Raw genomic sequence first — 72089 nt, 5'->3', positions numbered from 1 at the left:
TGTAGTCTCCAACAAGAAAGCAGACCACTCAGTATTGATTTTGTTGTAGTTTATTTTATTTTTCCTAAATTATTGTCTTTGATGACTGAATATGGGCAAAGAGTCAAGAAGAGGCATGATCCTTCTCCAACCACCTTTTCCCTAATTTAGAGATGTATATATAATAATAAAATCACAATATGCTAATTAGACCAGACAGCCAAATGACCTTCAGGACATCATTCTGGATGTCCTTCCCGATGAAGCCACAGCAGCCGGAGGCAAGCCAGAGGCAGTTAGAGGTGATCAGGCAGGCAGGCGAGTGGTTAGGGGTGATTAGGCTGGCAAGCAGAGTGGTTAGGGGTGATCAGGCAGGCAGGCACATGGGTTAGGGGTGATCAGGCAGGCATGTGAGAAGTTAGACACAATCAGGAAGGCAGGCAAGCAGATAGGGGCGATCAGGCAGGAAGGTGAGTGGTTGGGGCATTCAGGCAGGCAGGTCAGTGGTTAGTGGCAATCAGGCAGGCAGGCGAGTGGCTAAGAGCCAGCAGTCCCGGATTGTGAGAAGGATGTCTGACTGTGGGATCGGGCCTAAACTGGCAGTCAGACATTGCAATAAGTTGCAGGCAGGGCTGAGAGGACCCCCCTCCCTTTGTGCATGAATTTCATGCACCAGGCCTCTAGTCCTATCTAATAAAGAGGGGATATGCTAATTGACCCTCACACCATCGCAAAGATGGAAGCACCCACAGCCAATAAGAAGGAGATATGCTAATTGACTTCCCTGCCCTCAAAGATGGTGGCACCCAGAGCCAATAAGGAGGGATATGCTAATTGATTGCCAAGCCCTCAAAGATGGCAGCACCCACAGCCACAAGATGGTAGTGCCCAGTCCCCTCAGCCCCACCAGGGCAGTATGCGCACGGCAGGGACCGTGGGCCTAGCTTTGCCACATGCCTGCCTCCAGAGTCCCCCAGTCCCCTCAGCCCCACAGCTGCCCGGGGCTGGTCTGAGGTGCAGGTAAGCCTCAGATAGCGGTTACCCAGCTGCCCAGGGCTGCCTGAGGTTCAGGCAACCAGGGCCGGCTGAGGCTTGCGTTGCCGGCAGTTGCTGCAGCAGAGGTTTGATGGGGCATCGCCTTCCCCTGATTGCCAGGTTGCCTCCCACCCCTGAGGGCTCCCAGACTGTGAGAGGGGGCAGGCCAGACTGAGGGAATCTCCTCCAGTGCATGAATTTTCATGCACTGGGCCTCTATTCCTAATATATAAAAACATCAGGGTCCGTAACGACCAAGCAAAGGCTCGACCAAACACTGAAGTCAGCCCTGCAGTCAGTGCTGCAGGGGAGGGCAGTTGGGGGCGAGATCAGGCTGGCAGGGGAGAGCAGTTGGGGGTGAGATCAGGCTGGCAGGGGAGGGCAGTTGGAAGCAACCAGGCCAGCAGGGGGGGCAGTTGGGGGCGAGATAAGGCTGGCAGGGGAGAGCAGTTGGGGGAGAGATCAGGCCCACAGGAGAGGGCAGTTAGTGGCAATCAGGCAGGCAGGCAGAGGCAGTTAGGGGTGATCAGGCAGGCAGGCAGAGATGTTAGGGGTGATCAGGAAGGCAGGCAGAGGCAGTTAGAGGTGATCAGGCAGGCAGGCAGGTGAGCAATTAGGAGTCAGCCATCCCAGATTGCGAGAGGAATGTCCGATGCCAATTTAGGCCTGATTCCTGTGGGCCTAAACCGGCAGTCGGATATCCCCTGAGGGGTCCCCGATTGGAGAGGGTGCAGGCTGGGCTAAGGGAACCCCCCTCTGTGCATGAATTTCATGCACCGGGCCACTAGTATGTATATAAAATGCATGGTTTACCACTTTCTACGTGGTCTAGGGACAGAAATGCAGACTCTTATAGCCTTCTGTTTTGGGTTGATTAGGTGGAAGGCAAGTAATAATAAACAAAATAAACTAGACTATCTGTGAAATCTTTAGCTTAGAGCTTCCTATATCCATGTCATGAACTGGGAATTTCCCACTAAGTTCAAATAGGTTTTTCAGGTGGCAAGTTTGCTATCTATACACACCACAAATTTTACAATGCATAGTAACCAATCTGTAAGTCATAGAAGAAAAGAACAGAGCATAAAAGTCACTTTATGTTCTCAGGGAATTTCTGAACAAGTGTACCTTTAGACAACAGTGTGTGATATCAATTATAGCTCTGTTTTCTTTCGAGTCTAGACTTCTATCATTATACTCTCCACTTAATCTAAATCAAAATAAATATTTAATGTACAATATTTAATCCCCCAAACAATGACCAATCTTTTTTTGAGGACTTTAATTTGCTTAAATATGTCATTCTAATAGGTAGTCAGAAAATAAAAGCGAAGGTAAATGCCATTATAGTATTTCAATTAGGCCAGGAGTACTTTTTCTTTAGTAGCAGGATTGCATGTTAATCATAAATAGTGTTGTACTTTAAACAACTATAAATTGGGGAAATCAGAAAGTAAATGAGAAAAATACAACCACTCATTGATTACCTGTTTGTGTAGAAGAATATGTTACAGATATAATTTTATTTCAAAATACTTTGATTTAAGGAATTTCTTATTTCATTTCATTTCCAAATTGTGCAATCTGCCCAAACCCTCCACCATCAGAGGTGTTAGTTTTTTTGTTTGTTTGTTTTTGGGTTTTTTTTTTATATCTCCCCCAATCCTCACAGGATTATAGCAGAATCTTAGGCTTAAGTGGTGGCTTGAAATTGAGGGGTGGTACAATTCCACAGTACATAATGTTTTTCATTTTTTAAGTTTTCTTTTAAGCAACATAATTGTACTGTCAAGGAAACCCTTTAAGTTAATTTAGTCATTCTGCTCTGATGAGATTCACACAGCCTCTTAAGTGTCTACTTAACTGACCAAAGATTCACTCAGAAGGAGCCTTGCCATTGTTTGCAAGTTTATGATACAACTAGTCAAACCTTTACAATCATTCTGTAATAATTCCCCACTCAGAGGCCTGTGAGCAAGTAAATTCTTTATCTCCTTAAAAATTCCTGACCACAGACTTAGGAAAGCTGTACTCAAAAACTCCACTCTTTATATTCCACAAATGAGTGAGATCATGTGGTATTTATCTTTCACTGACTGGCTTATTTCACTTAGTATAATGTTCTTCAGTTCCATCCATGCTGTTGCAAATGGTAAGAATTCCTTCTTTTTTACAGCAGCATAGTATTCCACTGTGTAGAGTGTACCACTGGGGGCGGGGGGTGGGGAGAGATCAAATGAAGGACTTGTATGCATGCATATAAGCATAACCAATGGACGCAAGACACTGGGGGTGGGGGATGAGGGCATGTGCGGGGGTGGGGGGAGGCCAGGGGGGAGGTCAATGGGGAAAAAAAGGAGACATATGTACTACTATTTGTAATACTTTAAACCATAAAATTAAAGAAAACACTCCACTCTTCAGGTAGCCTTATTCCACCTCTTCCATATCTTGGAACTTCTCCCATTAAGCAAACTCTTCTAGAAAACTGTGTTTTTTAAAGTCAAAAGGCCTGGACTATTGGTCACCTTCTGGGTTCTGGAAACTACTGCTTTCAGTGATTCAACAGTTAGTAGTCCTCCACTCTCCATGGCAAAGAAACAAAATGTTTGGGTTATTTTTTTTTTTCAGAATGGGGAAGAAAAAGTATATCTGCCCAAATAATAATATAAAAATCAATATCACAATAAATTATCCAGTCACATATAACTCAATAGAAGTCATAGACAGAAATACAATTTAGTTTAACTTCTAATGCATGGAAGAAAAATCTGCAGATGCATGAATTATAATTTAGTGTGAGCTTCTGTTTACAAATCTCTTTTTATTGTTATTATTTATTTACAGATGTACCGGTTAATAATGTGGATTTTTTTCAATAGATGGAGTTACACATATGTTGATATATATGTGATTTGATATACATGCCATTTTGTTGTATTGACAGCAAGCTTCAAAACTTCATATGTCAAGTTTTGTGAAGGTGTTAACATCATAGATATTTTTACACTTAAAAATGTTGAATTTTGTGTGAAAAAAGAGCATTTGCGGGAAGTTTTAATTTATTATTTTGTAGAAAAGTGCTGCTGAAAGTTACTGTATACTTTGGGAAGCTTATGGTGAACATGCTCCATCTCAGGATATTTGTGAACGCTAGTTTAAACACTTTAAAAGTGATGATTTTGATGTGAAAGACAAAGACTGTCCAGGTGAACTGAAAAAGTTTGAAGACCAACAATTACAAGCATTATTGGATGAAGATGCGTGTCAAACTCAAAAACAACTTGCAGAAAGATTAAACATTGCTCAGCAAACAATTTCCAATCATTCACAAGAAATGGGAATGATTTTAAAGGAAGGAAAATGGGTGCCACATCAACTGAACAAAAGACAAATGGAAAACTGAAAAGTCATCAGTAAAATGTTGCTTCAACAGCACAAAAGAAAGTCTTTTTTGCATCGAATTGTGACTAGTGATGAAAAGTGAATTTATTTTGAGAATCCCAAATGCACAAAATCATGGGTTGATCCAGGTCAACCATTAATGTCAACTCCAAGTCCAAATCGCTTCAGAAAGAAGACAATGCTCTGTGTTTGGTGGGATCAGGAAGGTGTGGTGTATTATGAGCTTCTAAAACCATGTGAAACCATTAATACTGATCGCTACCAACAAAAAATAATCAATCTGAACCACGCTTTGATCGTGAAATGACCAGAATGGGCCAGAAGACATGGCAAAGTAATTTTGCTTCCTGGTGATGCACCATCACACACTTCAAAACCAGTTAAAGACATGTTAAAAGATCTTGACTGGGAATTATTAACCCACCTATCATATTTACCAGACCTTGCTCTTTCAGACTACCACTTGTTCTGATCAATGGCTCATGCACTTTCTGAGCAGCACTTCAAAACGTAGGAGGAAGTGGAAAATTGGGTCTCTGAATGGTTTGCCTCAAAACAAGAAAAGTTCCATTGGGACAGTGTCCACAAATTACCTGAAAGATGGGGGAAAGGTGTCGCTAGCGATGGACATTACTTTGAATAAAGCACTTTTGATGTTTCTCTTGAAATTATCATGTTTTTTATTATAAAATCTGCATTATTAACCGGTGTACCTGGTAAGTAAGAAAGATCCTGACTTGTTTAGAGTAATTATTATAAAAATATGCTTGCTTTGTAACAAATATATTTGAATTTTATATTAAAGAGGGCAAGCTCAACAAATAAGTGTATTTTCTCACACCTGATAAAGTCTGAAAGTATTAGTTGCACAAATATATAAGTTTTGGGGATATAAATATAATTGGGAGTTTTTTATTTGCTGTAGATTTCTTGCATGCAGCAGTGCTTGATGTTAAAGTTTAAAAAGCTTTGTACATATATGCATATCTATACATGAACTGGGGTCAGTGGATATGGCAAGAATATTCACATTCACATAAGTCATATTTGAAAAATGAAGTGATAAATGTATCAGTGTCCCATACCTGTTATTTACAAACATTGGAACATTAAAATTATATACCTTTAAAGTTTTCAACCATGATTGATACCACTGTGATTTATCCCAGTTATTAGTTAATAACTGGAAAGGAGCAAAGGGAAGCTGCAATGTAGACACATGCCCAGTATAGACTAAATGACTTAGAGAGGATACTTGCCTATCAATCATACCTGGGAACAAGCCATTGGCCAAAATAGGCATGGCCACTGCAAGTGTTAGAAATCTAAGATACATAAAAGGTGTTCTCTCTTTTGGCCTTCTTGGCTCCTGCCCCTCTTGTTGCAGCGGGGTGCACTCCCCTGCCCACAGCCATGTGGACTCCACACAATGGATTAATGGACTGGAACTAGCCTCATGCTGTGCCAGACTCAACTCCACTATGGAACAGGATCTCTGGGCACTGACTTTGCTTTTAGTTCTGCTGAATCCACAGCCGCACCTTTCCAGGACTGGTTTAAGGGAAATGGGACTTTTCAAAGCAAGGAATATAACTTCACACAAATAAAAATTACTTTCTCCTGTGCAGAGTCTTAGAAAATTCTTTTCCTCAAGATATCATAAGAACCCCACATCCACTAGCAATGGAGAAATTCCACCCATGTAATTCTCTGATAGCATGATGAAGGCAGCTCTTTTAACAAATTTTATCATACACAACAGACTTTTCAGTTAAACTATGCCAACACCACAAACACACAAATTATGACCCTCAGGAAAGATTTAAACCAAATCAATTTTGCAATTGAAAGTCTGTTTCACTGATCTGTCATACTGCCAGCTTGAGCATTTAGGGTAGCACATTTTCTTCAGCAGTACCCATCTTTGAAACTTAACATTGACTCATAATTGTATTTGAGATGATAAAAACTGAGCCCTCAAAATGGAAGAAAATGGCCCACAGGGTGAGCTAAGCAGGTCAAACCAGAAATGCAAACAAGACCAATGCAGTCTCTTCTCACCTGGGAAGATTTTAAGCCTGAAGGGTTGAGCTCTGCAAGTTTCTTGTAGATTTTAGTAAAATAAGACAATGTGGCATTAAGGATTCCTCAGTGGAAGCTTGAAGTATCCCAAGTTTAAACAAAGCTCTGAAACTAGGCAGCCAATTGCAGGATATCTGAAAAGAGAAAGATGAAGAGACATCAAAGGAGTGGCTAACACCTATTTTCAGAGATTTAACTATTAGGGAAGTTAAGAGAAGTAGGCCAATTACATAAGGAATGTTCATACTCACTTTTAAGCTTTCTCTCCAACTCAAGTCTACTCTTTTTCTCTTTGTCAGACATAGCTCAGTGTACTATCCCCCAGGAAAGGAACCCCAGCTATTCAACTACAAAAGTCCTGGGCAAGACTCATTTATACTCTCTGACTTTCCCCAGGCATGGCAGCTCTGGTCAGAATTTCAGAGGCAGATGAAGGGCTAAAAAGCTATAGGTGAGAAGGAAGAGCTAAGGGGAAGAACAGTCTGATTATTTTAAGACGTGAAAACACAGCGGGGAATTTCTCTTAGCATGGTCAGCTTTAGAGAATGGTATGTCTGTCCAATTTTAACTGTTACAACCAATCAAAGAAAGACAAAGTCTAAACAGACTTAAAATAAAAATAAAAAGATAATTAAAGAAGTAGATATGGGAGATGTGAGATGGGAAATTATTATACAAAATGAAAGGGCTGTCAATCAATTCAACATTTTGGATAGAATTTTAAAAATACAACAATGAAGAAGCTAGCATGATTAATTTTATTAAATTAAATAATTAGTTGTTTTAGATATATATTCTAGTTCACATAAATCATAAGCAAAGTAAAGTCATCTCTTCTATAATGCTGCATAATTCAAAATGTGTTTCAGAGGCTAACTTCCTCAAAATTATCTGGAGTGCTAATTAAAAATGCATATTATTGGACCCCCTCCCCAAACTCATGAATTGGAATTTCTGGAAGTCTGGTTTAAAAAAAAATCAGCATTTTATAGACATTCTCTAAGTCATGAGTTTCCAAAGCATGTCTTTGTTCTGAAGGAGCAAAAGCAATGGTGAGTAAAACTGGAAGCTTAGTGTGAATTAAGACAGTGACACCATATAGCAGTAGTTGTAGTGATTATATTCTTCAATGCCATGTATTTGCAGTAAATGCATGACACAAAAAAGCCAGTTTAATTTTCAAATGTTCTTGGTGAATCATCAAAATTAATAGTTTTGTTAAATTTTAATCCTTGAGTATTATGTTTTGCATGAAAATATCTGCATAAAGCACTTTGATAGATAACAAAGTTTAATGGCTGCTTTAAAAAAGCATTTGTATTACTATATGAGTTGCAAGCTTAACTAGCTACTGTTTTCATAGGACACTTTTCACTTAACAGATTGACAAACTATGGTTATTCAGACTTGAAAATTTCTTGGTGTTTTCTTGAGAAATTAATAAAGTGAGCCTGTCACATCAATGAAAACAACTGACAGTATTTGTTGGCAATGATAAAATTCAAGTTTTAAAGCAAAAATTCAAATTTTGGAAACATATCTACAAACAAGAGCATGACAGTTTCTGAAACAAAGATATTTTTGTTAAGATCAGTGGTTATTTTAATGAATATGATTGTTGACAAGATATAATAAAATGTGCCATCATTAATAAAATCTGTGTAGCTCGGTGAATTAATATTTTCCAAATTACCAATGAATGATGATACAAAATTATGCATGAGTAAAAAATCCACTCAGAGTGCAAGATAAACAAATGGCTGCTAACGAAACAGAATATGAAAAGTTAATTTAATAAGTTCATTAATATGGTTTGCAATGTGATATTGTAATTAATCTTTAAAAAGCTACCTGTTATTAAATTTTGATGTAATATCAAAGAAGAATATCCACAATTATCTATAATGACTATTAAAATATTTGTTCCCTTTCCAACTATGTATCTAAGTGAGGCTGGATTGTCTTTTTATACTTCAAAGAAAACAACATATTGCAACAGATTAAATGCAGAAAAGTTATATACCTTCTGTTATGCCAGATATTACAAAGAATTGAAAAATATAAAACAATTCCATAATTTCACTATAGTTTTGTTTTGGAAGATAAAATTAGTTTTCATAAAACTGTGTTATTTCAGTAATTATGTAAAAGGTAAAAAATTAGGTCATTCTCATAATTATTAAGAGCATAAATGGATCATAAATCCAAAAAGTTTGAGTAGAGCTGCTCTAGCTTGATTCTCAATTACATTAGAAAATAATTACCTTAAAAAAAAGAAAATCATTATCCTAATAGTAAAGGTAGGAACACATGGGAATATCTATCTATCTATCTATCTATCTATCTATCTATCTATTATCTATCTATCTATCTATCTATCTATCTATCTATCTATCTATCTATCATCTATAAAAAACCCTAATATACAAATAGACCGAATGGCAGAACAACTGAACAACTGGTCACTCTGATGTGCATTGACCACCAGGGGGCACGTGCGGAACATGGAGGGTGTCGGCAGCAGGCGGCAGAACATGGAACATGGTGGGCATCGGCCACAGCAGGATGGTGGAGCAGGTGAGTGGGGGCACTGTCATTGTGGCAAGCCTATGGTGGTTACTGAAAATTCTTTGCTCCCATGTGCCAAGGTCCAGCCAGGTGCTCGTACCTGCTGCTGGTACTGGCCCTGATTGCTTGGCACTGTCAGTGGGTGTGAGCAGCGGCTGCTGGCCCGCATTGCACCTCAGGGCTTCTCCACCTCCCCCTGCTCCTGAGGGGTGATCAGGGCCAGCAGCCACCTCTCGCATCCCGCTAGCACCCGCTGCTGGCGCCGGCCCCAATCGCTCTGTGCCATCAGCGGATGCGATTAGGGCCAGCACTGTCAGTGCATGGGTGGCTGCAGTGGGAGCAGGGCTGCCAGCAGATAGGGGACCAGGGGCCATGGCAGGAGGGGCCGGGCAGGGGCATGGAGGATGGGCTGAGACCCACCCCTGTGCCCACTGCAGCCTCGCAGCCCACAGTTCCTTTCAAGGTACACAAATTCGTGCACTGGGCCCCTAGTTTTAATAAGAGTGGTATAATCCCTTTCCGACTAGTCTTAACCATCATGTAATTCCTTAAAGATTTCTGCAAAGTTTAGGTATACTAGTAGAGCTACTTTAAAAAGTAAAGTGGGGGAATTTACTTGAACTCTCAAGATTTTTTCCAGTTGTCTTAATCTAAATGACTTCAAAAGTACTTAATCTAAATTTAGTTTCAATGTGACATACCTTAAATTTTATAAACAATTATGAACCAAAGATTTTTTTCAAAGCAAATTATTTATCCTGGTCATGCTATACAATTGATTAAATATAAATCCTCTTGTGTACAGAAACTTTTAAGAATTGCTTGGTAGACACAAACACTACATTTGAATCTCATTTTATGCTGGTTTCTGCAGAGTTGCTTAATTATACAGCTAGCCACAGTCAACAGGGACTCAGGGTACATAAAAGTTCTGCTGAGAAATAAGAGAAAAGAACAAACACTCATTAGGCACCCACTATGCGCCAGCCTCTCTGCCAGGCATATATTTATTGTCCCCAAAAAGTGTACACATTTTTTGACAGTTCAATTGATGTTTCTTTCTTTCCAAATTTAAACTATTGGAATTAGTAATTATTCAAAGTGTATCCACATTTTTGGGGACACACTGTATATATTCCTTTCCTTCTCAGACTTTAAAATCTAGTGAGCAAACATGTGTGTATTTGTGTGTTTTTTCAAGAGTTTTCTTCCGGAGTAGCTGTTCTCAACTTTGTTAAATCTGCTCCTATAGTTGACATAGAAATCAGGGAACAAGGTCATTTATAAAATTTAGGAACCATCACCCCATTGAATTGTTTGGCTGCTGGGACCGTTCTATGCTTTCTTTGAAGACAGTAAAAACAAATACCTCAATTAACTTGGAGTGTTCTGTTGTGATATAGTTGTAGGATAAATTGGCAAATAAAAATATAACAAGCTTATATCAAGATTATGAAACCAGCATATTGTGGCTAAAATCATAGTTTTTTTTTTAATTTAAATTCTTTATTGTTTAAAGTACTATATAAGTCTCCTTTTTCCCCCTCATTGACCTCTCCTCAGCCTCCCCCATCCCCTCCAAGCACATGTCCTCACCCCACACCACTGTCTGTGTCCATTGGTTATGCTCATATGTATGCATACAAGTCCTTTGGTTGATCTCTTACCCCCTCACCCCTGCCTTCCCTCATAGGTTGGACAGTATGTTCAATGCTTTATTGACTCTGGTTCTATTTTTCTTCATCAGTTTATATTGTTCATTATATTTCACAAATGAGTGCGATCATGTCATATTTATCTTTCTCTGACTGGCTTATTTCACTTACCATAATGCTCTCCAGTTCCATCCATGCTGTTGCAAATGGTAAGAATGCCTACCTTTTTACCACAGCGTAGTATGCCATTCTGTAGATGTACCACAGTTTTCTGATCCACTCATCTGCTGATGGGCATTTAGGCTGTTTCCAAATCTTTGCTATTGTAAATTGTGCTGCTATTAACATAGGGGTGCATATATCCTTTCTGATTGGTATTTCTGTTTTCTTGGGATATAGTCCTAGAAGTGGGATAACTGGGTCAAATGGAAGTTCCATTTTTAATTTTTTGAGGAAATGCCATACTGTTTTCCACAGTGGCTGTACCAGTCTGCATTCCCACCAGCAGTGCACAAGGGTTCCTTTTTCTCCGCATCCTCGCCAGCACTTGTCCTTTGTTGATTTGTTGATGATAGCCATTCTGACTGTTGTGAGATGGTACCTCATTGTTTTTTGATTTGCATCTCTCAGATGATTAGTGACTTTGAGCATGTTTTCATGTCTCTTGGCTTTCTGAATGTCCTCTTTCAAAAAGTGTCTATTTAGGTCCTTTGCCAATTTTTTGTTGGATTGTTTTTCTTCCTTTTGTTAAGTTGTATGAGTTCCCTGTAAATGTTGGAGATTAAACCCTTATTGGAGATAACATTGGCAAATATAGTCTCCCATGCAGTGGGCTTTCTTGTTGTTTTATTGATGGTTTCTTTTGTTGTGCAGAAGATTTTTATTTTGTTATAGTCCCATTTGTTTATTTTCTCTTTAGTTTCTATTGCCCTAGGAGCTGTATTGATAAAGATATTGCTATGACAAATGTCTGCCATTTTGCTGCCTGTGGATTCCTCTAGGATTTTTTATGGTTTCCTGTCTTACATTTAAGTCCTTTATCCATTTTGAGTTTATTTTTGTGTATGGTGTAAGTTGGTGGTCTAGTTTTATTTTTTGCATGTATCTGTCCAATTTTCCCAACACCATTTATTGAAGAAACTGTCTTGACTCCATTGTATTCTCTTGCCTCCTTTATCAAATATTAATTGAGCATAATGGCTTGGGTCGATCTCTGGGTTCTCTGTTCTGTTCCATTGGTCTATATGTCTGTTCTTATGCCAGTACCAGGCAGTTTTGAGAATAGTGGCTTTGTAGTATAGCTTGATATCTTTGATCAAAATCCAAATTGAAATCCTCTCACTTACTTTCTGTGTCAACTAGAGCAAGTCTCCTCATCCATAAAATTCCTCTTATTCCATCATTTACTAACTCTGTGACCTTAGCTAAGTCTTTTAATTTTTCTGAGAGTTCCCTGTTTCCTTATCTGTAAAGAGAAATAATTAGCCCAACCAGCATACTTCAGTGGTTGAGCATTGATCTATGAACCAGAAGGTCACGGTTTGATTACAGGTCAGAGCACATGCCCAGGTTGCTGGCTTGATCGCCAGTGGGATCACCAAATGAGATGATTTATTTACAACATGTTGGATAGTGTTTGGCACATAGTAAGCATCTAATACATGTTAGCTCTCATGTTTTCGTAGTGTGTGTTTTTTAAACTAACCTCCTGGAAATAGCTTTAGTTTAGCACAAATTCTGTCAGATCACCAAACATCATTCATTGTATCTTTCAGAGAATAGCAATAAAACCTTTCATTTTTTCTCCCATAACTTCTAAGTTTGTGCCAAAACTACCAAATTACATGTATTAGTGTCTCAAAATTGGTAAAATACTTTCCCCATTTGAAAATCCCACCAAGCCCCGTGGGTGTGGCTCAGTGGTTGAGCATTGACCTATGAACCAGGAGGTCACAGTTCAACTGTTCAGGCACATGCCCAGGTTGCAGGCTTCATCCCCAGTAGGAGGCTTGCAGGAAGCAGCCAAAACAATGCTTCTCTGTCATCATTGATGTTTCTATCTCTCCCTCTCCCTTCCTCTCTGAAATCAATAAAAATATATTTAAAAAAAAGAAAACCCCACCAATCTCAAGAGGAATGCAGAGTGTGTATAATTATATCTTTTTACAGATTAGGAAACAGGGAGCTCTCAGAAAAATTAAAAGACTTAGCTAAGGTCACAGAGTTAGTAAATTATGGAATCAGGAGTCAAACCCAACTTTGTCTGACTCTGCTGCAATGTTATTTTAATCTTTAACTGACAATGATCAATAAAGCTCAGACTAATGGCAACAATCCTAAAAAGATCATTCATCAAAGGAAACATCAAAGGTCAATTCCATTTGGTTCACTAGCACAGACACACTGGGCAACAATGTAGATTTAAATACTCTAAAAAAGATGTCAATAAATAAACAAGAGAAATAAATGAGTTTCCATTAGTTTCTAGACAGGTAACTAGGAAATCCCACCAATCTGAACTCCTCCCTTCCTCAGCATTTTGTTTACTGGAAGCTGTGCCCAAGTTGCTTCCCAGGCTGTAAAAGAAGCTCTAAGAAAATAATGGTGAAGTATAGAACTGGATGCAGAGCAAAAATCACAGAAGCACTTTAATCAGGAGGCACTTTAAACTTTTATCTTGAAAAGCTACAAAAAAAGTGTTGAGCTGTGTGATTGGTGTAAACAACCCTTGATTTTCTAGGGCCCAAAGAAGACATTTGAGATCCTTTCAAGGAGGATGAAATAAGAGGTAGGCAGTAATTGCATTGACATTTTTCAGGAAAAATTGATAATGAATATGAGTAAAGGGTCAAGGAAAAAATAACAGTTCCACTCTGGGGGGTAACAGAGAATGTGAAAATCAAACTAAAGAGAATGTGATCAATTGTAAAGTGGAGGATTGCTTTTTGTCTCCTAGGCAGTTATTAGGGAAACATGATTCATTTTTAAAATAATAAAAGGGTCAAAGTGACAGTAATGTCAAAAATATTTGACTGCAAGATAGATTTATCACCTAAGATGTACAATAAATATTCAATAAGTAAGATGCCAAGGGAATGGTGGGTTCTAGCTAATTAAATTGCTGTGCAATTGAAGCTTAATCTGAGACTTTCTTTAACCAATCTGGTCTAGTGAACATACTTGAATCTATTTGCTAGGTGAGTATGGTACAAGTTCTTAAGATCATCTTTACTGTATGCCACTGGACAAAGTCCAAGCCCACATAAAATGTGATTTTCACCTCCAAGTATTTTTGTCATGTACAAAGTGAATTTATTATTGTCCCCATGTCTGATCCTGCTGATTCTCTTATTTTACACATCAAACTCTGTGGGTCAAATTTACTGTGTCTTGTCCATCCAACTTCATAAATCTTTCTCACTATCTGAATAGGTGCTGTAGCCATCCCTTGCATTTCAACTACCACCTCTTCATTTCTCACTTGGTGAGAATAGCCAACTAATTATTTTCCATTCATCATACACACACACACACACACACACACACACACACACACACACACTAGTGGCCTGGTGCACAGATTCATGCACATTGAAAGGAAGCAGAGCTGCGCTCCCTCCTCTGGTATGCCTCCTGCATGCCCCCCACTGGGGATGGAGTCTGCAATCCCGGCAAGGAGCCTGACCTGGAATTGAACTGTGAGCTCCTGGTTCATACGTTGATACTCAACCACTGAGCCATACTGACCAGGCCATTCTTCCTGTATTAAATTCTATAATTCAGATTCTACATTGCATCAGAGATACCTCTCAACTGCAAATACAACCATGACAGTTTACATGTGAAAATTCTTCAGTAACTCTCCATTGCCTACATGATACAGTCTAAATACCTTAATCTGATGTATGTATCCCTTAACAATCGGGCTTCTGATTACAAGTCCAACTTCCATTGCAGACACAGTCCATTGTATGCTGCAGCTATACTGAACTACTTGTGTTTCTTACTATGTATATGCTTTCTTCCCTCATGTTTTGTTTTGTTGTTTTTTCCTTTGTCTGGAATGTCCTGTGTCCTTTTTATGCCATTTCACTTGGCCTACATCTATTACTTCTTCAAAATTAACTTCGTGTGTCACCACCTGATGAACCCTATCCTAGGCATTCTATTATATCCCATGTTTGGGTCCATACTTAAGAAGTTTCACTGTAATCATTTATTTGCCCATTTGTCTGTTTTTGTTTGAATGCAAGGACTGTGTACTTTGTCACTATACCGGTGCCTAATTCTAAGTTAAGGAGTGAATAAACATGTCATTCACTAGATGCTTAATGTGGAATTGTTTCTAGTTATTCCATCCTTTTCTCCTAAACCTGAATCATCAATTATATAATTCAATTAATTGAGGATTGCACTTAATCGGTCTCTAGTTGTTTAGGCTTTTAATGTGATGTTCCATGGAAATATGTTCATTTAGTAACAGAGAGATTTTCTAACCTAGCCCCAATGCTTTGCCCAAACAGCAACTAATGTGACCACTAAACCTGCCCCCCAAAATCTACAAACATATATTAATTACAGTCTCAATTACAAATGCCAGTACCTTAAGAAACATATGTTAGTAGTGAAAAGTGCTACATCTCATGATACCTTGTCCTTTCTTCCAGTTCTAATAGCTCTAAGTCTGTCTGTCAATTTGGAGTTATAGTTCAAGTAATCATGTCTGGTTTTATATGTCACTGAGATAAAGCATAGTCCACATAACAGTGGATATAAAACAATCAAAGTCTGACCATGAGGGCATGTTTAATAGTGTTAAATAGGAAATGCTATGGCATCAAGGCTTCAGCATCACAATTTATATCCTTTCTAGAAGTCAGTTTTTTCATCACGGTAATAGGAGAATTTAAAACACTGTTTCTATCTTCACAGAGGCAGCTTCCCAGAAAACACTGAACATTCACAGGAGAGAGAAATAGAAAGTCAAAGGGCCAAAGAAACATACAAGAAATGGTTCCCAATGTAATATGTAACACACAGGAGACACTTCAGAGAGAATCCAGGGTTCTTTAGGTCAAAATGTGATAAATACTCTATACTGCAAATGATTTGGAGCAAGTGTTTAATTAGAGGCTGAAATGTGAGACTGATGCGCTACCACCTACTGTGCTAACAAGTCACCTATAAACATCAAATAAAGTGCCCTCAGAGAGAACACTCCCAGGGCAAGCAGCACAGGGCACTCTAACAAGGATCCAAAGAACTTGGATAACTTGAAAATTAAAGAAATGTGCATCAGATAAAAACATAGAAATGTTCTTACCCTTATGTGAAGGATTCTTTAAAAAAATTATTGTGCATGAAAATTAGATATTAGTATCATAGTATTATCTCTTATAATTCCAACATGTTGTATGTACATATTATTAACTGTTTAGGAAACTGTAATTTCATGGCATTTGTTTGGTAATCTCTAGCTAAACTTCTTGTCATCTCCTGAAGATATACGTTTAAAAAGTCCTGTGGCATTTTTGTTGAGAATTACCTAGAACAGGTCAACTCCACTTGAAAATTGCAGGTTCTGGTGCCCTGACAAGGTTCTGAGTGGCAGGCAAGTTAAGCGACATCCCTTACATGAAAGACTTTAACAATGGTGTTCCTAGCCTGGGTATGCTACACCTTTACAAGTGTGTTACTGACACTCAAGCCACAGTCTAAATGGATAAGACTATTATCTGAAAGAAAAACCAACCTTTTCTAATACTAGCAGTAAATAATATTTCTTTGCATTAAAATTATTTTGGAGAGATTTTGAGAAGTCTCTAGGATACAGAAGAGAAAAGAGGGTTAATGTCTTGGGACTCAAGCTGATAAATAGGTTGTCATCTCTGACAATATTATGGACTTCTCAGAGAACACACTTGTTTTTAATTTCAAACCATTCAAGTGACTGCAGGACTTTATAGAATATCATAATAATAGTCGGATATAATCATGTTTTCCTTTCATACCCTATTAGCACCATCTAAGGGAAGGAAATAAGATTCATCTAAAGGTGTTATACAATCTGTAAACAATTGTGAGTTCCTTTCAATATATTGCAACAGATGAGATACAACACATCTCAGCACTATCCAACTTCTTTGGGAGGGAAATGGTTGTGAAATTAAAAATGACAGGGCGGGGAGGAAAAACAAAAGGCAGATAATTGCAAAGCAGTTCTTGAATTTCTGTGTTTATAGGAAAATCAAAAGAGGTAAAAATTAGTTTCTCAGGCCATGAAAAAGAATCTATTTTGAACTGAGAAGTATCCAGAAGATAAGACTCTATATTGTAGCAGGTCCTTCCATTTGTACTTTGCTTTGCAATTTTTAATCATCATTGTATGAAAACCCCTTTATATTTTACCACATTCTAGTGTTTCACAAACAGTGTATGTGCACAATGAAATGTATACAGAAAACCGACTATATGGAGCATGATGTCCTGAGTTTGCTCCAATTGCACAGAGATAATCCTATCTAATAAAAGAGAAACATGCAAATTGGCCATACCTCTGCTACACGCACAAACCACGCCCATCAGCCAATCAGGAGCGAGTATGCAAATTAACCCAACCAAGATGGCGGTGGCCACGGAGCTGGAGCGAGCAGGAGGCTTGGGTTGCACCCGGCAATGGAGGAAGCCAAGCTTCCTGCCCACCCTGGCTGGCCCTGGCCTCCTCTCAAGGCTACAAAGTTTCAATTATAGAAGATAAATCCCAGATACCTGCTTCCAGCTGGTCCTGGCCTCCACTCAAGGAAGCGCTGAAAAAAAGAAAAAGAAAAAAAGGAGGGGCTGGGAACCTGGATCACCAGGGGGCATGGCCAGCCTGAAAACAGCCCTCAACCACTCACCCAGGCTGGCCACACCCCCATGGGGTGAGGGTCCCCACTGGGGGACTTGACCAGCCTGAAAACGGCCTTCAGCCCCTCACCCAGGCTGCCCCATCCCCCTAGGGAACCCCCACCCTGATCTGGGACACCCTTCAGGGCAAACCAGCCAGCCCCTACCCATACACCAGGCCTCTATCTATACTAATAAAAGGGTAATATGCTAATTAGACTGGAAGACCTTCCAGGAGACCTTCTGGACGTTCTTCTGGACAAAGCCATGGTGGCAGGGGCGAGGTAGAGGCGGTTAGAGACCAAGAGAGGAGAGCAGTTGTGAGTGATCAGGCTGGTGGGGGGCGGGGCCTTTGGGGGTAAGCAGACCAGCGGGGGGCCAGTTGGGGGCGAGCAGGATGTCAGTGGGGGTCAGGTGGAGGTGATCAGGATAGTGGGGGGCAGTTTGGAGTGAGCAGGCCAGCAGGGGGGTAGTTGGGGGCGAGCAGGTCAGTGGGGAGGGAAGGTGGCCATGAGCAGGCCAGCAGGGGGGAAGTTGGGGTGAGCAGGCCAGGATGGGATGGCAGTTGTGAGTGATCAGGCTGGTGAGGGGTGGGGCTGTTGGGGGTAAGCAGACCAGCAAGGAGGCCAGTTGGGGGCAAGCAGGCCAGCAGTGGGGGTCAGTTGAAGGTGATCAGGATAGCAGGGGGGGGCAGTTTGGAGTGAGCAGACCAGCAGGGATATAGTTGGGGGCAAGCAGGCCAGTAGGGGGGGCAGTTGGGGGCAAGCACAATGGCACAGGGGGCAGTTGGGGGTGACCATGACAGCAGGGGGGGGCAGTAAGGGTTGACCAGGTAGGCAGGCAGGTGAGAGATTAGGAGCCAGTGGTCTAGGATTGTGAGAGGGTGCAGGCTGGGCTGAGGGGACCCCCCATGCACGAATTTCATGCATCAGGCCTCTAGTATTGAATATAATAGAGAAGGAAATGCCAGGTGCATGTATATGTACACATATTTGTATATTCCTGGTACCACTCAGCTTCTCTTAGATAAACTCATCTTCTCAACACCAAATCCTTTCATATAAGCTTTTCTCTTTATTACCCCATGAGAGCTACTGTTAATCTCAAATACTTAGTTATTCAGAACTGTCACATTAAAGACAGCTTTGACTACCCCCCAATCCATTTAACATACAGTTATTCATTGAATCTGAACACTAATTCCTACAAAATGCTTCTCTCCAATTTGTTCCTTCTGCTTAATTTCTACTGCTACCATTATGCATCTATTCTTCACAGCAGTATCAGATTATTTTAATAATCTTCTATCTGCTTTTCTTATTTCATGGAAGGGATTATTTTATCCAATCTTCATTTCCCCAATTTTTTGGCAAATAAGAAATCTGAACCCCAAGAGGATAAAAGCTCAAGGTCTCAAATCTAATAATAATGAGTCAAGTTTTTTTATCATTAATCCATGCTTTTCTGACACTACTCCTACTGCAGAACATCTTGTATGACACTGCCTACCTAGCATGTCTTACAGATCCATTTTCTTTAAATCACTCCATATTTAAAACATTTTGTATGGTAACTTATTTTTTGTTAAAGCAATCTATTCTGCTTAGCTTTGAAACTATCTCAAGCTTACCTTCTCTGCAAAAGCATTTTCTGTGAATTCTTAGTTTCAATGTCTTGGCTCTAATTAGTGACTAATTGTAGAGAATTACAAACTTATTGGTAACATAAATTATGGCGATATGTTGAGTTGGAAGAAAAATCTCATACTAGTTCTTTCATTGTTCCTTCATATAATTCTGGCCTTTTTTCAGGTCTACTTATAAAATGATCAGTCTTCTATAAGTTGTTGTTTTCCAAGAAGTTAATGTGAGTTTTCTGTAGGTTTTGAGTCTATATTAAAAGAACTCTAACCAGTATCCAGAGGTTGAGAGACAATAGACTTGGGGCCAAGTATAGCACTGGAAAGAAGAGCAATGTCACATTCTTGAAAAATCATCATTACCTACTAAGCTAACAGAATAAATTGATTGAGAAAAGAAAGGAGATGCCTGGCCGGCATGGGTCAGTAGTTGAGTATCAACCTAAGAACCAGGGAGTCATGGTTCAATTCCAGATCAGGTCATATGCCCAAGTTGAAGGATGTGGGGTATACAGGAAGCAGCTGATTAATGATTCTCTCTCATTGATGTTTCTATCTATCTTTCCTTCTCCCTCTCCCTCTCCCTTCCTCTCTGAAATTAATAAAAGTATCTTTATTTAAAAAAGAAAAGAAAGGAGAAATATATGTGGTAGCCACTCATAGAATATCCTAACAAGGTAAAAACTATTAATGTCCATGTGTGATGGTTGAGAATCTGGAAGGATATCTTAGCTTCAGAGGTGGCCCCTGTGGAGTGAGGAGTCTCAACCTCATGCTGTGTTCAAGAGCCCATAGTACCAGAGCCCTGAAAAGGAGCCCACATAACATGTGGCTGTGAAAATGTGACATTGCCCTTCTTTCCAGTGCTACACTTGGCACCAGAGAGAGATAGAAGTCTGCTAGAAACCCTGATACCCTCCTAAAGAGCCAGGGCACAAAAATAAGTTCTCAGGTACTCACCATGGGCTCTGGCAGTGGGTCCACAGCTCAGAGCAGACTGAAGTTATACAGAGAGAGATTCAGTTGAGTGGCTTTGGGGAGAGGGTCAGAGGGTCAGCCACACTGTCCCTGTGCTGAGTCCTTATACCACACTGCTCACAGACACCATCTTTTCTGGATCAAGCACTACCTTCCAAATGGCCTCAGCCTGGGATGATCCAATGGCCCCAACCCTGCCAACTCCCTGTGGCCCCACCTGCCAAGCTTGCACCTTGCCAACAAATCAGATAGCTGTGGGCAGCCTGGATACACTGCAGTCTTTATTAAAAGGCTTCAAGGAGGTATGGGCAGACTCAGGGGTTGTCAAAGAAGCACAGGAAGAGACCAAGTTGTATGGCTCAGGGGAGAGGGTCACTCTCCCCCCACCCCCGAGGCCATGCTACAACCAGAGCCACAATTTCTGTGCAGAGTCCTTTCTCCACATAGCCAAATCTTAACCTGTTACAACCTGATGAACTCTGCTAGCCTTACCCTGAAGACCCCCTAAGACCTCACTGCATCACAAAGATTCACATGCCCCAGGCAAGTAGCAGCTTACCTTGATGTTCACTGAGACTTTTGCTGAGTGGCCTCAAGTCTAGCACTGACATTGAGTTTGAATCTGAATCAACCTTCTGAACATCACACACCCTGACCTGGTGAATCACGGAGAACCTACCTCATGCAAGTCAAGTACTACCAGAAGCACTTTCAAGAAGTGAGACTTACAGTTAGCTAGATAGCAGAGGTGGAACTCAGAGAGTTGTGGGCCTTTTGCAGACCTGCTCTGGGCTCAGTACTAGTGGCAGCTTGCCTCAGTAGTCAGCTGGGACCCTGTGACATGCACCCAGGAACAACAGAGACAGCCATCAACTCTGGATTGTTTTGTAGCTCCTAACAGGGATCCAAGACCTGGACAGACAGCATCTTACATTGATATGTATTGGAGTTCCTCCAAAGAGTCCTCAGAAACAACACACCTGGAAGTAAGCTTCAAAACACATCAGAGCATGACTCAATTAATTCCACATTTGGAACATCTAAAGGAAGATCTCAGCAGGCACAAGCCCCTGCTGGGGCAAATTCAGCTTCAGGGGTCAGTCCTCCTACAGCCGCTCAAAGACTGTGGGCAGGGACAATTGTAACAGCTAGCCAGCCTTGGGGTTGAGCACACCATGGGTGGGCCAACAGCAATCAAAACTCAACTGCAACAGGAGGGCTCACATAACCCTCACAAGGAACATTGCTGGACACCTAGCTCAGGTGGTTAGGGAGACTGTGCTATCAAACCCCAAAGGACACCTACAACATAAGGCCACTATACCAAGACTGGGAGATAGCATATCTACCTAAGATACAGAAACACATACAGAGAGGCAAACAGGGAGACAAAGAAACATATCTGAAATGAAAGAATAGGAGAAATCACCAGAAAAAATAAATAAGTGAAATGGAGGAACACAATCTACAAGATAGAGAGTTCAAAACAATAATTATAAGTATGCTCAAGGAACTCAGGAAAAGAATAGAGGAACTCGGTGACAACATAAACAAAGATACAGTAATATTACAAAATGACATAAAAAGGAAATAGAACAATGAATGGGTTAACCTTTTGCACTCGGATGTTGAGTGTGACTCGACACGGTTAGGATCTGTATCCCATCCCTTCCCTCCCTCCATCCCTCCTCCTTTATTTGGGCTTTTCTTACATTAAATAAATAAGTTTGTATGAAAAGAAACTCCAGTTTTTTATTCTACTGCCGCGCTTTGTAAAATCTGGGGTATTTAAAAAATTAAATCCTGAGTAGAATAAAGGAATCGAGAAAAAAGCAAGGGAGTGCAAAGGGTTAACAATGAAATAAAAAAAAGTACTTTGAGACAAAATGAAATAAAATAAAAAAATACTTTGAGACAAAATGAAATAAAAACACAACAACCCAAAATATGTGGGACACAGTCAGCACAGCCCTCAGATTGAAATTCATAGCATTACAGGCCTACCTCAAGAAGGAAAAAAAAAAACCTCAAAGAAACAATCTAACCATACACATAAATAAATTAGAAAAAGAACAACAAACAGAGCCACTATGGAAAACATTATAGAGGGTCCTCAAAAAATTAAAAATGAAATTGCATTATGACCCAGCAATTCCATTTCTGGGCATATATCTGAAGAAATTTAAAACACTATTTTGAAAGAATATATGCAGTCCCATTTTATTGCAATGTTATTTACAATAGCCAAGCTATGGAAGCATTCCTCGTGCCCATCAATAGAAGAGTGGATAAAAATGCTGTGGTACACACATACAATGGAATATTACTCGGCCATATAAAAACAAAGTCTTACCATCTGTGACAGCATGGATGGAACTAGAGGATATTATGCTAAGTGAAGTAAGTCAGACAGAAAAATACAAAACCATGTTATTTCACTTCTATGTGGAATCTAAAGAAAAAAAAGTGAAACAGACTCAAATTTATAGAAGAGACCAATGGTTGCCAGCATGGAGGGCAGTTGGGGAACTGGGTGAAAAGGATGAAAAGGAATTGAGAAATACAGTGTAGTAGTTATAAAATAGTCATGGGGATATAAAATACAGCATAGGAAATATACTCAATAATATTTTAATAACTATGTGTAATGCCATTTGGGTATTGGAAATATGAGGGGGAACACTTAGTCAAGTATGTGATTGGGCAAGTGTCTAATCACTATGCTGTTCTATTACCTAAAACTATTATAAAATAATATTTAATGTAAACTGCAAGTGAAAAACAAGCTTTATATTTAAAAAAATGATAGCCATTAATTGGGACAATTCAGCAATTTGTTCCAATTAAGGATAATTTTGTAACAATAAAGCTATCAAAAAAAAAAAGAAGATTAATGTCCTGATACTCACAATCCTGACCTGGACAAAGACACCACTGGTGGCAGAGTGCTCAATGGGGGCAGTGAGTAGAAAGAGACATCAGGAATAAAGAAATGTGAAAATTAGTGTTCAGGCACAGGAATGAAGTAACAAGTAAGAGGTCTCTGAATCTAAATGGCCTAAATCTGCCTAACAACTTCTTAAACAAATGGATGTATGTAAAGATCAAGAGCATTAATGTGTACGGACTGTTTCCCATTTATAAAAAATCACGTTTCTTTCTTTCAACTATAGTATGTTATTATCAGTTTTGTGAGGCAGTATTTGCTATTCCTTTATTAGAAATTAAAAAATGAGGTTCTGAGAAAGTAACATATCTGAGTACACACAGGTGAAGTGTATAACCTGAGCATAGGTTTAAAACTCATGTTGAACTGTCCTCACTAATGCAAAAACCACTTATTACTTGTTCTGTACTGTCTTTCTACCAGAGTTTAAATCTCATGAGGGCTAGACTCACATCTGTGTTGTTCAAAATCATATTGTGTTACTTAGTATGGTGTCTGCCCCAAAGCAGGTGGTCTAAAAATATTTACTGAATAAAGAAAAGAACAAACATGGGTTGGCTGTTTCTTCACACAACATAAATCATAAAGTTCAACTCCGGTTTACAAACCCCACCTAAGATATATGGTGATTTTGTTTGTTATAGAAATATATTTGAAGGTCCATTAATGTAGTTATTTATTCATTGTCCTGACTTACTAAAATCTGAAAGAAAATTTAATTTAAAAAATAATTCAATATAAAAATCACATATTGTCTTCTGACTCAAAACAAATACCATTTGGGTTTGTAAAACAATACTGGCATGGAATTTAGAATTATTTCCTGTTCCTCAAATAAGTGTTGTTAGTCAGATGATTGTTCCCATAATTAATATTTGCTGTGGGCAAGTTCCATTTTCTTGGATTATGAATACATTTTATTCCATATTATCTTCTGCCACTGTGATTTAGTTTCACTCTTTTGTGTTATACAATACCATTGTTATTTCTTTTGTGATGATCTCAAGAACTTATAATGTAATTAAGGATTATAACAAATACCCAGCAAGCCCTGAAAAAATGCAAGTTATCTGACAACAATAAAAATAAACTGAATTAATTTTTATTAAACTAAGGATTGGAGGAGTCAGTTTTAAATTCACAAAGAAAATGTTTCATAGATTGTTAATGCAAGTGACTTTGGAAGAAAATGAACACAGGACTTATATTTATTTTCCCTTTACCCACAGTTATTCTTGTGCATTCCTGGTGTTCAAATCTGCCTAGGACTTAGTGTCACCAAGGAACTGGGAAGATTGGACCAAATCCTAAAGCATATAGTCTCACTCCACAGCCGCATGTTGCTAAAAATAGTGAGTTAAAAAAAAATTAGAACTTCAGCCGAATTCATTACCCTAAAGGCCAAAATAGACATCAGTTACAAAGCGCTTAGATAAATCCATGAATGCAAGGTCCATAGAGGGAACTGGGAATCCAAAGAGGAAAGATTACAATCTTATACATTAAAATGGTAAGGGATCTCAGGAGAGCATCTGCTCCAGCTACCTGCCTTCAAGCAGGTAAAAATAATCCCCTACTTTGTTGATGAGGCAACTGAAACTCAAAGAATCACTTGCCCAAACCACATAGCCAGTAAAAATGAAAAGGACATAGAATTCTTGCCTTATGGGGCAGCATATGTTCCACTTCCCTGACATTTTATTTCTCCCCTCATCCCCATTGTGATCCAAACCAGGTCCTGAAGCTGGGCTGAAGACCATTAACCAATGATTTCATCACTGGGGAATTTCATTTTGCATTGGACCCTTTATCCAAAGATCTCTGTATTCATGTACCATGGCAGCCTTAAAATAGCAGGAGTTGTGTTTTTCAAAATTACATTGTCTTAGCTAATTGCATTTGTTCTCCACTCTTAACCTTATTTCTTTTAACAGATATTATTCCATTGAAAATTAAAAATGAATTCCTGCTGTAAATAAAAGGCTTCTAAGATCTATACAATGCTTACACATGTCTGCATTCCAGGCTCTAAATCCAATCTGAACAATTGCTTGGAGTTTGTTATAATGATGTATTATGAACACTTAAGTTTTAATTAGCAAAGAGAAAACATACATTAATAGTGCCTACTGTACACAGAGTATTTTGCTTTGTCTTCATTCTACACAACTGTACATTGACATGTACCAAGAAAAGACAACTTTGTTTTTATTTTTTTTAATTTTATTTTTCCCCCAAATCAATACAAGGCTTTTATTGTACATCTTTATAGTTTCACAAAGAAGTGTGACAAATCATTCAGCATCTCGGTGTTTCTATAGCTGGACAACTTAGATCTTATTCATCAGCCTGGTGAACTGTTCCTTTTTCAGAAACATAGATAGCATCCAAAAATTTTCTGATATCCTTGTTTTTAACTGTTGTGGCTTGCTATTATTATTATTTTACATATGTGTCCTTATCCCCCCATTACCCCCTACCCTCCACCTGTACCCCGGCCCCCTGTTATCTGTGTCCATTGATTAGGCTCGTATGTATGCACACAAGTCCTTTGGTTGATCTCTCCCCCTTACTCCCAACAACCCCCTCCTTCCCTGAGGTTTGAGGTTCTGTTTGATGTTACTCAGTCTCTGGGTCTGTTCTTGTTTATCAGTCTATGCCGTTCATTATATTCCACAAATGAATGAGATCATGTGGTGTTTATCTTTCTCTGCCTGGCTTATTTCACTTAGCATAATGCTCTCCATCTCCATCCATGTTGTTGCAAATGGTAGGAACTCCTTCTTTTTTACCGCAGTATAGTATTCCATTGTGTAGATGTACCAGTTTTTTAATCTACTCATCTGCTGATGGGCATTTAGGCTGTTTCCAAATCTTAGCTATGGTGAATTGTGCTGCTATGAACATAGGGGTGCATATATCCTTTCTGATTGGTGTTTCTATTTTCTTGGGATATATTCCTAGAAGAGGGATCACTGGGTCAAATGGGAGTTCCATTTTTAGTTTTTTGAGGAATCTCCATACTGTTCTCCACAGTGGCTGCACCAGTCTGCATTCCCACCAGCAGTGTAAGAGAGTTCCTTTTTCTCCACATCCTCGCCAACACTTGTCGTTTTCTGATTTGTTGATGATAGCCATTCTGACTGGTGTAAGATGGTACCGCATTGTTGTTTTGATTTGCATCTCTCTGATGATTAGTGACTTTGAGGAGGTTTTCATATGCCTCTTGGCCTTCCTTCTATCTTCATTCAAAAAGTGTCTATTTAGATCAGTTGCCTATGTTTTTATTGGGTTGTTTGTCTTCTTTTAGTTAAGTTGTGTGAGTTCTCTGTAGATGTTGGAGATTAAACCCTTATCGTTGATATTGTTGGCAAATATATTCTCCCATGCAGTGGGCTTTCTTGTTGTTTTATTGATGGTTTCCTTTGCTGTGAAAAAGCTTTTGATTTTGATGTAGTCTCATTTGTTTATTTTCCCTTTAGCTTCCATTGCCCTAGGAGCAATATCAGTGAAGAAGTTCTTTTGGCATATGTCTGAGATTTTGCTGCCTGTGGATTCCTCTAGTATTTTTATGGTTTCCCATCTTATGTTTAAGTCCTGTACCCATTTTGAGTTTATTTTTGTGTATGGTGTAAGTTGGTGGTCTAGTTTCATTTTTTTTTGCATGTATCTGTCCAATTTTCCCAACACCATTTGTTGAAGAGACTGTCTTGACTCCATTGTATGTTCATGCCTCCTTTGTCAAATATTAATGGAGCATAGCGGTTTGGGTCAATATCTGGATTCTCAATTCCATTCCACTGGTCTATATGTCTGTTCTTGTGCCAGTACCATGCTGTTTTGATAACAGTGGCTTTGTAATACAACTTGAAGTCTGGTATTGAGATCCCTCCTACTTTATTCGTCTTTCTCAGGATTGCTGTGGCTATTCGGGGTCTTTTTTTATTCCAGATGAATTTTTGGAGTGATCTTTCTAGGTCTGTGAAATATGCCGTTGGTATTTTAATGGGTAGTGCATTGAATCTATAGATTGCTTTGGGTTGTATGGACATTTTAATGATGTTGATTCTACCAATCCATGAACATGGTATGTTCTTCCATCTGTTTACATCTTCCTCTATCTCTTTTTTCAGTGTCATGTAGTTTTCCACGTATAAGTCTTTTACCTCCTTACTTAAGTTTATTCGGAGGTATCTTAATTTTTTTGGTGCAATGTTAAATGGGATTGCTTTTTTAGTCTCTCTTTCTGTAAGTTCATTATTGGTGTATAGAAATGGCATAGATTTCTTGGCGTTGATTTTGTACCCTGCTACCTTGCTGAATTCATTTATTAAGTCTAATAATGTTTTGATGGAGTGTTTAGGGTTTTCTATGTACAGTATCCTGTCACCTGCGAATAAGGACAGTTTTACTTCTTCTTTTCCAATTTGGATGCCTTTTATTTTTTCTTCTTGTCTGATCGCTATGGCTAGTACTTCCAGCACTATGTTGAACAGGAGTGGTGAGAGTGGGCATCCCTCTCTTGTTCCTGTTCTTAGAGGAAATGGTTTTAGTTTTTGCCCATTGAGTATGATGTTGGCTATGGTTTTGTCATATATGGCTTTTATGATGTTGAGTTATGATCCTTCTATTCCCAACTTGCTGAGAGTTTTTATCAAGAAAGGGTGTTAGATTTTGTCAAATGTTTTTTCTGCATCAATTGATATGAGTATATGGTTTTTATTTCTCAATTTGTTTATGTGATGTATCACATTTATTGATTTGCAAATATTGTACCATCCTTTCATCCCCGGGATAAATCCTACTTGGTTGTGGTGTATAATCTTTCTGATGTACTGCTGTATTCGATTTGCTAGAATTTTGTTGAGGATTTTGGCATCTATGTTCATGAGGGATATTGGCCTGTAATTCTCTTTCATTGTGTTATCTTTATCTGGTTTTGGTATTAGGGTGATGCTGGCTTCATAGAAGGAGCTTGGAAGTGTTCCTTCTTCTTGAATTTTCTGGAATAGTCTGAGTAGGATAGGTTTTAGTTCTTCCTTGAATGTTTTGTAAAACTCCCCTGTGAAGCCATCTGGCCCCGGGATTTTGTTTGCTGGAAGCTTTTTGATGACTGCTTCAATTTCTTCCATGGTTATCAGCCTATTGAGATTTTTAGACTCTTCCTGAGTAAGTTTTGGAAGGTTGTGTTTTTCTAGGAATGTGTCCATTTCCTCCAGGTTGTCTAGTTTGTTAGAATAGAGTTGGTCATAGTATTTTTTTAACAATCCCTTGTATTTCTGTGGGGTCTGTTGTTATTTCACCTCTTTCATTTCTGATTTTGTTTATTTGGGTCCTCTCTCTTTGCTTCTTGGTGAGCCTGGCTAGAGGTTCATCAATCTTGTTTATCCTTTCAAAGAACCACCTCTTGGTTTTGTTGATCTTTTGTATTGTTTTTTTTTTTTTTTTTGTCTCTATGTCATTCATTTCTGCTTTGATCTTTATTATTTCCTTCCTTCTGCTCACTGTGGGCTTTTCGTGTTGCTCCCTTTCTAATTATTTGAGTTGTTGAGTTAGATGATTTATTACCATTTTTTCTTGTTTTTTGAGGTAGGCCTGTAGAGCTATAAATTTTCCTCTCATAGTGTCCCATAGGTTGTGTTGTGTTTTTATTGTCATTAGGTTGTGTCCCATAGGTTGTGTTGTGTTTTTATTGTCCCATAGGTTGTGTTGTGTTTTTATTGTCATTAGTCTCCGGGATGTTTTTAATTTCTTCTTTGATCTCATTGTTAACCCAATCATTGTTTAATACCATGCTATTCAGCTTCCAAGTGATTGAATTTTTTGGAATGCTTTTATTGTAGTTTATTTCTAGTATTATGCCATTGTGGTCTGAGAAAATGCTTGATATGATTTCAATCTTTTTGAATTTGGGGAGATTTTGCTTGTTACCCAATATGTGGTCTATTTTTGAGAATGTCCCATGTGCACCTGAGAAGAACATATATCCCTTGGCTTTGGGGTGAAATATTCTGAAGATGTCAATTAGGTCCATCTGATCTAGTGTGTCATTTAGAATTGTTGTTTCTTTGCTGATTTTTGTCCAGAGGATTTATCCATTGATGTCAGTGGTGTATTAAAGTCCCCTACTATGATTGTATTGATGTCGATCTCTCCCTTGATATCTTCCAGGAGATTTTTTTATATATTTGGGCACTCCTGCATTGGGTGCATATATGTTTGCCAGAGTTATATCTTCTTGCTGGATTGCTCCCTTTCGTATTATGTAGTGGCCTTCCTTATCTCTTATTAAAGCCTTTACTTTGAGGTCTATTTTATCTGATATAAGTATCACAACCCCAGCTTTTTTCTCATTTTCATTTGCCTGAAAAATGTTTTTCCATCCCTTCACTCTCAGTCTGTGTGAATCCTTTGCTCTAAGGTGGGTCTCTTGTAGACAGCAAATATATGGGTCATGTTTTCTTATCCATTCAGCTACCCTATGTCTTTTGATTGGTGCATTTAATCCATTTACTTTTAATGTTATTATTGATAAGTACCTGTTTGTTGTCATATTTTTTCTTAGTGTTTGTGTTTCTTCTTGCCTTTCTCTTTCTTCTTTTTACAGCAGTCCCTTTAGCATTTCTTGCATTGCTGGCTTGGTAGTGATGAACTCTCTTAGCCCTTTTTTTGTCTTTGAAGCTTTTGATTCCACCTTCGATTTTGAATGATAGCCTTGCTGGTTATAGTATTCTTGGATTCAGTCCCTTGTTTTGCATCACTTTGTATATTTCATTTTATTCCCTTCTGGCCTGGTGTGTTTCTGTTGAGAAATCAGTTGATATTCTAATAGGAGATCCCTTGTATGGAACTTTCTGTCTCTCTTGCAGCCTTTAAGATTCTTTCTTTGTTGTTGGTGTTCGTCAGTTTAATTATGATGTGTCTTGGTGTCGGTCTTTTGGGGTTAAATTTGTTTGGGACTCTGTGTACTTCTTGGACGTGAATAGTTTATTTCTTGCCAATATCAGGGAAGTTTTCTGTCATTATTTCTTCAAACAGGTGTTCTATTCCTTGCTTCTCTTCCTCTCCTTCTTTTATCCCTATTATTCGAATGTTGTTTCATTTTGTGTTGTCCCAAAGCTCTCTTAGGCTCTCCTCTTGCTTTTTAAGTCTTCTTTCCAGTTGCTGCTGTGTTTGTGTGTTTTTTCCTACCTTGTCTTCTAATTCGCTGATGCGGTCCTCAGCCTCTTCTACTCTACTCTTTAAGCCTTCCATTGTGTTCTTTATTGCATCTATGTCGTTCTTCATCTCCTCTTGGTTTCTTTTCATGTTGGTGACATTTTCATTCAGCTCCTTATAGTTCTCATTGAGTTGTGTGTATTTGTCACCCATCCGTTTAAACATCCTTATAACAAATACTCTGAGTTCTTTCTCTGTTAAGCTGCTAGCCTCAAGTTCATTTAACTACCTTTCTGGTGATTCCTCTTTTTATTTCCTTTGGGAATTTCCTTTTTGTGTCCCCATTTTTTCCTGTAATGTTTTAATTGTAGATCCAGTTGCTTTGCTGCCCAGGTTCTTTTGGGGATGGTGCTACTGGATTAATCTCAGTTTTCCTGGGTTTGTTAATCTAGTGTAGCTCCTACTCGAGCTATTTGCATTCTCTTGATGTAGGCCTGCGAACTTGAGAGGCACAACTGTGGCGTCTAGAGGTCAGCAGCTGTGGGTGGGAGTGTCCCAATTTTTGATGTCTTGTAATCACACATGCCAAGCAGGGACTCACAGTGGCCCCCAGATACCATCTGTTGGGGGTGTTGGGGCTCTGGGGACCTGGTCTTTGGAAAGGCATGGCTGTGGTGCCCTGAGATCTGCAGTCGTGGGGTAAGCAGACCCAGCTTTTTCTGTTGGACCTGTGGTGGATAGGTGCTTACTCAAAGCGGTGTTTTACAGGAGCACCCTTGGTACTTTTGCCAGTGAGGCACACTGAAGGGCTCTGAAGGGCCCTGGCAGTGTAGCCGGGTAATTGGGGTGCCTATGGGCCAGTATCCAGGATAAGTGAATTCAAAGCTTCTACTGCTGGCGGGGCATGCGCCCCCTGCTTGTTCAAGATCACACCCAAGGAGAGCTCACAGTGGCTCCCACTAGCACCCTGTGGTTGGTTGGGCTCAGTGTGTTAGTATCTGTGGAGGTGCGCTCTCTGGGCACAGAGCTCTGATGCACTCCGCGGGGTCCTGGCACTACGGTTGAGTAGCTGGGGTTAATGTGGGCAACCCTCCAGGAAGAGGGAATTCAGAATTTCCACTAAGGGGCCACGCACCCCCATCTGCACAGAATCATACCCTTGGGTGCAAACCCTGAGCAAAGTGACCTGGGGCTGAGAGTGCGCAAGTGAGTGAGCAGCTGGGGTTAATGTTGGCAACCCTCCAGGAAGAAGGAAGAAGAAATTTCCACTGTGGGGATGCAGGCCCCCATCTGCACAGAATCTCACCCTGGGGTGCAAACCCGGAGTGAAGTGTCCTGGGGATGAGAACGCGTGAGTGCGCACGCAGCTGGGGGCAGCTATGGTTAATGTGGGCAACCCTCTGTGATGGGGGAATTTGGAATTTCCACTGAGCAAGCCCCTGTCTGCGCAGAATCACAACCTCAGGTGAAAACCTGAAGTAAAGTGACCTGGGGCTGAGAACGCGCCGTGAGTGTGTGTGCAGCTGGGGTTAATGTCCACAACCCTCCAGGAAGAAGGAAGAAGGAAGAAGGAATTTCCATTGCGGGGCCAGGGGTGGGAGGGCTTCTGCACAGAATCTCACCCTCGGGTGCAAACCGGGAGTGAAGTGTCCTGGGGATGAGACCACAGGAGTGCATGTTCCTGCGCTCACGTGGGCGGGAACCAGGGGTTCTGCTATTGGGGAGGGGGAGTTGCACTTACAGCTGCGGAAAGCTGTGTCTTTGGAGGTGGAGGTCCCAGGTTCCTCGAGTCTGCAGCTGGGGTAGCAGGATATTGGCTGGAGTGGGTGCTGGGTCTCGGGGCAGTTCCAAGGCCTGTCTTGTTGGTGGTATTGATGAGTTTCTACCTAAGGCCGTTCTCAGCTTAAAATGGCGTGGGCTCTCTCTGTGCTATGGTCCGCCATCCCAGGAGTGCCGGCAGCGGTAGTCTCTCCTTGTCAAGGAGAGGCTTTCTGCCAGCCCCTGCTGCTCCTGCAATATTTAACTTTCCCTCACTCACTCACACACACCCCATGTACAACCATACACTCTCCTTTTATACCCTCACTCACTCACTTCCTCTCTCTCCACTCTGTCCTGCCAGCCGCCATCTTCTGAATTCCATAGCATTTCGAAAAAACAACTTTGACACTTCAAGGCTGTATGGTGGAAATAGTCAATTGTCATGAAATTTGAGGGTAATCTTTCCAATGTAGCCTAATTTGTGATTTGGGGCAAGAAATTTTATCTTGCAAAAGATTTTTTTCCTCGTGTGAAAAGATGTTTATTTCCCAGCATTCAAATATGAAAATATGCTTCATAAATTAAGAAGTAGTAAAGAAATGTTAGGAAATATTTTATTAAGGCAATAACACTCAAAACGTTTCTTTCTGTCTTTCTCCCTCTCTCCTTCTCCCTCACAACTCTCTCTCTCTCTCTCTCTCTCTCTCTCTCTCTCCCCACTCATATAGACACACACAAACACACATATATAGGGTTGGTCCTTGAGACAATGATGAATAAATGAATCTTACTATTCCCATACATACCTAGTATGCTCAGGCTTTTCCAAACTGCTAAGACTCACCTCCTTAGGTCACGCCCCAAGACTCACCTCCTTAGGTCATGCCCCTAGGGCAATCTTTCTCAATTACCCTCCCTCCATGCTATGTTTGGGACCTCTCACCTTTCATTCACAAACCTTTCAATTTTATACCTTCTTCTACAGGGTCTTTCTTTCTGCTTTCCAAGGGTAATGGAAAATTATCATAAAAATATTTGCTCTGGCTTGTCAATGGCTAATAATGGATTTCTGCCGGAAACCGAACATTGAGACATTGGAAGTTAAATGTAAAAAGGGAATCTGAATGCTTTGGTCAACCTTAATCCCTCTGAATGGTCAGAGCTAGTCACTCATTGTTTAGTTGAGACATTGGTAGTTAAAGCAACTCTCACCTGTTAATCATATGTAAATTTTTGCTGATTGTCTATTACTGGAATCTCCTGCCTAAAGGATATGGGTGTATCTCAGAACCCCAATAAAAGGGATGGCAAAGGCCAGAGCAGTGAGTAGTCCTCCCACTAGAGGTGGGCTCCCACCTGGCCCCCCATTTACCCAAATTGATTCTTTTCTAGCTTCTCTTCATTTTGATTGCGGCCTTCTCCAGAAACTGGACCTGAACGGGAACCCTGAAACACGCGGGACGTGACAAGGGATTCCACAGATTTCCATCCCATTTTAAACAGTTTTTTTCTTTGCTCCAGGCCTGGAACATAGAGAATGCTTTATGTCAAAGCAACAACTCATTTAAAAAGGAGTTTCCGATATTAAGATATAGTAGCTAGAAGATATCTTGGAGCCAGGAACATTATATTGTATCCCATATCATAGCCCAATGTCTACTCATTGTTTATTAATCCTCACCTAAGGATATGTTTTTATTTACTTGAGAGAGAGAGGCATGGAGAGGTAGAGAGAGAGAAACATTGTTGTGAGAGAGAAACATTGATGGGTTGCCTCGCAGCCAGGGATAGAACCTGAAACTTAGGAATATGCCTTGAATGAGATTCGAACCTGCAATCTCTTGGTGCACATGGGACCAACAGAGCCACCCAGCCAGGGCTAAAGTCCATTCCTTTAAAGATTTATGGCTTCAATGCAACACTATAGTCATCAAAGAATGCTAACTGTTGGCCATAGAATGAGTCATTTTGAAGTGAATATTGAAGGTATACCTGGACATCAATTTTTGTTTATCTCATATATGAGGGCATTATTTATCTAGCAGATAACATTACAATTATTTTTAAGGTACTATTGCTTCATAACCAAACTATCCTAAATTTTAATGTCATAAAACTATGAATTTTATTACATGTCATGAATTCTGTAGGTCAAAATTTAATCAGACTCTGCTGAATGATTCTTTGCTTCATGTGGATCAACTGTGGTCACTCAGTGGTATTCAGCTGGAAGATGATATACTGAGGAACCAAGAGACTTCACTTACATATCTTGCAATTTTTCAGAGTCTAGGGGCTATGCTCAGCTGTGACTGATAACCAGAGCACCTAATATATGGCATCTACAAGCTTTGGTCTCAGGCTGGTGGAACTTCTTATGTGGTAGCTGCCTTCCCCCAGATTTTGTGCCCCAAGAACCATGAGAAAGCCACATTGTCTCAAGTTATAGACTGAAAAGTGACATATTTAAAGAAGTCATACGTTCATCTGATTTATGTGAAGGGGACAGATATCTGTCCTCTTCATCAGAAATGTCAAAGAATTTGGAACCGTGTTTTAAACACACAGGTTCCTCTTTGGCTAAAAAATTATTTATATTCATCACTCATGCAAAATATACTCAGTTCTTCCCAATACTCTCAAAGAGTTGTATCTAAACTGGGCATCAAGTTCAAATTTAAATTCCAGGACTTTGTCACCTTAATTAGGTCTAGGTAAGATGAGGCTTCTTGGATTCAGTTCTTAGACATAGATCCTTTCAAACTGAAGACCTATAAAATGAGACAAGTTATCTTTCGCTCAACATACAACAGTAGTCAGGCATAATATAAGAATATATATTCCCATTTAAAGACAGAGGCAAGCCCAGTTGGGGTTGCTCAGTGGTTGACCATCAACCTATGAACCAGGAGGTCATGGTTTGATTCCCAGTCAGGGCACATGCCCAGGTTGTGGGCTTTATCCCCAGTAGGCAGCCTTGCGTAGGCAGCAGATCAATTATTCTCTCTCATCACTGATGTTTCTATCTTTCTCTCCTTCTCCCTTCTTCTTTGAAATCAATAAAAATATATTTATAAAAATAAAGACAGAGGCAGGAAACACATAGAAGTTCTGGATCCAGGGAAATTTTGAAATCCAGAATTTCCATACAGTTTTCTTCTTAGAGTCTACTTTTACTCCTTGGCTCTTGGTTATTTGACTCTCTAATCTCTTGGTTCTGCCCTCTGACTCATCCTTCCTTTTTCATAAAAATTAATCTATGTTTGCAGCTGAGTAGTTGTCTCAGTTTATTTCCTGGTTATATATGGTTGGTATCCAAGTTTCTCTTAATTTTATATTTTCTCTGTTCCTTCCAGTCCAAACTGATATAATTGTTTCTAAAACTTTGCTAACTTTGTAGGCATTCATTTATTATTCATTCCATTAGGCAAATGCCATACCCCAAAACTGTTTCAAGATAAGCCTTTCAATATGTTTTGCTTTTTGTTGAGGCTGGATCCTGTCTTAAATGTTCTATGTTCTATGAGGCAGCATCTTAAGTTTCTTTTTAAGTTTTAACAGTTTTACAGCCACATCCTTGGCTTTATTTTTTACACTGTGATTATATGTTTTTACCTTTGTCTTAAGTTCCTTTTTTACCTTGAAAATCTTCTAATTGTATTGACTGGAGATGAAAAATAGTTTTATTTTTTTAATGCATTAAATCCTAACTCTTATATTTCCTCTAAAGTTTTGACAACTGAAAACCTCTTTCTTTAACTCATCCTTGTTTATACTGTACTAGAGGCCCGATGCACAAAATTCATGCAAGAGTAGGCCTTCCTTCCCCTGGCTGTCAGCACCGACTTCCCTCTGGCACCCTGGGCCCGGGCTTCCCTTGCAGCCCTGGCTTTGTTAGGAAGGTCATCTGGTCAAATTAGCATATTATGCTTTTATTATTATAGATGATATGCAACTAAAAGAAACTAGTTGATACATTTAACACATTGCATGTGGATCACAAGCATTCTCATGTTTTCATATTACACTGTGTATTACATGAATGTTAAAGGCATGCCTTAAAATTAAATACCCACTGCATTTTGAAGTTATTTATTACACGTTCTTACAATCTAATATCTTTTTAAAGTATGATACATTGTAAAACGTTTTTTGTACTTGTTCAATAGAAACGTATCTGGCCACTGGGTAAAGCTAGCAATAAAACTACTGGTGCACAATGTGTTAACATTCTGCATAGAAATGTCTTTAGCCAGATTAATCAGTTTAGGTATATTTTCTATTTGTTTTGTTAAACTCTCTACCACTGCAAACAACATCTCCTTCCCTCTAGCTGCCAGTAACATTTCCTTTTAAGCCCTCACTAACAGCCTCCTTGAGGTACAACCAAGAATCTCCTTACAGTCTGCTCCAGGTTCTTCTGGCTGCCTTCTGCTGCTCAGTTCCAAAGACATGCTGGGGCATTTATTCATTTTTTTTAAGACAGTACCCTCATACTAGTAGCAAAATATCTTCTAAATGCTATTGTTGCAACACACACACACACACACACACACACACACACACACACACACACACACTAGTTAAAATTACATTACTTAAAACAATCATTTTATTATATCTCATAGATCCTGTAGGTCAGAAGTTAGGACAAGGCTCACTGGGCATTTATTCTGGTACCCATGGCATTAACCAGGGTTCATTTAGTGATGCTGAATTGGTGAATGGGATGAGCTGGACAGTCCAGGAAGCTTCACTTGCATACCTAGTGCCTGGTTGTGGATGGCAGAAAGGCTGGGTTCAATTGATACCAGAACACTTATGTGGCATCTCTAGCATAGTAGGGTCACAATATTTAAACTTCTTACAAGGTTCTTACAAAGCTTACCTCAAAATGTTCTAAGAGAAAATAGTAGATCTCCATGGCTTTTAAAAGTCAGCTTCATAAAAAACATTATAAACTGATGAACAAAAAGAGATACAGAGGCAGAGAAGCATCAAACAGACTGTCAAACTACAGTGGGAAGGCTGGGGAGGGTTGCGGGGGGAGGTAAGAGATCAACCAAAGGACTTGTATGCATGCATATAAGCATAACCAATGGACGCAAGACACTGGGAGGGGGGTGAGAGCATGTGCCGGGGGGGTAGGGAGGCTGGGGGAAGGTCAATTGGAAAAAAAAGGAGACATATGTACTACTATTTGTAATACTTTAAACAATAAAATAAAAAAGTCAGCCTCAGAGGCCACAAAGCATAACTTTTATCACATCCTATTGTTCAAATAGTCACAAGTCAATCTAGATTCAATGAAAAGTAAGCAAGATGTCATGCCTCAGTGTAAGGAAGATCAAAGAATTTGTGGCCATGCTTTAAAACTAATGTCCTATATAACCCATTTTAGATCTATTGGTAAATATGTTCATAATAATAATGGCTACATTGTATTGAAAACCACTTGTGTCTAAACACATATATTATCTCAGTTAATCTATGCAAAAACAACAACAACAACAACAAAAAAAACACACCCATGATTTGAAAACTATTGCTATCCCAATTTCAGATGAGAAAACTGAAGGACAAAGAGGATAAGTAATATGTCCAAGATCCCGCAGTTTATAAATGGCAATGGCAATTAGCAAAATATACCTTTATATAGTATTTAAATCAATCTATACAGCTTATACTTTACTTCATGTAATTTCATTCTAGAATAAAATCATTTATATACAATGTTCTTGCAAATTAAATCAAAATATAAATGCATCCAGGGAGAAAATTTAATAACTTTTTCTCATAACCAAAGCAATATTCTTTTATTGTAACAAATGAGAAAATGAAGACAAAGAAAATAAGTGCTATTCATAGTGATTGGAAAGAAATATAAGGAATTTATTATTTTGTATGCTTTAGGATGAGGGGGGTAAGAGAAAAATATAGGGACAATGATATTCTTAGTAATGTTTTATTTCTCTCATTTATAAAATGATGAAACAAAGTAACAAAATGTTAATAATTATAAATCTTAGGTATTTAAATAAAGATAATTGATATAGTTTTAATAACTTAAAATAAAAATTTAGGAAAATGAAAGTCTTCAATAGCCCTAACACACAGAGAAAATCACTTTATATATTTTGGTGTATATCCAATCATTACAAACTATACACACACACACACACACAAGCTCACATTACATTTTGTAACCTGTATTTTTATTTAATATATATAAACATATTTTCGCATTTTTAATACGATTTTAATGGCATCATAGTATTTGTATATGATGCCCCCTATTACTAGACATTTGTGATTGTAAAAATTATTCGATTATAAACAATGATTAAATATTCTTTCAACTGGATCTTTGTCCACATACACATGGTTATTTTATTAGAATCACGTTGGCAAAGAGTATGTGCAGTTTCCAAGTTTTATATTATATTAAAGAAAATTATAAAGTAAAATTAAAGTTTATATATATATATATATATATATATATATATGAGGGTGGGAGGAAGAGGAAAAAAAGAGAGAGAAAGGAACAATTTCTTCCTTAAAGTTTCCTGTTTTATCTTTGGAAGTACTCAAAATATCAGCATGGCTTCAAGTTAGGTACCTGCAGTGTTGGCCTCTGACTCTCATGAAGAGTTTCCCGAAGGGAAAGGCGAACCCTGAAGAAAAGAGTCCTTAATAAAATAAAACCCCAAAGCTATAGAGCTGTGTGTCCAGAGCTGCTGGCTTGTCCTAAAATAATTGGCTCATTAACTAGCTAGCCTGGCTTAGTCCCATTATCAAAGACAAATAGAAGAATAGGATGTGGGCTTGCATACTCTCTGGGTATACCAATTATTCTTTGCATACAATGCTGTGAGTACAGTGTACTTTAATATTAGGAAAACATTAAGTGGGCTTTAGTTCTGAAGCTGTGATCTAGGCAAACAGACTATAGGGAAGGCGACAGGATATGATAAAGGGAGTCAGCACTTCGAAGCACAGAAAGGAAGAAAAGGGGCGTATTAAGGATGGGTCATTAACAAAGGTTTGGGTCATCTCTTTACATGTGGGCAGTTTTTTTTAGTTCTTTTGAGTGGGCTTTGTGAGAGGGTCATTAGTGATCTGAATGGACACAAATTCTATGCTTAGGGAGATTACTGCTATCAAGGAAACTACCTCTGTCAGTTTCCAGGGTCTTCCATCTCCCACCCCCCACTGCCACTCACCTTTTGTCACTCTGCACCAAAGGCTAAACTGGAAACCTATTGACCAAGAAACTGTTCAAAGGCAATAGGTTTGCTGGGCTGTGTCCTTAAAGAAACCTCCCTATTTCAACAGCAAAGCCTATTTTCTGAGGCACATGTAAGGCAGTAGACAGAATCATATTAAGAGAAAAGCAAACTGGGCAGTCACTCGAAGAGATACCCAAATATAAATTGAATACATCGACTAATATAAATTGATCTTACTCCCACAAAAGTAGGTAATAATTTCAGCTGGAATTTAAAACACAAAATAAACTAAAACCTTGAGCCCTCCTTTTCTACAGACCTATCGCTCTTGAGTAAATATGTCTATAGAGTCACACAACTAGCAACCAGCTCAGACAAAGAGAATATTGGTCTTTGGACTATATCCCAATGCTCTTTTCACTGTTCTAAGTGGGCTCTCTAAAACAAGGTATATCTGTAATCAAGTTAGCTTTTGAGCTACTATGTGGAGAATGAATGAGAATGTTGTTGTTTCTTAATTTATGTTTATCCTTTTCCCTTATTTTTAGAAATGACCCTTACTTTGTTATCATGCATGCTTGATTAAAATTCTAAAGTCAATCATTTTCTTTACACCATCCTCCTAAACAATACAAGGAACCCTAGAATCCTTTCATTGCAGTTATACCCTTCATGCTTTACGTGTCAATTTGTATATTTTTAGTTATGCCTTGTGTTAGGTCCATACCAACAGGAGCAAGGTCAAAGACGTTGTGAGAGTTTATGAAATGTTGTTACATTCTCTAACAATGGGCTGAGACCAGTGTGTCAGTGCCAGCACCGAGGGGGTGTTTATGTTTCCTTATAGAATGACTGGGTCAGGGTTGCACTAGGCACCTGGTGAGCTGCCTGAACAATAGGACATCCTTGGAAGATAGCAGAATGTCTGATGGCAGCACAACTAGGTCAGGTAGAGGGGAGCAACCAAGTCAGCTGAGGAGTGTATCTTATCTCCTGCAGGTGCAGGCCATTTGCTTCAAACTATGAAAAAAAAAACATCTATAATAATAAAAGCATAATATGCTAATTAGACCAGGCAGCGGAACGACCTTCTGGACATCATTTCAGACCTCCTTTGGATGAAGCCGCTGCAGTGGGGGCCGAGGCAGAGGTGGGTAGGTGTGATCAGGCAGGCAGGCAGGCAGAGTGGTTAGGGGCAATCAGACAGACAGGCAGAGTGGTTAGGGGTGATCAGGCAGGCAGGCAGAGTGGTTATGGGCAATCAGGCAGGCAGGTAGGCTGCCGGTCAGGAGCCAGCAGTCCCGGATTGCGAGAGGGTGCAGACCAGGCTGGGGGACCACCCCCTCCTGTGCATGAATTTTGTTCACCAGGCCTCTAGTAACAATATATTTCAGAAAACATATCCAAACAGGAAAGTCAGGGGTAGTACATCCTAATACCTTGTTTTATACTTTGTGGGGAAAGCATAAGCTTTGATGTCAGATTGGTCTGAGTTCAAATTCTTAATAAATAAAATGTGGTTCATCTGTGCAACGGAATACTATATTTTCATTGTAAATTATGATGTAGGTACTTCTTAGAACAGTATGAGTTTATATGGAAGGACATATATAATATACTAGAGGTCAAATGCACAAAATTTGTGCATGGGGCATTAGGGGTGTCCCTCAGCCCAGCATGCACCCTCTTGCACTCTGGGACCCCTCGGGGGATGCCTGCCTCAGCCATCTGTTGAACATCCTTTTTGCAGTCCAGGATGCCTCGCTCCTTACCACCCGCCTGCAGTGGAGGCGGGAGAGGCTACTGCCACCACCGCTATGCTTGCCAGCCTTGAGCCTGGCTTCTGGTTGAGCGGTGTTCCCCCTGAGGAAGCACACTGACCACCAGGGGGCAGCTGCTGCATTGAATGTCTGCCCCATGGTGGTCAGTGCACATCATAGCAACTGGTCATTCTGCCGTTCAGTCAATTTGCATATTAAGATTTTATTAAATAGGATAGAATAAACTTGCTTAAGTAGACCTGCTTTCTGATGTAGCTAAACTTTTTCCAGCCCAGTGAAGCACCCCAAGTTCTCTTTCAGGTAATTGTCTGCAACACAACAGTAAATATCAACACGAAGCAGATTATTATTGTAGATTATGCAGGGAAAACAAAGGGTAAAATATTTAACTGCAGCAGTATCTGACTATATTCTGTGCATTGAGAAAACCTGAAGTCATTTTCATTTCATTTTTTTCTTCTTTTCAGTTGGGTCAAGTTTCTAAATCTCCGTGTTCTGGCTAATGAAAAGAAAACAGGATTCCACCAAGTTTCCTATGTACCTACTCCAGGACTTCTGTGAGGATTAAATGAGATGAGGCATGGGAAAACACTTCACAGATATTTGGTTAAAGTGTGAAATGTTTCCACCTGTGTTCGTGGGCTGAAGAAACTGCAAGGGGCCATTCATCGCTAGGGAGAGGAAGCTGGGCGTCGCTACATGACATCATTACCCGGCAATCACAGCCACCGTTTCCAGGCTGGGCTAGGCTGTGGGCCACATTTTGTTCCATGGGGTCTCTGCAGAATTGGCTGAGATTTGATGAACTGTCACTCCGGGGTTGTGGCAGGGTCTATGTCCCACTTGGGGGAAGCTGAGTGTTGCTTTTTGGGCACCAGGTCTGTGGTGCCATTTCTCTGTGTGCTTCACAGCAGCTCCTGCATTGAGCATTGCCCCCTAGTGGTCAGTGCATGTTATAGTGACCAGTCGGAAGGTGGGAAGGACACGTAGCATATTAGCCTTTTATATAGATAGATTGTAGGATGAAATATAAATATCAGAGTATTATAAATAGTATTCCATTATTTATAGTTTTTATTTTTCAATTATAGTTTATATTCAATATTATTCTGTATTACTTTCATATGCACAGCATAGTAGTTAATCATATGCTTTCTTATTTTATTATTTTTTATTGTCTAAAGTTTTACATATGTCTCCTTTTTCCCCAATTGACCCCCTCCCCAATCCCTTCCCAGCTCAGGCAAGCCCCCACCGCCCCAGTGTCTGTGTCCATTGATTATGCTACTATACATGCATATAAGTCCTTTGGTTTCTCTCTAAACCCTCACCTGCCATTTGTCTCTAGATCCATCTATTCTTGTTCATCAAATTATGTTGATCATTATATCCCACATATGAGTGAGATCATGTGATATTTATCTTTCTCCGACTGTCTTATTTCGCTTAGCATAATGCTCCCCATTTCCATCCATGCTGTTGCAAATGGTAAAAATTTCTTCTTTTTAATAGTGGCATAGTATTCCATTGTGTAGATGTACCACAGTTTTTTAATCCACTCATCTGCTGATGGGCACTTAGGCTGTTTCCAAATCTTAGCTATTGTAAATTGTGCTGCTATGAACATAGGGGTGCATATATCCTTTCTGATTGGTGTTTCTGTTTTCTTGGGATATAGTCCTAGAAATGGGATTACTGGGTCAAATGGGAGTTCCATTTTTAACTTTTTGAGGAAACTCCATACTGTTCTCCACAGTGGCTGCACCAGTCTGCATTCCCACCAGCAGTGCACGAGGGTTCCTTTTTCTCAAAATCCTCACCAGCACTTGTCATTTGTTTATTTGTTGATGATAGCCATTCTTACAGGTGTGAAATGATATCTCATTGTTGTTATGATTTGCATCTCTCGGATGATTAGTGACTTTGAGCATGTTTTCATGTCTCTGGGCCTTCTGTATGTGAGAATTATATACTTTACAAAGTGATTCTCCCAATATTTCCAGTACTCACCTGTCCCCATACATAGTTATTACAATATTATTGACTATACTCCCTGTGCTGTAATCTACATCCCTGTGACTATTCTGTAACTACCAATCTGTACTTCTTAATCTCTTCATCTTTTCCACTAGCCACCCAAAGCCTCTCCCCTCTGGCAACCAGCAGTTCGTTCTCTGTATCTCTGAGTTCGTTCCTGTTTTGTTTGTTCATTTATTTTGTTTTTAAGATTCTACATATATTTAAGTCTATGCATGAATATTATATATGTGCAGAAAATATATCTGAAAGAACAGATACAAAATATGAACAGTTGTCATCTCTGGACAATAAGAGTAGAAGTTGTCTTAATTTTTATTTCACATGTCTGTTTTTTATATAATTTGTGCATCATTATTATTATTTAATTGAATAATTTGTTTTCATTCTAATTTTTTAAATTCAACAATACTGTTATTGTTATAGAAGTCTGACGTCTATGCAGAAAGTTCCTGCCTGATGTTATCACTCTGAAGTTTCTTATCTGAAGCCTGGATGGAAATATATATATATATATATATATAAGGCTAATATGCAAAGTGTCCCTGCAGGAGTTCGACTGGGAAATCAGGAGGTCTGTCACTCCCTATCACTGCACTGACCCCCAGTGGGTGGTGCAGAATGAAGGAAGGTCCTGGCTGGCAGCCGGTAGCCAGCAGCCAGCAGCCAGGGAAGAGAGGACCAGCTGGTGGTGGGCAGCTGGAAGGAAAGCTCTGGCCAGCAGTCAGAAGGCCCTGGCTGGCCCTCATCACCAGCCAGGCCTAAGTATCCTACCTGTGCATGAATTTCATGCACCAGGCCTCTAGTATTAAGATAAGTATTCTTAACTGAAGTAATCATTTTCAAAACAAAGCATTCCTCAGATCTAAATGGAGTAGATTGCTTAGCTGTTATATGAGCAATTGGCCATATGCAGATGTATAGATTGAGGCTGTTTTTACTTTCTTAGACTCAATCTCAGGTAGACTGCTACTTTGTAAATTTTTGCTAAATTATTACTATGATATAAACTCAACTACATCTGTTATATTTTTAGATAATTTCTATCCATTGTTCTATACTACCTCCCTAGCCCACCCCACTCTATTTTGCTATACATGCCTGTATGTGACATCTTTGAACATTATCATTCCATTATCTCCCCACCATTGTGTCTGCTTGGATAGAAAGACCAATTTTTTTTTTCTGAGTGTAGATATTATTTCACTTGATAGGCTTTGTCTAGCCTCTGGCCTTCTGGATACAAACTGGGAACCTTGAATGCTAGAGTCTGATTATTTTGGTGGCTCCAGAGGCATTGCATATGCTATAGCTATTTAGGAACCCCTATTCCCACCTTCCATTATATACTTTCCAGATTATAGATTCCCCCACAGGTCCCACATGGCTCCAATGTCTCTTGGCAGAACAATGACATTTTCCAGTACACATTGTGTGCCTGGTTTTATAAGCAGTCCCCATGGCAGGTTGTTTGTCTCACTCTGAACTCCAGCCAAAGCAGATTTCTACATTAATATAGAGAATAATGGAGTTCTCCATGGTCCGTTTCTCCCTGCCTATTTTTTCCTCAATCTGTCTCTAACTCAATCTGTCTCTCTTAGGTTGACTCTGATTTTTTTTTTTTTTTTGGTCTGTGACTGTGAAAGTGTGTTTTTCTCATTGTTTCTGTCTTTCTCTCAAGCACTGTCTTAGACTGTATCTCAAAGGATACAGAGAGTATTTCTAGGAGTCAAGTCTCTGAGAAAATGAACTTCAATTGTCCTCAGAGACTTTGATTGATTCTATCCTTCACCTTGGTGTTCGCTATGTCATCTGTTTCTCCTGCCCAGAACTCTTTTTGCACACAGTGGGAAAGTTTGTTCCCTGATGGATGTTACAAAGGAACATGTGTTTTTAGCTATTTCACAACAGCAGCCTCTAGTAGCCTTACATAAGTTGTAAGCCAAGCCTGGAAACAGCATGTGGCACTTCAATGTCAAGAACTCTCTACATAATCCAACTGGACATTCACAGATGAGAAATCATCAACATAAACAGACATTACCCTCCCTCTGAATAAAAGGTCTTAGCTTCTAAAAGGTCAGAAAAGTCCATCTCTAAAATCAGAAACAATACTGCCCTTTAAAGAACTCCTCTCAACAAATGTCCCACATCTGCTTGCTACCAATAAGGAATAAGTGGCTACAGAAATAGTCATTTATAAAAATGGAGGTATTGGCCCTGGATTTTGAAACAGTGTAGTACAGAGAATGATCCTGCATTTTCAAAAAAGGAAGAGGAAAATGTATGCATTTATATATATATATAAGCTAGCACTTGTTTTTTAGTGATGATAATGGCAAGTGAATAGCTCTTTTGAAAAATAAAATTATTGACAGTAACAATGGCCACCAAAATGTCATCTGCCTCTCCTGGTTTAATTTAGGAACAAATCAGAATGTATATTATTATGCTATATATTTGGTGGACTATAATACAATAGAAGCTTTATTATATAGAATAAGAGCTATCTTGTACCAGGCAGTATTTTAGATGCTTTATAATGCATCCTTTCATCCAGCCTATCACAGTCACCCTAAGATATGGCTACATATAATCGATTTTAGAGATAAGGGCATTTAGATTCAGGGAAGTAAGCATCTTATTAAACGTCATGCATCCAATAAGTGGCAAAATTATCAGGCATATGGATTTGAAAAAGAAAATATTAATGTGTATCTCTGTCACAAGCAGATTTAAAAAATGTTGATGAGGTAGAGAATGATACTCAAATTTCTTCTCTTTTTCCTCTCTTACAGAAATCAGGACTTACTTCCCAATCTCCTAAACCCATTCCTCTTTTAGCATTTATTTGGTCAGCCTGTACCTACCTCAAATGCAAACCACTCTGCCCTATTCTTGCCCTCTCTCAGCCCCCAAAATTACTAACCTCATTTTCACAGTCATTTTAAGATTGCTTAACAAACAGCATCTCTTAGCATCAATTTTATGTCAATCAAATATAAACATAGAGAATAAGTTGTTTTTAGTAAAATAAGCCTTGCTTTGCAAAGAGTTGATCATTTTGTTCTAACCAAAGTTATCTTTTGCTATAACCTTGGCTCCCACACACAAAAATAAAATAAAATAAAATAATTAAAAAATAAACACACACACAAAACAACAACAATAAAAAACTAGCTAATCCCTATAAGATTTCAAGCAGTCTATTTTTTTCCCTAGTCTACAATACAAGCTCTTTCTTGTTTTAGTTCAAGCCTTTATCTTCCTCAAAAACACATCAAAACGCACCTCTTAAGAGTAGCATATCATATTAACCCATACCCATTCTGACCCTTCTTCCTCTCCTCTCTTCAGGTTCCAGGTATTATATTATTTTGCCCTCATTATATTTAGTTTTATAGTTGGTCTCAAGTTGTTTTATTGAAGATAAAATTGGGATAAAAGCAGTTGAGTGACCCTTAACTAGATGGTACACTGGCCCTACCTAGAGATAAGGATCACATACTAGTATAATGAAAATGGCATTGAACTTGGTAATTAGACTAGAATCTGAATGCTCTACATGCTGCTAACAAATGACAGGCCTTTTGAATGTTAATTTTCCAGTTGTTAAATAAAGAATCATATGTTCCCCAAGGTCTTTAAAGATTCTTTCTGCTTAATAATTCTATTCTTTTTAGATTTTCTAAAGCCTTTGTGATGCTGACCCCAATACTGTACCCATGTTATAGTAATAGTGATAAGAATAATCCTACCTTATAATAGAGAAACATGCAAATTGACCGCACCTCCGCTACGCCCACGATTGGGCCGTCGGGAGGCTGGGGGCAGGACTCCGGGTGGCCTATCTGGCCGTTGAGAAGATCAAGATGGCGGCGCCCAGTCCTCATAGTTCCGGGGGTCCCTGGGGCGATCGGCACTCCGGGGGGGGCATGGCTGGGCCCATGCAGCCGCTCCCGGGGGTGCTTGCGGCGATGGGCACCCCAGGGGGCGTGACCAGGGGTGCCTGGGGCGATCAACACCCCGGGGGGGCATGGCCAGGCCCATGCAGCTGCTTCCGGGGTGCCTGGGGCGATCAGCACCCCGGGGGGGCGTGGCCAGGGGTGCCTGCGGCGATGGGCACCCCAGGGGGCGTGGCCGGGTCCATGCAGCCGCTCCTGGGGGTGCTTGCGGCGATGGGCACCCCGGGGGGGCGTGGCCGGGGATGCCTGTGGCGATTGGCACCCCGGGGGGCGTGGCCGGGCCCATGCAGCCGCTCCCGGGGGTCTGAGGCGGGGTTGAGGGGTGGTGCCACCTCAGTGGAGGGGTGCTGCTCTGTAGGGTACTGGACTGACTGATGTGATTCAGAGAAGCTCCCAGTGCTATTGGGCCTCGCTCAGGCGGCCTTCACACTTCAGAGGCAGTGACTCCTGCTCCTGCCTTGACCCAAAAGCAAGCTCGCTACACCCTGCCCCATAGCAGAGCATGCCTAGGCAGTGAGTGGGAAGCATTCCACCTGCTTTGGAGAAGGGGGGGCAGTAAAGAATGGGGGGAGAGGAAAGAATGTGGAGCATCCGCAATGAAGAGGTGCTTGAGAAAGAGGCTCGGAAGCCTGACTGGAAGGTTTGTTCTGTTTGCTGGGTCGCTGCCCCTTAGGAAGCGCAAAGAGCATGGCTCTGAGGGCTTCCTGTGTGCTGAGTCAAGTTCCACAGCCAACTGGAATTGGCCTCAGTTTCCTGGTCTGTAAAATGGATGAAGCGTGTCCCAGTGCCTTCACTGAGCTTTGATGGCCAATTGAGATACTATATAAAGAAAATGAGGGAAGAAATGAGAAAGAAAAGGACGAGCAACACAAAAGAAAGACTGAAAGGAACCTGTAAACCCATTGTCACTTAAATAGGGAATATAGTCAATAGTGTTGTAATGATGGTATGATGCCAGGTAGGTACTAGAAATATCGGGGAACACTTTGTAAAGTATATGATTGTCTAACCACTATTCTGTAACTAATATAAAACCTGAAACCAATACAAAATAATGTTGAATGTAAAGAAATGAAAATTGGAGTGAAATTTTTATAAATTTCAAAGTTTAAATAAAAGCTGTAAAGGAAGGAAGGGGAGATTAAAAAGTGTTTTTCATTTTGCTACTTCATTAAAAAGACAGTTGTCTTTATATGGTGCTTTTATACTTTTCTAAGTCATTATCTCATTTTAATTTCCGGGCAACTTAAAGACAAGATAAGTATTCCCTCCACTATTCAAAGAAAGGAAATCTTGGTGTCTGGTCCTAATGATTCAATCGTCAAGCCCTTATTGTAAAGCAGGGTTAGTAAAATTTTCTGTGCAGGGTCATATCTATACTAATAAAAGCCTTGGGGGTGATCAGGCCAGCAGGGGAGGGTATTTGGGGGCAATCAGGCCCACAGAGGAGCAGTTAGGGGGCAATCAGGCCAGCAAGGGAGCAGTTAGGGGGCAATCAGGCAGGTAGGTGAGCGGTTAGGAGCCAGCGGTCCCGGATTGTGAGAGGGATGTCCAACTGCAGGTTTAGGCCCGATTCCACAGGGATCGGGCCTAAACCTGCAGTTGGACATCCCCCGATGGGTCCCATATTAGAGAGGGTGCAAGCTGGGCTGAGGGACACCCTCCCCAGTGCACAAATTTCATGCACCGGGCCTCTAGTATAGAATAAGTATTAAAGTGTGGAATTACAGTGTGATATTAAAGTGTGATGTTAAAAAGTATTGAATGTAATGTAAACAGGTTGATAAACACCCCTGAGTGGCCTGTATGTAGAAAATAGATAAAGTGATCTGTTCCCCATATGTAAAACCAGATATGCAAGGCTCCTGGGACCCGCTGATAAGACACACTAAAGACGCCCATCTAGGCACATAAAAAGAGGAAGCACCAGAGGAAGATCAGAGAGGCCTGCTCTGCTCCTCCACAGACGGTCACTCTCCACCCCACTTCCTGCAATCTGCCCAACCTCTGCCGTGGACTGTGAGTCCAAACAGTGAGCCGGAAACTGAGGCCTCAAGCAAGACGCCGAGCCGCAGCTGCAACGTCCAATGTCCAGTGTGTGTGTCTGTCGGAGCGGATCCCCGGGTGGCCTGCAGAGGTCTGGAAACCACCAGGACTCTGTAAATAAACTGTGAGTGATTCATGCATTGCATGTCTGTCTCCTGTGTAATTTATGCTCGGCCAATATTAAGTAAGTACCTTGGGTCGTACGTGTCAGTATCTGTTTAGAGACTGTCTGAGACACCCTTGGTCACCTGTGCTTACGTCCCTGAAGGAGAAATTGGGACAACCCAAGCTACTGTTTCTTTCATAGTACATATTTCCTCATACTCTAGATTTTGATAAGATATACAGATATCCCTCAATTAACTATAACTGATAAAGTTGTTTCTGGAGATAAATCAAGATCATTAAGGACTATATTAGGACCTAAGGTATTTAAAATATACTTGTTTCCAAGTACTATGAAATACTTTAGGGTAATATCCAGAGAATAGCTTAAACACTATGCAACATTTATTTAGTACTTACATGAGCAAGTTCAGATCAACTGGACAAAACATGGTACCTGTTCTCAAAGAACTTATATTCTAAAGGGGAAGAGTGAAGAAATTTATTCTTCAAATAAATAAACCCATATTTTGTTCCTGATGGTGTTCAGTGCTATGTAGAAAAATTCAGAGTAGGAAAATAAGATTTGCTGATTTTGGAAGGGGTGAAGTTTTATTTTTTTAAATTTCTTTATTGATTAAGGTATTACATATGTGTCCTTTTAAACATAGGTTCTGAAAAGACTTCACTGGAAAAATGAGATTTAAGCAAAGATCTGAAAAATGTGAGAAAGAGCCATGTTGATAACTTAGGAAAGAGTTTCCAGGAAGAGAAGAAAGCAAACACAAATTCCATGAGAAGCCTACATGACATGTCTGAGAAATAGCAAAAATAACAGTATGACTGGAATGAAGCGATTAAGAGGAAGACTAAGGAGAGGAGGTCTGAGAGGTCATAGAGGCTTGATCATAAAGGACATTTTAAGGCCATGTAAGGACTTTAGGTTTTGCTCTGTAATGAAGGTAGTTGGAGGCAGTTTAACATTGCCAAGTCATGATCAAACTTAAGTTTAAGTAGTCACTTTGATTGCTGTGTTGAGAAAAAAACTGGTGTAAGGTGGGAGCAAGGGTAAAAGTAAAGAGCTATTGGAAGACTACTGCAATAATTAAGAAAAGAGACAATAGTGAATTGGACCAGTTCAATAGAGGTGGAGGTAATGAGAAGTAGTAAAATTCTAGATATATCTTGAAGGTACAGCCAACAGCATTTCCTAATGGATTGGGATATCAATTGGAAGTTTCATGCTCATTAACAAATCTGGAAAGCCCAACAATAACAGTAATACTAGAATTAAAGTAATTCTATAATGAGTATTAGAGCTAACACATAGCACTTACTACCTACCAGGCACAATTCTAAGTGTTATATGTGCAGAAAATTGTTTAATCCTCATAACAACCCTATAAGATAGGTACTACTTTAATCCCAATTTGATAGATAAAAGGAAACTGAGGCTCAAATAATCTGCCTAAGGTCACATAGCTAGTATATGGTCCAGCTAGAATTCAAATCCAAGCAGTCCGATTTCAGAGTCCATGCTCTTAAACTCTATGATACATTGTTTATTATTGTTCACAATACAGTAAAAATACAGGTACACATAGACTAGAAAGTTCCCATTGCCTACTATTTTAGAAAAATATTTTCAATTGAGAATTCAGCTTTTCATTGCCCTTGCCATGGACTTCAGTGACCTCTTAGTAATGTACTTTTCAATGTATGAGATAAGCGTTATCGATACAACCAGCCAAGGCAAGCTTAATGGCATGTTGAATAAATAATGTCCTTTGGAAACATCTGAATTGTTTGAGTGTGTATATAGAAAAAGCGATGAAATATAGCTTACCATCCCAGAATAAACATTACTATTTCATGTAACAGGTATTCCTTCATATCCTATAAGAAATCTCCAAACACTTCCAAAGTTATTAACTCTTTGGATACCTTACTAGGGTAGATATAAGCTACTGTGCCCATCCTACAACTGAGAAGCTAAGTGCTCTAAAGTTAACTAGATGAGCCCTGGTAGGTATGACTCAGTGGTAGAGCATCAGCCCGTGAACTGAAGGGTCGCATGTTTGATTCTGGTCAAGGACATGTACCTGGGTTGTAGGTTCTGTCCAGGCTCCAGTCAGAGCACAAATGCGAGGCAACCAATTGATGTGTCTCCTTCACATCAATGTTTCTCTCTCTCCCTCTCAATGAAAAAAAAATCTTCAGGTGAGGATTAACCAAAGTAAATAAATAAGTAAAAATAAACGTAACTGGGTGATCCATGCCTAAGAAGTAAATAGATGAGACCTATGACCGCCAGAAGTTGTGAATGTATGTCCTAGAAATCACATGCACAAAAACAAGAGAAAGGTAGGGAGAGTATAATTTAGCATTGTGTATGATACTCCACCTATTAAGCTCAAAATGAAATAGCATTGATCAAGGGCTACCAAAGAGCTAATGCAGTCTAACCATTAAATAATAGTACTAGCCCATTATCCTCTGGTCAGACCACACTTTTAGTATTTTTTAATATATTTTTTATTGATTTCAGAGAGGAAGGGAGAGGGAGAGAGAGATAGAAACATCAATGATGAGAGAGAAACATTGTTTGGCTGCCTCCTGCAAGCCCCACACTGGGATGGAGCCTGCAACCCAGGCATATGCCCTGGCCAGGAATCAAACCATGGCCTCCTGGTTCATAGGTTGACACTGAACCACTGAGCCATGCTGGTTAGGCCACACTTGTAGTATTTTATTGACTTTTGGCCACCACTCTTTCAGAAGGCAGTGCGCCACTTGGGAATGTGTTCAGGAGTGGTAGATCAAAACAGAAACTTTTGAAATCTAGCCAGATAATTATAAAAGCTACCACTTATTAAGCACTTATCATGTACTGTGCTCAATAATTTATATGTATTATCTCATTTAGTCCTCACAATAGTTCTTTGAGCAAGACTACTCTTTCAGGCTTAGATATGTTAAATAACATGTCCGAGTTCAAACAGCTAATAAGTTGTGGTGTCAGTATTTGAACTAATGTTTTGATGATTTCACTGTACCATGTTGGATTTTTGCAAGAAAAGAAAAGAGGATCTCTGTGTGCCAACACTTATATAAATTATCTACTAGTAATTGAATACTAACAACAGTTCTATGAGGTAGGTATCATTGTTAGTATCTCTGTTTCAAAGATAGGGAAACAAAAGTTCAGAGTGGTTATGAGCTTACCCAATGACACACCTCAGAAAATGACATAAGTAAAATATAAAAAGAAGAATAGTTGGAGACAGTAGGGTTGTTTATCCAGAAAAAGGAAATTTTCAAGTACCATTTAAAGATGGAAGTTTGGAAACAAGTTTGAAAACTACTGGCACCTTTCAAATTTGAAAATTTTAAGATCAACTCATTGTGCTCTGCATATGACTCATTTTGACCACCACATGTGCATACCTATATTCATTTAACAAATTATTTTTTCACCTACTGCATGCCAGGAACTGCATCCCATACACTGGGAATGTAGGAATAACCAAGATAGATAAGGTATTTGCTCTTATGGAATTTTGTTATTCTGCTTTCTCTTCCTTTACACTCTGTTATTCTATATTTTTAATCTTCTTCAAAACTCAAATTTACCTAAAAAGTCATTTTGCTCTATGCTAGGAATCTCCAGTAATAAATCACTGCTTCTCTACACTCCCTCACTCCACAGACACAAACATTTTATTGCTGGCATTGCTTTGTTCTTCGTGCATTCTAATACTCTGTTATTGTTGGTAATGATTTATTTTCTTTCATTCATTCACTCATTTGTTCACTGATTATTTATTGAGAACTTATATAATGGTACCCTAGAGTCTGTGGATGTAATGGTGTTCAAGAATGAATGTACAATATTATGCTGCTTTCTCAGTTTTATTTTAAATTTTCTTTTATTATTTTGCCTTATCTTCCCCACTCCTTATCTACCTAGCTGTTACTGATGCATTGATGTGGAACACTTTAGGGCCTCTTAGAGAACAATTTGAAATCTATTGATCTAGCTAAAACTCCCATCCAGTACTAGAATCCCATGTGCTAAATCCCAGATGGTTGACCATGTGGGTTTAACTAGAATATAGAGTAAAGGTGAATTTACTACTTTTCAAAGCAGTCTGTTCTAATGTCACAAAGGCCTTGTTCTAGATTGAATTTAACTGAGTCTCATTTTGGTTTTCATTTGCTGGTCCTAGTCTTGCCCAATTCATCTACAAAGAACAAGTTATATCATTTTATACAGCATCCTTTTAAATATTTGAAGACATCTATTGTATCTCCCTTTTACCTCACCTTCATGAAGTTAAGTAACCATATCCCTTCAGTTGAAATGGTTTCTAAACAGCCTTCTCTAGACACTTTCAACTTTGGCAATATCTCTCAACATACTAGTATATTTTCTTTGTTTATTTAAAGCAGGGGTGGGAAACTTTTTTTCTGCCAAGGGCCATTTGGATATTTATAACATCATTTGTGGGCCATTTAAAATTATCAACTTAAAAATTGACCTGCTGTATTTGATCAAACATTTAATTAACTCACACCTAAGGCCTTGGCAGGGCCAGAACAAATGATTTTGTGGGTCGGACATTCCACTGTTTTAAAGAAAATAAAGTATCTACCCAGCTAACTCTTTGTTTCAGGACTGTGTGACACTTCTTCTTTTTTCTTTCTTTCTTTTTTTTTAAGAAATGACCCCATAAGATAAACTTTATTTTAAAGCTCATAAAAAGCTTTATAAGCCGAAACCGGTTTGGCTCAGTGGATAGAGCGTCAGCCTGAGGACTGAAGGGTCCCAGGTTCGATTCCGGTCAAGGGCATGTACCTTGGTTGCGGTTATATCCCAGTGGGGGGTGTGCAGGAGGCAGCTGATCGTTGTTTCTCTCTCATCGATGTTTCTAACTATCTCTCTCCCTTCCTCTCTGTAAAAAATCAATAAAAATTTTTTTTTTTTAAAAAAAGCTTTATAATACTCATTAAACACAGAAACCGCATTTCTTCTGTTTGATGCCTTCACATCACAGTGCATTGTATAATGAGAAATGTATTTGAAAGATTTGTTCTGCATGCTGCTAACACATGTGAACAGCATTTGCATTACTCAAATTTAAATAATATTAAAGTAAAAAATTATCTTCTGTTGTACAAAATTACATCTTAATAAGAACAAACCTACACTTAATCTAAGGATTTCAACTTCATGCTAATTACAGAATTGAATTTTTTGCTAAGAAGTTTTCTGGGGGTCAAAGGGTAAGAGCTATAGGCCAAAGAGTGAGTGGTTTCCCAGTATGAGGCTGAGATGGAATTCTGATATGCTTTTTCATGCCTTGGGAACTGGTGGCCTACTTACTTGAGGGCCTGAGAAACCTTCTAGAAGAGAATTTTTTTCTAAGTGAAGAAGTAAATATATGCAACAAGCTTAACAGAAAAGCAAAGACTGGGTGAATCTGAGTACAACAGGTTTATTTCTTGAGCCAGTCCATATTAGATTAATGTTTGAGACTTATGGAGAAACATTAAAACCTAAAATAATTTGCTAATATACCAGTAGAAGTTTTGGCCTCAGCACCAGTACCTGAGTGTGCCTGTAATATAATGGAGCACAGAGGGGGAAGAGGGAAATTCAGTTCACATGGTTGACAATGAAACACAGTGTAACTTTGACATGTTGGGGGTTCTGGTTTATTAATAGTGACAGAGGACAGTGGTGCCTGGCAGACAAGGCAATAGCTGGCAGAGGGGACAGTGCTTTGTGGGCATGAAGATACACAATACATACTTAGTGATAACTGGAGGCAGGTGGCAATTAGCAATAGAAAACTTATGCAAGACTACACCAAAAATCCCCTGAGAACTTCCAACACTATCTTAGGTGTGACCTTGGAGGGAATATGGAGATTCTATGTCATCAATTTGGCAAGAACTACATAGTGAAATTTATATTGCTGTTTTTAATACAACTCAAATTGTTACCCACAGGCTGTTGTTAGAAATTAAAATGTTCATAGAGAACAGTGCTTACTAACCAAGGTATATTAGTATTTTTTGAAACATGAAACCCAAGACCACCCAGGAATGTTCGTATTCAATAGGACCAAGGTAGGTTTTTAGCAATCTATATTTAGAAAAATTCCTCCTGTAATTGTGTTGCACATCTCTAATTAAAAACTGGTGATATATAGCAGGTGTTATCAACCTTATCATGTAAAGGACTAGCTATTAACTATTTTTGGTATTGTGGGCCATGATCTCTGCAGCAACTATTTAACTACACTGTTGTGGGAAAGCAGCCAATGATAATACATAGATAAGAGCCTGGCTGTGCTTCAATAAAACTTTATTTATAAAAACAGGTGCCCAGCCCATAGGATGTAATTGGCTGAGCCCTGATTTAAATTATTAATAATTAAATTAGTGGCTGGTTCTGCATGCCAACTTGACCAATGCTGCTTAGATACAATAAAGAATTAGAAGCCACTGTAAATATTAAGCACAGGAATGTGGCAGCACTAAGATAGCCTGAATGACATTGTTGATATATTTTTCCTGCTCATGAATTCAAAAGGAAAGACGCGCATATTCCCAGAAGTTTAAAACTAAACTTCCTGGCCACACTCCAAATGTGAAACTCTAGGAGAGAAGCTTTGGGACCAATAAACTGAAGTTGTAGCGAACACAGTGTTTCAAGACAGGAAGCAGGCAGGTAATATAAACTGGTTCAAGAAGAGTTTCAATAATTCAGTGAATGTCCTCTCAAATGGACTATAAAGGGAAATGCGGGTTGTTTAGAAGGTCCCTAAGCTTTGAAGATGATGTCAGCAAAGATAAGCAGGTCTGCCCCCAAGACATCTTTTGGTTTGGAACCCCAGTTTTTGTCATTGTAGCCTGGATGGAACTCAAGTGGGACTTTTCAGGCTCTTCTACAAGAATGCTGATTTGGTTGAAAAGCTTCACTACTGACAGGGTCCAGCTAAATATTCAGTTCTTGAACTATGGTAAAACCCTCTAAAGCCCATTCCAGCTCTAAAATTTTATGATTCCATTATTCATTTTCCTTTCACATTCATCTTAAGGGACCTATTCATATATCAACAACAAGCCATCGAACTGCAACACAATTGGGGAGCACAACTGAACAAATGGCTCTCTGCAAAGCCCTCTTCTTAAGGAAGAAAGTGCAAAGCACATGGCTAGGACTTCACTTGGCTGCTTTGTTGCTTCTAAAACACTTGAAGAGCCCTAGCTGGTTTGGCTCAGTGGAGAGAGCATCAACCTGCTGACTGAAAGGTCCCAGGTTAGATTCCAGTCAAGGGCACATGCCCGTATTGAGTGCTCTATCCCCAATAGGGGGTGTGCAGAAGCAGCCAAAAAAATGATTCTCATTCTCTCTCTCTCTCTCTCTCTCTCTCTCTCTCTCTCTCTCTCTCATTCTCTCTCTCTCTTTTCCTTTCTGAAATCAATAAAAATAAAACACTTGAAATGGAAGGGATCCAAATTCATTATTGAGTCGATAACTAGACCCATATCAGAGGTGACTTGGTTGTGAGTTACTCACCTCTGGGGAAAACACTCTCCTTTGCACAATAAATCACCTATCTCCCAAACCTATTTTTAAATTTCTCTTCTTCCTAATTGAATTAATCACAAATACATTGTTTCTAACTATGGTTTATCCATTTAGCCCATGTGACTGTCATTGGTTGCAGGAGGGGGGAGCAAACACTTTAATGACTTTCTTAAAAAAAGGAAACTTACTTTGAGGAGTATTGTGTATGTTTTTCCCCTCCCAGCTATTACTTTTCCATTTTTACATCTTAATGTCTCATCTGGTTGAGCACCTTATCACTACCCAACAGGGGAAGGTGGTGTTTGTATTTGTATTTGCATTTATATGGCATTTTCATACAGTGTATCTCACACTGTTGACAGAGCAATGAATCACAGGCCTGTAGCACCCTCTCTACATGCATCGTGGGAGCAGTCATCTTCCACATGCTCTACAGCAGCAAACTAATTAATCTTTCTTAATTTTAATTCATAAGGAAGATGCTGTGGCCAGGGAAGCATGGAAGAGTGTCTGGCTGCCTGTTTCTCCCGAATTTCAGGAAGTTAGAAATACTAACATAGCATCACAATGGTTCCTCACAATCTGTCCTTTGCTGACATGGTTACTGGCGGGATCCTATGCTGGATGAGTCATTGTAGCTTCTGTGTTACTTTAAACATTTGCCTTTTATAAGTTGATAAGAAAAAAAGGGTGTGGGAAGGGGAAACATATGGATCTGGAACACAATTACTATAGCATCACCCAAGGAGTTGAGTTTGGTTATCACATCTGCTCCTCTTCAGAAACAGTTCTCACTCAACAGGTATTCATGCCCTTCTTTAAAAACCAGGTGTAAGGTTTTGTGTCATCTGCAAGCTATTACTCGTAATGGAAGGTCACTGTGGAATTAATTCTATGGAAACCTGGGTCCACTCAAGAGCGTTGAGGTGGGCGTTAATAGCTTGTTGCTCAAAATAGAGGTGCCTACATTTCCCTTATCTCACAGACCCCCACTCTTTCCCCAAACTATCCCAATTGCCTTGTCAGAGGTTGAACCCTGAGCTGGCCTGCCCAGGCAAACTTTGATGCAGCATTTAATATGTTCTTATATATAAGACAAAATGGACACCCACCCCCAAATACAAGAAATATAGACATAGAGATGCTCCAGCACCCACAATGTTAACACTCTCTCTGATTTTCATAGGGCAGTGGACCTGAGAATTTTTTGAATTGCCTACAAGATGCAGCCTTGCAGTAATTAGGGAACTACTGAACCCAAGCTTTATGGCAGGTCCCATAGGTTTTCATTAAAGGACATAATGTTACAGCATTTAGTGAAATGAATAATTAGCTGCACATGGTGTAAACATCAAGCCCACTCTTATCCTCCCCTACTCCCTCCATTACCTTGCTGCAGATGTCCTGCCTGGAGGCTCTGTTATGATGCTTGAGTAAAACATGGCCCAGGTATAAATCCTGTAGGGTAAGGCCAAGAAATTCCTCTGGCTGGGAACATTTGAACCTCTCAAGCACAATGCAAAGATTAGAATGATCTGCAGAGCCTGCAGATGTCATTTAAATTAGTGTCCATGATAGGAAAACAAATAGTTGGGTGAGATAATGGGAGCTTGCGTGGTATTCTGAATTCCTCATCTTTACTTTTAGCCAATTAAAATTAATTCCTGCAGCCTACAGCCCAGAAATCCCAAGTTCCCAGACATGTCAAGTTGTGGTTCAATTTTGAGATAGAGGCAATTCCTTAAGAAACCCCAGCCTGACACAATCAAATAAGCCTTGTCAAAGTCCACCTAATCAAAAACCCTGCACTTAATCACATCAGCTTCTTTAGTTCAAACTAGACAGACTCCCATAAGGGGATGGGAGAGCTCAGTCAATGCAGCCTGTTATTCAAATAATCTGAGCTGAAGCACTCCACAACTACAACCAGGTTATGGGAAATCAGCTGCAGCTAATTAAAAGTAGTTCACTGTCTCCCATACCTGAGTCTCAGCTCCTCCTTGTGGCCAGGGACACACTGTAATGCTTCTTTAACCACATCACCGCATCAGGGACCTGGACCAGGCAATTAATGAGATCGTGAAACCCAGAAAGTCAGCAAGTAAAAGCAAAGCTGACATTTGTGACAGGGAAAGGGAAGCCCAGAAAAAGGTATGGCTCAGTGAGACACTTTCTGGAAACATACTCTGGATTCACACACTTGGTAGCCCATTGGCAGACTTGGCCTCAACAGTACTGATGCTCCTTCACATCTCCAACGTCCACTATACCTTCAAAATGTTTGGTTTCGTGATCCAGGGCCTTCCCTTGCAGCAGTATTATGTCATACAGTGGCTTATTACAACTCCAATTCAAATTGACAACTAAAGACTTTTGCTGTAGCTGGCTAAAATTCAGAGGTGAAGTTTAGGTCATGTTTTCCAATATCAATTGAGCTAAATACACTGGTGTGATTGTTCGAGATAGGTTCTGGTGGTAAACAAGTATATAAATCCTGTCTCTGCCATTTATTTACTAGTTGTGTGTTCCTAAGCACTTCCCTTACATCTCTGAGCCTGTTTATTCATGAATAAAATGGGGATAATAGTAGAAAATAACTTATATAAGCTGCTTTTAACTTTATCTTGACATAGAAAATGGTAAATACATTTTAGATGGTTATATGAGAGAGATAGAGATAGAGATACAGATACAGATAGAGATGAGATACAGATAGAGACAGAGGGAGAGGGAGAGGGAGAGGGAGAGGGAGAGGGAGAGGGAGAGGGAGAGGGAGAGGGAGAGGGAGAGGGAGAGGGAGAGGGAGAGGGAGAGGGAGAGGGAGAGGGAGAGGGAGAGGGAGAGATGGAGATGGAGATGGAGATATATATAGAGAGAGAAAGAAATAGGACAGTTAGGATAGTGACAGTGTTTGAGACAGAATGAATTAAAAAATGCTAGTTTTACTCCTTTACTCTATCAAAAAACCACCCTTAGGTAGAGCCTAATAAAAAGAGGGACTAGATAAGAATATAGATGGCCACAAACCTCCCACCCCCTCCCTTTTTTTTGAAAATCACTCAAAACTCACATCTCACTAATACTGGATAAGCAATGCCATTTCCTTGTAGGAGGTACAGAGGACTTGTGAATCCATAGTGTACCTGTTTATTGTTTGTCTCCCCTAAAAATACTATACATTGCATGAAAGCAGGCACGTGTTCATGCTGTTGTACCCACTTTTCCTAAAGCAGATAGTAAAAGCCCAAAATGCCAATTTGTTGAGTAAATGATGAATCCAATTGTTGCCATCCTCCTCTTTAAACAAAACCTATATTCACAAAAACCTGTACGTAAATAAAAATATGTGTTAAATGTTTCTTAATAGGTTGGAGACTCTGATGAAGCCTTTTCTTTTTCTCATTCATTTAGCAAATATTTATTGGGCACATGTGACATGACAGATACTGTGCAAAGCATGGGAAGTAATAGTGAACAAAAAGTATATTCCTTGCCCTCCTGGAGTTTAAAATGCAATGGAAAGTCTGCAATTTAAAAAAAAAATAATTCTCTGATCAATATAAGTATTTGGAATATTTCAATAATTTTATTTTACTTTACTTAAATTAGATCCAATCTACATTAAAATGATCACAGCCAATGATGCATAATGCCTACCTTAGACATTTCGGTCTAAGTTATAACTAGTCCTGATTCATTCAGTTCAACTTCCAGTATTTTTAAAAGAGCCTATAAATTCTCATTGCCCCTTTACTCTTTACCCCTGAAAATATCACTGTTGCATTATTCACTCTCTGTGTTTTCTTCAGTTTTACAAGAAGATGTAGTCCTATTTTCAAGGCACACAGCTCCGTTGGTGCCTGTATTAGTTGCCTATATCTGCTGCAACAAGTTATAAGAAACTTAATGGCTTAAACAATGCAAAATTCTTATCTGATTGTTCTAGAGGTCAGAAGTTCAACTAGGCTAAAGCAAAGTGCTGGTAGGTCTGTGTTCCACTCTAAATGCTCCTAGGGAAAAATCTATGTCTTTGTATTTTCCTACTTACAAAGGCCACCTACAGGCTTGGCCCTTGCCCCCTTTCCTTCTCTTTCAAAACCAGCAGGGTAGCATCTTCACATCACTTTCTGACTGACATTGTTTTCCTAATGATTACATTGGGCCCAACCCTATAAAACAGGATACTCTTTTAATAGTAAGATCCTTAACTTAATCATACATACAAAACCCCTTTTTCCAGGTAAAGTAACACATTCACAGGTTCTAGAGTTAGACTATGAACGTCTTGAGAGGGCTGTCATTTTTCTACTATCACTGTACCCATGACCTCATCCTATAGAACTTGTTTCTGCCACCTAGCTCTGCCTTCTCTTGGTTCTTGTTTCTTCCCTTTGATTTTTGAATTTTAAAACTTCTTATGTCTTCGCTCATTAAAAATAACCATTCTTGGGTCCATTCTATATCTTGAGTCTTATTTATCATATACTTCAAAGTAACAAACATCTTGAAAGAAAAAACTATACTTTGTTTCTAATTCCTCAACACCAATTCCCTTCACAGTTCTCATCCTACTTCTTTGACATTTCTTTTAACTTATTTTGTTGTCTTTTTCCTTCTATAAACATGAGCAGAGCCTTCAGCCAATCATAGGCCCTTTCCTTCCCACTCTATTCCTACACTGTCTTAAGTATATACCAAGGTTTCATCTAGCCACTTTGATTTCCTCATTCATCAAATATTAATTGAACACCTGCTCTGTGTTACTTATTTTCATAGACATTGGATAGGGATTACCTAGAAATCTACACTTCAGCTGTAATATATCACAAAGAAATTCACTTCTCTTCATCCCCACTGCTACTGCCATCATTTGGACAACAAAAATAGTCTTCTATCTAGTTTCCCAGCATTTTCCTTTGCCACAATGAAATCCATTCCACATTCAGTACTCACAGTGATTTTTTTGAAAATGAAATGATGGTGTAACTTTCCTGCTTTAAAACTTTTCAAAAGTCCCCCATTGTGCTCAGGATAATGTTGGGACCCCTTAGTATGGCATAAAGCCTTTCCACATTCTGGGCCCTGGTTTCATTTTTCAGCTTGTTTTTATTGCCTATGCCTACCCTTGTAGTATATGCTCCAACTTTGCCAAATTATTTTCTATTCCTTAAAAGAGCACTAAGACTTAGAACATTCTCTTTCCCTTTCTTCCCCTTCATGCAATGTACCTTTCTCTTCTCTCCCCCACCCTCTTCCCACCACCTCTCTCTATCTCACACACACTTCATTTAGAACTTCTCTTAGAGGTCACTTTGTTTAGAAGCCTTCCCTGAATACCCAAGTATAGATTACATAGTCCCAGTTCTATGTTTTTCCTATCAACAGCAATAAAAATTTAACATAATAACATTATAATGTATGCATATTTTTTCTCACTGTCCATAGTTGCATACTCCTTGAGGGCAGATTATGTGTTTTACCAGTATTATATGCCTAGCAGGTGGCACTATGCTAGCAAAATAAGGTACATGTTTATTAACAATGTTAAATGAATGAATGAATAAAATTATAACATAGGACAAAGATTTTACTAGAGAATCAGAGTAGAACAAGAGAGTATTTCCAAATGCCCCATCTCTAGTCTTCTTCATGTACCACTATGAGGTTACTTCTATCTTTGTTTCCCAGACTCCACACTAGGATTCAAAAGGGGAGAGAGCCTCTCACCATCTGAAGTGGGAAATCCTATAGGACCCCACCTTGGCCCACCTCATACCCCAAATCCCCTAATTTTCACTATCATTTATTACTCTGGATTAAGTCATTACATGTCAATGAGATAGAAATTCCTGTTCCAATTTCAACTTAAGTTGCACTAGGTTGAAAATCTGTCAAGTTATCTGTAGTTCTAGACACCATCATAAGAAATGATTTAGCACAGGATCACAGCAGATAAAACAGACCTTCTATAGTATCATACTAAAGCCACTGTAATTTTGCATGAGAATATGGGCTAGCAAGTGGTAAATATTGAGACCTGAGAGTGAAAATGAATAAGTGGGTTTGGCTACCGGTTGCAATGAAATCAAAACACAATGATAGCCAAACTCATGAGACAGGTGCTGGTGCAAAAGAAAAGAGGTTTGCCCTAACCGATTTGGCTCAGTGGATAGAGCATCAGCCTGCAGACCAAAGGGTCCTGGGTTTGATTCCAGTCAAGGGTATGTACCTCGATAGTTCTCACATTGATATTTCTCTCTGTCTTTCCCTCTCTCTGGAAATCAATGGGATAATATCCTCGGGTGAGGATTAAACAACAAATAAAAAAGGAAAGAGGTATATTCAGGTGCTGTCCTGGGAGAATGGCGGACTCCCTTTTCAAAGACCATCTCATCTTCCTGTTTAAGCCAGCGATTCTTATAGGGATAGGAATTATTTTCTCAATCCAGTTATATTGCTAGCTTTTGGTGTGCTCTGGGCCTTACCCAGTCATCTTTCTAGCCTTTGGCATTCTCAGTGTAAGAACCTCTTCTTGTGCCATCTTGGCCAATGGGGGAGACCCCCCAATGCTCCCTGACTGTACATGGTATCAGGGTCAGTGGGCTGCAGGAGCTGCCTTCAGGAAGCCTGAAGATGCTGCAACCCTCAGCCTGCTTCTCGATGCTGGACACGGTGCCCACATATTAGCCGGGGAGCTGGTTGGAGTCTGTAGAGCACCCTTAGATCCCAGTTTGCCTGCATCCTCTGTGCAGCCCCCGCATGGCCCACCTCTCTGACTGACTGTCTATAATAGTAAGAGGAGGACAGAACTTAGAAAAGATAGCACCTCCAGTAGCCAAGATGAGTCTGAAGGCATGAGGTTTTTGGGATACCCCTGGGAAATGAAATGCTGCTTTAAAGGAATGGGTTATGCACCAAAGCCAACTGTGGCTTGCAGCCTTGGTTCAAAGAACCAAGAAATTTAAGATCATGGGGATTTCAAGAGGCCAAAGGCAAGAGAGAAAAGATGCTGATCAAAATATTCCTTGGAGATTGCTAACAATGCTATTTAATAGAGGGTATATTTTAATGAAATGGAATATTTTAAGTTTAACTTAGCTTTCAAAATTAATTAATCTTTCCAGAGCTCTAGAGAATAAATAATTATTTGAATCCAGCTTTATTAAATAATACAAATTCAGCTCATTGGTAATAAAAATAATCATAAGTCACCAGAGGAAGCTGAGAGATCTGACCTTTTAATTAAAGATCAGCAGTCTCCAGCAACAGTGTGCTAAAATCATAAAAGCAACATGACCTTTAAATATCTTTGCTAAGGATGAAAACGGGGTAAGTGCATGTGTGTGTGTGTGTATAGCATTCAGAGAGAAGATGCACTGATCTCCAAAAATTTGAAAAATCAGCATAATTCTCAATAAAGTTAAGGTAAAAAAGCAAATTGAAATTTTATTTTAATATAATGGTCCATGCATACATATCACTTATTTATATTATCTTTGTAGACACTAGGCAAATTTCCAATATAAAATATCCATCCAGTTTTTAAAATATGTACTTAAAAATATTACTTTGTTTTTTCCATGTAAATCAAGATCAAAATCAAGTGACTATCTTCATTAGAGTTCATAATAAAGCAAGGAACAAAACGTAAATTAAATTTGACAAGACAAAAAAAAAGGTGATAGAATTATAGAAGAATACAGGAATATGTCACAGACCCTCGGTTAGGGAGCATAGGCAGGAACCAGAAACTGCAAAAATGATCAGAACAAAGACTCCTTTTGGGGGCAGGGGCAATTGTGTCTTCTCTTTTAATCAATCTCTCTCATTCTCTCTCTCTCTCTCTCTCTCTCTCTCTCTCTCTCTCTCTCTCTCTCTCTCCCTCCCTCCCTCCCACCTGGCTTTCTCTGTTCCATTGGCACATAGCCTAAACAAGTCCACTCCAGCCTCAGTGTCACATGATATCCCAGTTAGAGTGTTAAAAAACTGGTCCATTTCCCAGTTCTCAAGGAAGAAAAATTTGTTTAACATAATCTGCCTGTACTATGGACACTTTATGAGATATAATGTGGGGTGTTGGCCAGGCCATATAAAATTATTTTAAAGCTGTTCTCCCAGAGGGTGGCACCTGCAGCTTTGTTCATATTATCCCTTGTGCTCAGATGGCTGGGAAAGAACTGGACATCTCAGCCAAAAGACACACTGTAATATTTAACCTTTTGCACTCGGATGTCGAGTGTGACTTGACACGGTTAGCATTAGAATAAAGGAATCGAGAAAAAAGCAAGCAAGTGCAAAGGGTTAACATTATATTTAACATGTATAAGCATATTTCCAGAAGGAAATAGTCAATCTCCCCCAAAATGACATTAACCTGTTATATGGAGTCATGCTTATTTATTTAGGAAGCATTAATTTCTCTCCAAGATACAGCATAATATAAAGCCAGTTACAGAGCTGAGGAAAAGCATACATTGCAAGACACTAATTCAAAATTCTATATCCAGTTGAAGCAAGAGATGGTCAACCTTAACTATAAAAGGGAAAATATCATCATCACTTAAATGAAAACTGTAAGATTTTTCAGTGTTGACTACAAGAAGTGATATCTGCTTCACTTGGTGGTATCACACTTATCTAACACCCTTCTCTGAAGGGCCAGAGGCATGATTCAGGTACCATTTAATTAATCCTTAAAATAACTCTCTGAAAGAAAAGAAACAGTATCTAGGTTCCTGATTTTAAAGACAAAACTCATGCTTGGCATGCTATTTAAATTCTACACAATAATCCAGTTACTGTCATCAGACCTGTTTAAAGAAATCTGTTTTCTGGCATGGTCAAGGGATATGTTGAATCTGAGCTTCTACTTGATAATTAACATGCTGCATGAGACAACTTTCAAAGAATGAACAGACCTTGAACTTTCTTTTGATGACTCAGAAGGCACTTTGTGAAACCACAGGGTCTCAGGGCTCATGTTATGAACATCAGTTCTCTTTAAATAGCAACTGTGGGAAGGGACCACTTAATGGAGAGTTATTGGCAATAGGAGGCCAGGTAAATCGGCTTTTACTAATACAATGAAATACGTCTGTTGAAATATTATATATGTATAACTTGTTTTGCAGGAGGCTGAATTCTTTGGGATTTTATTTCAAACTAGATCATATACAGCAATTCTGAAATCCCCAGAAGTTAAAGAACAAAGGTCTATAAAGAAAAATGTGTGCCTTATAAGCAGTGTTCCCAGTAATTTGTTTAAGTTGTGAGCAGACAACCATGCTATATCAGCAACAAAATGTGAAGACAGGAAACATGTAGAAATCACTGCTGTAATCCAATAGAACTTCCACCAATGTTGTTATTCAATGCACATTAAATGACCTACATAATTTCTACTATGCCACCTACAAACATAGGTTTTTATGTGTATGTTTATTTTGTTTGTTTATTTTGTATTGATTTCAGAGAGAGAGGAAGGGAGAGAAAGAGAGAGAGAGAGAAACATCTATGATGGGAAAGAATCATTGATCGGCTGCCTCCTGCATGTCCCCCACTGGGGATCAAGCCCACAACCCAGGCATGTGCCCTGACCGGGAATTAAACCGTGACCTCCTGGTTCATGGGTTGATGCTCAACCACTGAGCAACACCAGTCAGGCTGAACACACATGTTTTTAAACATACATTTACTAAACATTAGTTTTGTGCTAAATGCCATGCTAAGTGTTATGAATACAAAATAAGACCAGTACCTCAAATATGCACATGGAGAGCCCAATCTGCTCTGGGGAATGGGGAGTGGAAAACAGCTAAATCTCTCTGAAGGAGGGAATATATAACTTGATTCTTAACACATAAGTAGGAGTGTACTAGGAAAAGGACAAGAGTGCAATAGATACAAACAGATTATAGGGGCAAAGGTGTAGTGGCAGCATAAGCACTCGAATGTGTATGAGAAAAAGTCAAGCAGCTCATCACTGCTGGAGTATCAAGTGTGAAGTGCGAATAAGTTTGAGAAATGAAGGACAAGCCAGATCAAGAAAGGACTGGAAAGCAAAAATGCCTTCATTAATTTCTCTTTGTAATTTTAGGTCTTTAGCATCATTATAGACACATACTGACCCCATTTAATCATCATCCTCACTACACCAACTAAAGGCAACACAGGTCTCAGATTTTAGCCTCTAAATCTGAAATTACCCTTCAAGCAACTGTTCTTCCCTGCCTTGTTGCAGAACTAAGTGTCCCTGTGCTTTATCAGCTAAAAGCCAAAATGCCTGACCTCTCTCTTGTCCCAGTCAAATAATCTTGATGCAGAATGTTCTGAGACACCTGATACTCTGGACTATAATATTTTGAATTGCTTTCTAGGCTTCAGGGATTGGAAATGAACATGATCACAGTTCTAGGAGGAATATTTCTCAACATCTAAGAATCCTGGGGCAGAACAATGAGAGAGGATAAGGCCAGTGTTAATAAAGTAAAAAAAATAAAAGTAATAGTAATGATGACAGATAATTTTATGATAATGGCATTTACTGAACTCACATAACACTCTGCTAGGGGATTGATAAGTATCATCTTGCTTAGTCCTATGAGGTAGTTATTGTCTCCATTACATAGAAGAGGAACTAAGGCCCTGAGAGGTTACATAAGTTACTCAAGGTTTCACAATTAGTATGTAGCAAGATTCAAACCCAGGTCATTCTAACTTCAAAATGGAAGTAATATAAAATACAATACCCTAGCAAGTAGAGGAAGAATGGCAAAATAAGAACTAATTTATTCTTTGACTCAGGTAACTAAGGATAAAAAAAGCAACCTTCAGGAATAGCAAGGGAATGGATGTTTAATTCTTTCATGGATAAAGGAAAAGCCTCTCTAGCTCCTGAATTCCCTTAATCCCTTACCCCATTCCCAACTAATAATCCTTCTAACAGTAAGAAAGAAAATAAAATTATTCTAGCCGTAGCTAGTTTGCCTCAGTGGATAGAGCATAGGCCTGCAGACTGAAGGGTCCCAGGTTCAATTCTGTTCAAGGGCACATGCCTGGGTTGCGGGCTCCATCCCCAGTAGGGGGTGTGCAGGGGGGCAGCTGATCAATGATTCTCTCTCATCATTGATGTTTCTATCTCTCTATCCTTCTCCCTTCCTCTCTGAAATTAATAAAAATATATTTAAAAATAAAATAAAATTATTCTATTGCTAATGACCTAAAATGTATGGTATTTGGAGAAAGAAAGGGATTTGAATATGAGCTTCCATTCAAACTATCTGAGAAACTTTAGGCAACCTTTCTGAGCCAAGCTCTTATTATCTGTAAACTGGATACTATAATTAGAACATGCAGGAAAATCATCTACCACAATGAGTTTGGCTTAGAAAATGCACACAAATTGGAAAAATATATTCAATCATACTCTCTTATCACTGCCCCAAATCTCAATCCTTTAACTTTTATATATGTGTATCCACCAAACTCCTAATTAATTTGTTTATTAATATTATTAAAGTATCCATTTACTTATTTTCTTACTCCTAGAGGGCTAAGCATTGCTGGGAAAAAGTTATGTGAATATCATGATGGGCTCTTTTATATCAACTCTTGTTATCCATCCTTGGTTGGACTTTCAGAGATGATTGACAATGCTTTGATTTTTCACCAACCCAGCCTACTTGGGGAATCTTTCAAGGTACCTATGCTAAAGATATTCCACTTTTCTCAAGGTCCCCAAGCCTTCTATTTCAACAGATGACCTCTTCTATCTGCTTTTTTTTAGGAGAAAGGAACATTTCATATGAATTATTTCGGCTCTCAGTGATCCAACTTCAAAAGTTCCCTATACTTTCTTTCTTTTAATTCTTATTTCAAAGGAAGAAGTATTCACCATTTTGAAGACTAATCTATGAATTTCTGCTGTCTGTCAGTTCTTTTGGCATCCACTAATACCTTACACTGTGAGTTCGGCCCTCCTGCCTCTTACATTTATAGTCATTTTTCTTTGCAATTGAGTCCTTCTCTTTGACCCACAAATCTGTTCAAATCTTACTCTAATTAAAACATTATACCATTCAGTAAAGTGTCTAGGAAATAGTACACAATCAACAGATATTTATAAAATGAATGCAAAGGCCGAAACCGGTTTGGCTCAGTGGATAGAGCGTCGGCCTGCGGACTCAAGGGTCCCAGGTTTGATTCCGGTCAAGGGCATGTACCTTGGTTGCGGGCACATCCCCAGTAGGGGGTGTGCAAGAGGCAGCTGATCGATGTTTCTCTCTCATCGATGTTTCTAACTCTCTATCCCTCTCTCTTCCTCTCTGTAAAAAATCAATAAAATATATTTTAAAAAATGAATGCAAAGTATCTTTTCAACAAGAAAACATATTATAGCTCTCATTCTCTTTACTCTAAATGTTTGCTAAAAGAGTAGTTTATACTCAGTTCTGCTTCTTCATGTCCAATTCCAATTCATTGCTCAAATTACTCTAATCTGATTTCTGCCTTCACCTCTCCACAGATATTGCTCTGACCAAATTACCAATGAATGACCTCTTTATCACCACATCCAGTGCCCTTACCAAGTGAAATTCTATTCAACTTCAGACCACATATGTCAGCATTTATCCACTGGCTTCTGTGATACATTCATTCACTCATTTGGCAAGTATTTCTCAAGCAATTACTAGGCTGAGACACAAATACAACAAATTCTCTGAACTCAAGAAACAGATGAGATATGAGTATGCACTGATCTCATTATCACATTTCTTTCATTACTCTTGTTCCAATATCCTTGTGAGTTCCTTTCCTTCATCCTACTTCATCAACATAGGATTTGCACAAGGAAATATCCTCAGTCTTCATTTCTCACACTAGACCCCCACTTTTAGTGATGCCACCAGTCCTATAGAGTAATTGGTTACACCTATGATATCTTCCAAGTCCATATTTTTCACTCTAAAATTTTTCTTGAGAATCATGCTGCATGCATTTCCAGCTGCCTCCTGACAATCTCCATCTGAATATACAAGTAACTCCTAAGCTCAGTGTGTCCTGATCTGATCTCATCACCTGTATCCTCTAACTACTCCAGTGATTCCATGTTTGATTTATGTATTAAATTTCTCCCAGTTGATCAGGATTGATATAATGATATCACCTTTAAAGCCTCTCTCCCTTCATGTATCTGTTCTATTCACTAAAATTCTGTAGATCTTTCTCCTGTCTTTTTATCTATCCCACCTTTCCATCTTCACCTCGAGTAGACTTGTTCAGAGCATCATCACAAATCACCTAAGCAATTATAGTAGCTTCTTAACTATTTCCCATCCTTCAGACTCCCACACTTCAACCCAACATTCATGGTCCCATCAGACTTACATTTCTAAATTAGAGCTCTCCTCTTTAAAAATCAGTGAAGGGTTGCTATCCCATAAAGAATGAAATCTATTAAACTAGTTTTCCTAATAATTAATTTATTGGTATCATCTCCCATAACATAATTTTCATGCACTCTATATTCTAACCACAAAAAACTCTTCACTGTTCTTGTTCTTGGAACCGGTCCTACATTTTGTTTTTAGTAGACCTTTCCCATGCTTTTCAGCAGCTCATAATGCCCTTCTCCAACATCTCTATTTGCTGGGTAATAAACTTTCAAGTCCCAATTAAAATCCTGGTAAAAAAAATAACCCACTTCTTATATACTCCTGTTATATTTTGTTTGAATTATGTTTATAGCATGTTTTATAGTCTTATTTCTGGATTATCCTAAAGCCTGTCTCATATCTCTTTCATTTAAATATCAAGTTGTTAGTTTCTTGAGGATGGAACTATGACCCATTAGCCTTTATATCCAACACATCTGGCCCAATTGGTACTTTGTCTACAGTAGATGCTCAATAGCCATTGATATGAATTGAAGTACAAACAACACCTGGCAGAAAAAGGATCATCACAGGAATGTTGCAGAGGTAAAGTGATCAAATTATTTCCTGGTTAATTAAGGGAGGAAGGTAGAAATCAGCAGGGTACTGAAAATTTGAAGAGTACTTCAAGGGGCAAAGGGAACAAAATGGGAAGGCTGAAACTTCTATGAAAAATTTGGCGAACTACAGTTTTGCCCCCTGCCACAGCTCTCCTAATGTTCACTTCAACAGAGAAAAAAAAATCAGTGTATGAAGTTTGCCTGCTATCCTGAATGGGAAAGCACATTCATATCTTAGACTGATAATTTAGCACCAACTTGAATCCATATCTCTTGTTTCACCCAAGTGATAATTTATGCTGCTTACCACCAAGGTGAATTGTAAAGATATAGCTATCATTACAAAGTGGCTTCAATTCCTTTGAAATATGATTCATAGTATTATGTCCACATATATGTAATGTTTTACAGTACAATAATGACATAATGGCCTGTGCAAATCAAATTTAAATAATTCAAATCATATTTTAATTTTAATTGCTATTACCACAGTATCCTTTCTTCCATCCTCAAAAGCTACTGAATGCTTTAGGATTTAGAGATAGTATAACTGTGCACTCTACCCAAGAGAGAAGGCCCTTTACTCTGCTTAAATAAAATGCAAATCACTCCCATCTTCTAACTTACAAGTTAGAGAACTCTGTGTGATCCTCCCTACCCTCATCATATTTGTAGAACACCCAAAGAGAAAATAACAAGAACATGCTACAGTACTCTTACTGCCAAGATGGGCCTCATCCCATGGATCCTTATACATATTTACATTTATCAATTTAATATATATTCACCTAGTACCTAATATGGGCCTGGCACTGTGATAGTCAGTGGGGGTACTGGATAAACATGACCTTTGACTTCATAAATTTAGTTTTTTATTTTTTTATTTTTTTTTATATTTTATTGATTTTTTTTTTTTTACAGAGAGGAAGGGAGAGGGATAGAGAGCTAGAAACATCGATGAGAGAGAAACATCGATCAGCTGCCTTCTGCACACCTCCTACTGGGGATGTGCCCGCAACCAAGGTACATGCCCTTGACCGGAATCGAACCTGGGACCTTCCAGTCCACAAGCCGACGCTCTATCCACTGAGCCAAACCGGTTTCGGCCATAAATTTAGTTTTTTAAATTAACTTCTCTAATTAAAGCAGATACATTTATTCTTAATGTCTGTATAATATTAAGAAAATAATTATTTATTTACTAGAGGCCCAGTGCACGAAATTCATGCACTCAGGGT

This window comes from Cnephaeus nilssonii, assembly GCF_951640355.1.
Source record: "Cnephaeus nilssonii genome assembly, chromosome: X".
NCBI lineage: Eukaryota > Metazoa > Chordata > Mammalia > Chiroptera > Vespertilionidae > Cnephaeus > Cnephaeus nilssonii.
This window is presented reverse-complemented; position numbering follows the sequence as displayed.